This window comes from Lactuca sativa, chromosome 2 (genome assembly GCF_002870075.4).
Source record: "Lactuca sativa cultivar Salinas chromosome 2, Lsat_Salinas_v11, whole genome shotgun sequence".
NCBI lineage: Eukaryota > Viridiplantae > Streptophyta > Magnoliopsida > Asterales > Asteraceae > Lactuca > Lactuca sativa.
This window is the reverse complement of record NC_056624.2, coordinates 192,426,369-192,498,457: the sequence shown is the minus strand read 5'-3', so window position 1 is coordinate 192,498,457 and position 72,089 is coordinate 192,426,369. Positions and strand designations below refer to the sequence as shown.

Here is a 72,089-nt window from a genome sequence, read left to right as displayed (position 1 = left end):
CTATCCATAGCTGCTTTCGCTGACTGGCTGCTTAACATTGGGAATGGAACTTTAGGTGTGCCAGATGCAGACAATCCACATACTACAACCTGGGTAGAAATACCACCTTCGCTTTTAATACCAATAGATAGTGAGTCTTTGAAAAACCTAATCCTCTTTGTCTATGGAAATAGACTGCTGGATAATCCCTCTCCATCCGATCTATCTGTAAGGGCTATTGTTTGTCCCACAAATGACACTGCTGACAAGTTAAACGCAATAATTCTGGAAATGGTAAAGACTGATGAAAGGGTTTATAAAAGTACAGACGCTATGCAACCTAATGGCAAATATACATCAGAGTTAGAGGGTTTATATCCCATTGAATATCTAAATCAGCTAACCTTTGCTGGAATCCCACCTCACACTCTCAAGCTGAAAATAAAAGCTCCTATTATGTTGCTGAGAAACATTAACCAGAGGGAAGGTTTGTGTAATGGCACACGGTTAATTGTTTCACAACTACTTCCAACCATAATTGAAGCAACAATTATAACAGGAACGTGCACTGGGAAGCGTGTATACATACCTCGCATTAAATTCGTTCACAAACCTGCTAATCTACCGTTTGCCTTTGAACGTAAACAGTTCCCAATTAAAATTTGTTATGCCATGACAATAAACAAAAGCCAAGGACAGTCACTAAAAAGGATTGGCATCTATTTGCCACAGCCCGTATTTACACATGGTCAACTTTATGTTGCATTATCAAGAGCAACATCACCTACATCCCTGAAAATCCTAATAAACAATGACGAATGTACACCTCATAATCAAACAAAAAATGTCGTTTTTAAAGATTTCTTATCCAAAGTGAACTGTAATGAGGTTGATAATTCCATTACTATCTACCTATGTACTCTTTCCGTGAAAATTCACTTTTACTTGTATTGTGCCTCTTTATATTAATATCATTATATATAATCACTAACCCATCCTTTATTGCTTGAATTAACAGAGACATGACTAACATATCTGACCTGAAGTATGCATGCGAAGGAGGAGCATTACAGGTGCGAATTCTGCGCAAATGGAAACCACATTACCGTCGGCATGAAACATGGTATCTCGGTGTGGACAAATACGTAAGCAAATCAAACCTCATTAAAAAAATACACTATGATTACTGACCGTTATTAACAGTTAACTGTATTTCAATACATTAGGGAGATGCTATACAGATTCTGGGACAAAGAACAAATCAGGGGTACATAGAATCAATTTTCAATATCTCTAACTGCTACACAATATCAGAGTACACCTGTCCCTATTTAGACGAGTATCAGAAAGTTCTAGAAAACGAAATCTATATGGATGTTGGCCTGATTTCCATAATTGTTCCTCTTCCTGACACTATCACAATCCCTGCAACCTGGTTCCGGTTTGCCTCGAAAACAGATCTCCTCAACTTAGGTGAAAACCCGTCGTATTATCCAGGTATATACATAAAAGATGTAATATTAATATTACTTCCAGTTTTAACTACATTCTATTTGAACTAACAGATTTCATTGGCGTGCTAAAAAAAATGAGAAATTGCACAAAGCGTAATGGAGAAGAATTCGTTCTTCTAATTCTTGCAGACGAAAGGTTGACAACATTTAACAAACCCCAGTCTTTCTTATGATTACTTTTACTTTTTTTTAATGTTTACTATGTATATAAAATTCAGTGGTGATGAAATAGCGATCAGTTTATGGAAAGAGTGTATTGATGTTCGTGAGAAATTCAGACCTGAAGAGTTGGCAACCCCTCCTGCGACAACAGTTGTTGCCATTACAAATATAAAGCCTTCATCAATACACATAGCAGGTACTTTAAGGTTCGGATCATCACCTGCCACACACGTATATGTCAATCCCCCCATCCAGGAGACAACACTTCTAATCCACAGGTCTGTTATACTTTACCAAAGATAAGGTAGATTATTATATATTAATATCATACATTCACAACTCAAATCCGGTTGTAGCTTCACTGGCCCTACACCCCCAACTTCCACAGCATCTGGAGCACTAAAAACACTGCATGAGCTAAACAGCAAGATTCATAGTGAACTGGTGGTATGTTATCTACCTCTATAACAACCTTCTGACATACTATTACCAAAACTACAATGATATAAGAATCTATAAATACAGGATAAAACATTCAATGTAAAAGCTACACTGACAACAATCACATTCAAAGACTGCTGGTTCCAAGTACTATGCACAACTTGCAAAGATCCGATTTTCAGGAAAAGCAATTACTGGAGTTGCAGTGCTCACGGAAAAACACCCTCACCCATATTCCTGTAAATATCACTATGTCCCAGAAATGTAATACCAGCAAAAGTTATTTATGCTAAGTTTTATTAACACATAATAACCCCATACAGGTATAAACTAATTACAACTCTGACGGACCCAACGGGTTCTCTAACTACAATCATGACCGATGGCGCGGCTCAAAAACTAATTGGTGCTACACCAGAAAAACTAATGACTGATGATCATGAAAGCAATAAAAAGCTCCCACCAACACTTATCAATGATCACGAGGGCACATCAAAGACTATGTCAATCCAAATGCTAAAAGGCTCTACAGCTGAAAACATTCGTTTCATAATTGTTGACATACATGAAGTAACCATGGTTAATCAGTCAGTTGCACCGGTCACACCAACACAAGTTTCAACAACTACAACGACAGCAACACTAATCACTCCAGCAGACCTTCAAGGTTCCGCAAATGTTGAAATCAATCCTATACTTGGAATGGCATCTACAACATCACAAACATCACACACAGCAAGAACATTGACATACGACACCGCTGGTACTTACATATCCACTTTACTTGGATAAAAAATGTCAATTTATAACTCAGTTTTTATTACCATACAGCTGAATCTGTACTGAAGAAACAACCGAAGCGAGGACGTAGAGCAGAGTAAACACCAACCTCACCTTATGTTGTCATCCCAAATTTCTGCTTATGTACCATCCGATATAAAAGGCAGTAGGTTATATGTAAACCACTTACCCCTCTAACAACTGTACTCTATCAGGATTACAAACATGTAACCGTCATTTTGCACTATGGATTGTAAACACATACTCCACAAAGTAATGAACCTTTTGTATAAAAGTATTATTAAATATTCCAAAAGAAAGTAATATCGTTAAAAAAAAAAACGCCATTCCTACCACACAGTAAATCATTCACAAACAAAACATAAAGTAAGCAATATCAACTCAGAAATAAAATCTTTTTAGTCACCTTATACAAATAAAAACTTACCACATAATCAACATGTAAGAAAAAAATTAAATCATACTCACCTCACTACAAAATCCTTACACACAAAATAAAACTCAAAATAAAAACAACAAATGTTTACTTATCATATGCTACCTTTGAAATTCACGGCAATCCCTTTCATTCATAGCTAATATTTTGAATACTATATATTTTCAAATTAAACTTTGATATCCTTTTCAAAATAATTTTTATAAGTTATGTATGACTACATTCCAATTCGTCTGCTATCACTATTTCTTCAAAGATCAAGTTCACATCATAGTGTTCCAAATCTCTGCATCATCACAGTCTAATACGTGCTTTTCTACATCAAGTTAGCAAAGTCTTTTGAGTTAATAATGAGTTATTGCAAATCATGTGATTATCGAGTTAAAAATGACTTATTCTGCAAATTATGTGATTACCGGTTTAGAACAATTAACTTTAGACTCGGAAATATTGGTCTGCAAAAGAAAAGGTTAAAAGTTAATTAATTTACTGCAAATCAATAATTATAGGTTTTTTTATAGAAAAATGATGTTGACACAATAAAACTTTAGAAAATATCCATAAAACAACATTGTACTTTATAAAAATATGATTTTTCACATTCTTTACAAGGAAAGTACAATGTTTTGTTGTGTGAGTATGTGTTGTTTGGGAAAGTTTGTATCTCTGTTTATAGATTCTTAAAAACTGTTTTGCCCCGATTTGATTAAAAAAGTTATTAAATGTGATATGTGTAAATTGTGGGTTAAAAATAACACAAAAAGTTATTTTTCGTCTTTATTTTGGATAAAGGGCATTTTGGTCTTTTTATATAAAAATGAAATTTAACATTAAAACTTTAGAAAATATTCAAAAACTAACACTACATAAAATATGCAAAAAATCTTAATTTCATTCCGGTGACGTATTTTATTAAGAACATGTTTTCTAGAATAGTAGACAGGCTCATATTATGGAAGAAGGGCATTTTGGTCGTTTTATAGAAAAATAAAATTTTACAATAGAACTTTATAAAATATACAGAAAATAACATTGTACTTTATAAAAAAAAATATGATTTAACATTTTTTACAAAGGAAACTACAATGTTTTGCTGTGTGACTATGTGTTCTAAAATAAAAATTGCAACGCATGTGACTGTTTTGCCATACAAGAAAAGGTTATTAAGAAATCTAATTTTCATTCCAATGACATATTTCCTTAAGAACTATTTTGCCCCGATTTGATTAAAAAAATTATTAGATGTGATACGTGCAAATGGGTGGTTAAAAAGATAAGAAAAAGTTTTTTTTTTTTTTTGGATAAAGGGCATTTTGGTCTTTTTATAGAAATATCAAATTTAACAATAAAACTTTAGAAAATCTGCAAAAAAATAGCATTGTACTTTATAACAATATGATTTTTAACATTTTTTACAAAGGAAAATACAATGTTTTGCTGTGTGACTATGTGTTGTAAAAAAAATTTGCAACGGATATGACTATTTTGCCCTGCTCAGAAAACTACTCTTAACTTTAATAAAAAGCAAACAACATGTTTTCTAGAATAGTAGACAGGGTCATATTATGGAAGAAGGGCATTTTAGTAGTTTTATAGAAAAATAAAATTTTACAATACAACTTTATAAAATATACAGAAAATAACATTGTACTTTATAAAAAAAAATATGATTTAACATTTTTTACAAAGGAAAGTATAATGTTTTGCTGTGTGACTACATGTTCTAAAATAAAAATTGCAACACATGTGACTGTTTTGCCATACAAGAAAAGGTTATTAAGAAATCTAATTTTCATTCAAATGACATATTTCCTTAAGAACTATTTTGCCCCGATTTGATTAAAAAAGTTATTAGATGTGATACGTGCAAATGGGTAGTTAAAAAGATAACAAAAGGTTTTTTTTTTATAAAGGGTATTTTGGTCTTTTTATAGAAAGATCAAATTTAACAATAAAAATTTAGAAAATATGCAAAAAAAAAATAGCATTGTACTTTATAACAATATGATTTTTAACATTTTTTACAAAGGAAAGTACAATGTTTTGCTGTGTGACTATGTGTTGTAAAAAAATTTGCAATAGATATGACTATTTTGCCCTGCTCAGAAAACTACTCTTAACTTTAATAAAAAGCAAACAACATGTTTTCTAGAATAGTAGACAGGTTCATATTATGAAAGAAGGGCATTTTGGTCGTTTTATAGAAAAATAAAATTTTACAATACAACTTTATAAAATATACAGAAAATAACATTGTACTTTATAAAAAAAATATGATTTAACATTTTTTACAAAGGAAAGTACAATGTGAAGATTATTAAGAAATCTAATTTTCGTTCCAATGACATATTTCCTTAAGAACTATTTTACCCTGATTTGATTAAAAAAATTATTAGATGTGATACGTGCAAATGGGTAGTTAAAAAGATAAGAAAAAGTTTTTTTTTTTTTTTTTTTTGGATAAAGGTCATTTTGGTCTTTTTATAGAAAGATCAAATTTAACAATAAAACTTTAGAAAATATGCAAAAAAATAGCATTGTACTTTATAACAATATGATTTTTAACATTTTTTATTTCTTTGTAATGTTTGAGTAAGTTTTCTTCGTAACATTTTTTACAAAGGAAACTACAATAATTTGTTGTGTGACTATGTGTTCTTAAAAAAAATTACAACACATATGACTGTTTTACCCCTACTCAGAAAACTAATTTTAACTAAAAATCAACATGTAACCCTTACTCCAAAACTACTTAATAATAATTATATTATTTGCAAATTATGAAGTTTTACACCCGATTTGATTGAAAAAAATTATTAAAAAAATTACAACACATATGACTGTTTTACCCCTACTTAGAAAACTACTTTTAACTAAAAATCAACATGTAACCCTTACTCCAAAACTATTTAATAATAATTATATTATTTGCAGATTATGAAGTTTTTACACCCGATTTGATTGAAAAAATTATTATTTTCTGTGGGTATTTGTTGTAAAAAATATTGCACCCAAAACACTCACACGATTCTTACAAAATTACGGTAAAATTATAAAGGTAAAATAAACATATTTTACCCCCAAACTAATACACCCACCATCATAGCCTACCATACAAAGTATTGCTACAACCATCAGAAAGAGCCACGACATCATCCAAATAGACTTACACAGCATAGCTAATTTATCCTACAACAATTTAATGACACTCACAAACCGATACATACCTCCACGTCAATTATCAAAACCCACCTCCCAACTTAAAATACTATATAAGAAAATACCCAATCCCCCAGCACATGTTCACAAGAAAATACCAATCCCAGCCAAAAAACCAAGAAAATGAAAAACAAAGAAGTCGAAAACGTCCTGCAGGCGCTTATCGCCTACCTCCGCGATGTAGCAGATTTCATGGAAGCAGTCCAAACCAGAATTGAAGAAGGATTTACCACAGAAGACAAAACAGAGTACAATAACGACAGTTATGAAATTTTGAAAAACATACTTGAAGAAGCCAAAGTTGAGGACCTCTCCATGCAAGACAATATCTCCTTTATGCTTGGATCAATCCACAAAAGGATTGGAAAATACAAACATGTAATAAAGGAGGCGCCGGATAAATAGAAGCTAACACTAGACTTACTTTCTATCAATGTTTTTATCCAGTAGGTTTAAACGAATGTAATGAACTCCGTCTTCACGTTAAATAAATAAGACTTGACGTCACTTTCTGCATACTCCCGATTAAAAAAAAAATATGAATGCACGTCTTCTAACCCGACCCATTACAGAAATGGCAAGTGAAAACATGAAAAATTCCTCTAACTTTTCGTTAATTCTTAACAAATATTATCAATATATTTCAAAACCACAGCAGAAATAATTGATAATCCGAAGTAAATTATCAAAAACTTACCAACCCCGCAAAGCGGGGGATCCTTTACTAGTTAATAACTAATCAAGTTAGTTTGATATTTTTGTGATCAATTTATATTGCATGTGAATTTGACATCTAGATATTTAACATTATATTTAAAATTTTATTATTTTTAAATAATTAAGAAACTTCTTTTATTTTTTGAAAAAAAAATATTATAAATAATAGTTTTTTTTTGTTGAATTTTTTTGTTATTTTGATAGTTAAATTTAAGTTTTTTTATTTAAAAATTAACCAATGTAATCGTTATATTATTAAATCAATTAATCATTACTAGTTAAAAAAGTCTTTTGAGTTGTAATAGTAAGATGAAGCGTCGTGGAAATTTCAAATGCAAAAGGTTTAAGAAAAATATCATTATAATTACCATAAATTTCAATGAATCAATTAATTATCATTAACTAAAAAGTATTTTGAGTTGTAGTGGTAAGGTGAAGAGACACAAAAGTTTCAAGAAAAAATACATCGTTTATACCCTAAACATCATTATTGAGAATCTTGAAAAATTAAGAAAGAAGTTCATTTGAGGAGGTGGGGTAGATAAATCCAATATTCATTCGGTCGCTTGGGAGAAAGTCAATACTTATAAGAGACGGTCGGTTTTGGAGTTGGCTCCCTTAAATCCCAAAATCCCGCTTTGCTAAGTAAATTGTGGTTGCATCTTAGATCGGAAAAGAACTCGCTATAGGGAGGGTGTGGTTTACAGTATTCATAATCTTAAAAAGAAACTGGTCGACTTCATCGCTAAGAAAACACTTCCCGAAGTGTGGTGTGATATCTCCAAAGCGATGAAAAGTCTTGACAACTTAAATATTATCTCAAATGTAATTTTTTTTGTTTTTTGTTTTTTTTTGGTTCTAGGTACTAATGATAATATTTTATTCTATAAGGATGCGTGGTTGGGACCTAACAAGTTGCAAGATCGATTCCCCTTCCTTTATGTCCTTGAATCAACTAAGAGGTGTTACCTAATTGACACTTTCATGAATGCATGTTGCTTATGGAATTGGAAAAGCTCCCTCGGGAGCCCTGAAGCCATTTTTTGAATTAAATGTCTTGGAGTCTTTACTCGGCTCCTTCAATTTGGGGCAATCCCACGCTGGTTTTTGTTTTAACATAGCCTCTTTGTAACGACCCAATTTTCACGTCCAAAAATTTCGTTTTTAAAACATTACTTTAGAAAACGTTAATAATTAAAAACATTGTTTGATCAAAACCACATCACAACGTAAATCATGTCTAAAAGCCAAGTCATACAACCAATCGAATATCAGAGTATAAATCCCAGAGAAAGCTAGTAAATGCGGAAACCAGTGTGTGTGCATGATGTGCCGCTACCGCGCCAACTCCTTCCCCTTTGATGAAGAGGTACTTGAAACCAAAACTGTAAATTGTAAGCACAAAGCTTAGTGAGTTCCCCCATCGTACCACATACCATACAAACACATAACATACATACTGCCAGGCTATTCTGGGGTGCCGACTACCCGTGCGGCCATTCTGGGGTGCCGTCCTACCTGTGTCAAGCCATTCTGGGGTGCTGACTACCCGTGTTAAGCTATTCTGGGGGGGTTACTACCCATCGGTCCTAACAACCGATCCTCGGGGACTATTTCACCCCTACTGCTACTTACACATATATCATACATAACATATTATCAGACATATCTGGGGTGTGTCTGGGCTACCCTTCGGTCCTAACAACCGAACTCGGGGACTTGTCCCCTCCTACTACCTCTATCGCATATAACATAACAAGCCAGCATACAAACATATCATCACGTACTGTCGGACATTTCTGGGGTGTCTGCACTACCCTTCGGTCCTAACAACAGATCTCTATTTCTATCACATATAACATATCATGCTAGCATATAACATATCAGGTAGTAGCAACCTAGATGATATCACAAAGACAATCATCTAATCATATGACTCCTACTGGTGGGCCGGCATTGTGGTCGTAGACCCACCGTTACTGGAAGGTAACTCACCTCGAAGTAGCTGCTGATCTGATCGGGAACTGACTGTCTACTGCTGCTGCTGCTGCTCCGGAAATCCTCCGGCTGTAATTCCCACAACATACTCAATCAAACACTGCTAACTGTCCTTTAGGTAAAATGACCATTTTACCCCTGATCATGCCCTAAGTCAAAGTCAGAGTCAACTTTCAGTTGACCCGACTCGCCGAGTTGGCTCGCCAACTCGCCGAGTCCATGTCCAATCGACTGACCTGGATCCCGTTTCTACTCGTCGAGTTAGGCGTTGACTCGATGAGTTCTCCTTCCAAACTGATGTTCAAGTCCTTCATCCTACTCGCCGAGTTGTATGAACAACTCGCTGAGTTCATCTTCATCCGATGAACACTTATGTTGCGACTCGCCGAGTTGTATGAACAACTCGCCGAGTCTGATCTTGATCTAAGGAGATTGCCTTGAACTTGTCGAGTTAGGGCAATGACTCGCCGAGTTCCTTCATGGATGAGTTCGGCTTCCAACTCACCGAGTCACACCCCGTGACTCACTACTCTACTCGACACAACGAAAAGGGGACAAACTCGGAGACTCGCGAGCAGACTCGCCGAGTCAGATGAACGACTCGCCAAGTCGCTACCATGCAGTCTCTATATGGTCGATTTTGCTTGAATCCAGCTTATGTTATCCACAGATCTGGGCTCCTAGGGCCTGGTTTACACGTAAAGTTTCCAACTTTACGTGTAGATCATCACCAATAAAGGTTCTAAGGCTTAAAATGCACCAAAAGGGGTAGATCTAGGGCTTGTGTGCAATATGACTCCATAAAGGCAGTAGATCCAAGCTCCAGGGACTGAATAGGGTCTAGATCTAAAGGCTAGACTCTTGAATCAACCAACAATGCACAACCAAGCTTGGGACATGGTTCAATGAGGTCTTTAATGGAGTAATAAGCATAGAAACAGAAGGAAAACGAGTTATACCTCCAAGAAACTACTGAGAGAACACGAAGATGCTTGGCTTCCTTCCCTTCCTCTTGATCTACTCCACTTCCTTCTCAAATTCTTTAAGAAAACACACTAAAAAGCCTCAAACTCACAAGAACAAGAGCTAGAACGTATGGAGAGCTTCTGAGGGTGAATGGGGCGGAGTTGGGGCGCAAATGGTCGTTTAAATAGGGTACGCCCTTGGAAATTAGGGTTTCATCAGACAGCGCGGACTCGCCGAGTCCATAATATGGACTCGCCAAGTCGCCAACTTAACCGCGCCCCAAGTCTCGTCTCTACTCGGCGAGTCGGGCCTCCAACTCGCCGAGTCCAAGGCCAAAATACAAAATACTCAGATATATCTTACATACCAGGAACCAGGTGCTACAAATCTCCCCCACTTATTTTAGACTTCGTCCTCGAAGTCTGCTGCTCGATCCTGAAACAGCTCGGGGTAATGCTCCATCATCTCTTCCACCGACTCCCAAGTCCACTCCGATCCCTTCCGGTGCTGCCATTGCAGCTTCACGAGTTCCACTCGCTTGTTCCTCAAATCCTTTGACTTCCTTTCGAGGATTGCGACTGGGCGCTCAATGTAATTCAGGCTGTCATCAACCTGTATATCCTCTATCGGCACTACTGTTGAATTATCCACTAGGCACTTCCGCAGCTGAGAAACATGGAAAGTGTTGTGGATCTGGCTGAGATCGACTGGCAGATCCAGCCTATACGCCACCTTGCCCACTTGGGCTACAACCCTGAACGGTCCGATAAATCTCGGGCTCAACTTGCCCCGCTTCCTGAATCGAATGACGCCTTTCCAAGGCGACACCTTCAGGAGAACCATATCCCCGACTTGGAACTCCAAGTCGGATCGACGCTTGTCGGCGTAACTTTTCTGCTGACTCTGAGCAGTCTGAAGCCTGCTCTGAACCTGCTGGATCCTCTCGGTCGTCTTGAGCACCACCTCGGTGCTCCCCATGACCCTCTGGCCAACTTCACCCCAGCATATCGGGGTCCTGCACCTCCGTCCGTACAACATCTCGAATGGGGGACGGTCGATACTCGCGTGGTAGCTGTTGTTGTATGAGAACTCGGCCAAGGGAAGATATGTATCCCAGCTACCACCGAAATCTAACACACATGCCCGCAACATATCCTCCAAAGTCTGGATGGTCCGCTCGCTCTAACCATCCGTCTGTGGGTGAAAGGCGTTGCTAAAATGCAAACGAGTGCCCAACTCGTCATGAAATGTCTTCCAAAACTTGGAAGTAAAATGCACATCCCTGTCCGAGATAACCGATACTGGCACCCCGTGCCGCGCAACGATCTCCCTGATATAGATGTCGGTTAATTTCTCGGCCGATATACTCTCCTGAATCGGGATAAAGTGAGCACTCTTGGTCAATCGATCCACGATGACCCAAATCGAATATACTCCACGCGCGGTCCTGGGAAGCTTCGTGATAAAATCCATCGTGATATCTTCCCGTTTCCACAACGGGATGTCCAACGGCTGCATCTTCCCATGCAGTCTCTGATGTTCGGCGTTAACCTTCCTGCAGGTCAAGCACCACTCGACGTACCATGTCACATCCCGCTTCATGCAGGGCCACCAATAATCTAGAAGAAGATCCCTATACATCTTCGTCGCCCCTGGATGAATAGAGAATCGGGATTTATGCGCCTCCTCTATCAAGATCTGGCGCACGCCTCCGTGATACGGCACCCACACCCTACGGTGTAGTGTTAATAGTCCTTGGCTATCATAATCGAAGGAGGAAACCTGACCCACCACACGCTCGCTCTTCTGATGCTCCTCCTTGATAGCCTCCTGTTAAGCCTCCCGAATTTGCTCCAACAGGGGAGTCCATACGGTCATCCTCATGCAAATATCCTTGATCGGCGCCGCCTTGCGGCTAAGCGCATCGGCCACCACATTGGCCTTTCCTGGGTGGTAAAGGATCTCACAATTATAATCCTTCACCACGTCCAACCACCGACGCTGCCTCATGTTCAGATTCGGCTGATCCATGAGGTACCTCAAACTCTTGTGGTCCGTGTAGATGGTACACCGGACTCCATAGAGGTAATGTCGTAAAATCTTGAGGGCGAAAACAACTGCCCCCAACTCTAAATCATGCGTCGGATAGTTCGCCTCATGAGGCTTGAGCTGCCTCGAAGCGTAAGCAATGACATGCCCCCTTTGCATCAGTACCGCGCCTAACCCTGAAATGGACGCGTCACAGTAAACCACAAAATCCTATACGCCCTCGGGCAGGGCTAAGATTGGCGCCTCGCACAATCTCTGCCTCAGAGTCTCGAACGCTGCCTGCTGCTCAGGCCCCCATCGAAAGACCACGACCTTCCTAGTCAACTGTGTCAGGGGTACGACTATCTTGGAGAAATCCCGAATGAATCTCCGATAGTAGCCTGCCAATCCTAGGAAACTCCGAATCTCGGATGGAGACTTCGGAACCTCCCACCTCATCATGACCTCCACCTTGGACGGGTCTACTGAAATCCCGTTCTGGTTGACGAGGTGTCCAAGGAACTGCACCTCGCGCAACTAAAACTCACATTTGGAGAACTTGGCGTACAAGCTCTCCCTCCTCAGGGTCTCCAATACCTCACTCAGATGCTCCTCATGCTCTTCCTATGTCTTGGAATAAACCAAGATGTCGTCAATGAAAACTATCACAGACCGGTCTAGCATCAGCCTGCATACGTGGTTCATGAGGTCCATGAACGCGGCAGGAGCATTGGTGAGCCCAAACGGCATCACCATGAACTCATAATGGCCATAACGCGTCCGAAACGCGGTCTTCTGTGTGTCCTCCTCTCTAACCCTCACCTGATGATAGCCTGAACGCAAATCAATCTTGGAGAACCAAGATGCTCCCTGCAACTGATCAAAGAGATCATCAATCCTCGGGAGTGGGTAACGGTTCTTCATCGTTACCTTGTTCAGCTCCCGATAATCTATACACATCCGATGCGACCCGTCCTTCTTCTTCACAAACAGGATCGGGGCTCCCCAGGGTGAACTGCTCGGTCTAATGAATCCCTTGTCTAGCAGCTCCTGCAGCTGCGTAGACAACTCCTGCATCTCAGGAGGAGCCAGCCGATATGATGCCTTGGCTATCGGAGCCGCACCAGGAACGAGGTCAATCCTGAACTCTACATGTCGCTTCGGAGGTATTCCAGGAAGCTCCTCTGGGAAGACATCTGCGAAATCCCGCACCACTGGAACCTCGCTCACTGTCGCCTTACCCGCCTCCCGGGTATCCATCATGTACGCGACATATCCTGCGCATCCCTGCTGAAGGTATCGTCTAGCCCTCGCTGCTGAATAGATTGAGGGTCCACACTGTGGCCTCTCGCCATGAATCACTAACTCTCCCCCACCTGGGGTCCGGACTCGCACTAGCTGCTGTGCGCAATCTATCACCGCCCCATTAGGGCTCAACCAATCCATGCCTATAATCACCTTGTTCCTACGCAACGGAATGGGAACCAAGTCTACCAAGTAGCGCTCCTCAAACAAACGCAATACGCAATCCCGAAACACCATCGATGCTCGCATCGATCTATCATCAACAATTTCTACATCTAAAGGACAATCTAACACGCCCAAAGACTCAGGAAACTTCTTGTTAAGCGCAAGGGACACAAATGAACGGGATGCACCCGAGTCGAACAACACCTGAACTGGGATACCGTTCACATGGAACGATCCTAACACATATTTACATATACCAAGCACATATCAATATCATAACATCATATAAATAAATGAGAGGGAAAGAATCATACCCGTCACCACATCGGGTGCTGCGCGTGCCTCCTCAGCGGTCAGCTGAAATGCCCGACTCCTCACCACTGGAGCCTCTGCCTTGCCCTGCCGGCCATCTGTGATCCGCAAGGTCGCTGGAGCTGGCGCCTTCACCGATGTTGTAGCTGTCAACTGGGGACAATTGGCCTTCTTGTGGCCTCTCTGGTTGTAGTGGAAACACAGCAACTCTGATGTCTGTAACACAGGTGCAGGGGCGGTACAATCCCTGCTAAAATTCCCCGTCTTGCCGCACTTATAGCAGCCTGACGATCCCAGTCTACATGCCCCCTCATCAGGCCTGCCGCATTTCCGGCAGCGGCTCGGTCCTGACTGGCCATTCGGCCTACCATCTGATCCCTTGGGCTTCTTCCCCGAAGCCCCTCCTGTCTGTCCCTCCTCTGACTTCCGTTTCCGGATATGCTCCAAATCTATCTCCCTCTCCCTCGCCCTGGCAATCATGGAGTCCAAGGTAGGGCAAGCTGAAAAACTAACGTGCTCCCGGATGTCAGCCCAGAGCATGTCATGATAACGGGTCCTCCTCATGTCCTCATCGCCCGCATACTGGGGCACCAACAGTGCCCTCTCTCGGAACTTGGCAGTGATCTCCGCCACAGTCTCCGTCGTTTGTCTCATGTCCAAAAACTCCCCGGCCAGCTGCTGAAGCTCGACAGTCGGCGCAAACTCTGCCCTAAACCTGGTCACAAAGTCCGACCAGGTCGTAGCCTTGATAGCTGAGGCTCCTAACGAGTCACCCACTGACTCCCACCAATCTCGAGCTCGGTCTCGTAAACACCCTGCTGCATACCTCACCTTCGACCCCTCGGAGCAGAAGATAGTCAACTGTGCAGACTCGATGTCCGCAATCCATCGCCTGGCAGCAATGGGGTCTTTCACCCCATGGAAATCCGGCGCACCACTGCCCCTGAAGTCCTTAAAGGACAGCGTGCGAGATCCCAACTGGCCAGATGCCATGTCACTCCTGAACGCCCTGAGGCGATCCTCCATCAACTCGATGATCCCTTCCTTGATTGACCCGAAGATAATGGGGGTCGACTCAAGGATACCCCTGGTGATCTCTGACGCGATGAACTCGCGTAGTCCCTCATCTACCGGCTCGGAACCTGATCCCGAACCTGACCCCTCTCCTGAACCGCCATCTATCAGCCTCGATCGAAGTACCACCATTCTGCAATACATACATAACACTTATTAGTGATACTAATACTTCTTGAGGGATCACATCTACTACAAGTTCCCTGGTCTCATCTTGGCCTTCCTTGGTTCGGGTACGGATCCTCTGCTTTCAGTAGTACGGGCCCATACTACCTTCCACATCTATCCGTACCTTCTTCAAGGACTGCCTCGAATCCACCAGATCCCTTTCACTATTGCTGTCCTCCGCTATACTCATCCTAGGCTTGCCCTAGGGAAATCTATGACTCTACTCCATCCAGTCCTCAGCTGCTGCAGGCCTCCTTGTAATGCCAATTAGCCATTACCTTAATACCATCATATGTGATGAGGCTCAGATAATCCTTCGAGTAACAGACTCGTCCCTACAACGGTTGGACTCAAACAAGAGCTGCGCAATAGGATCAAATCCAGCACTCTAAGATTATTCAACCCTGATCACATAGACATGACGTATTCACCTAATGGCTAACTCCCATTATTCAAATTCTCACCAAGCACGAAGCAAGCAACATTCAGACAAGGGTAACAATCTCAATCAACTCTATCTGCTTACAGGAACATGTACTAGCATACAATGCTAAGTTCATACTATCAGGCATAACCTAATCAGGCTATCCTACTTGCTGCCTACTCAACACTAGCATGCAATTTCTCATACAGCTGAAACATATAAAACAGGCACATAAGGCATCACTCCTAGATCCTTAGTCCTATTCTAGCATGCTGTTCTACAAAAGCTGATAAACATAGCATAAACTTGTATGGGTACTTTGGGGAATACTTACTTGAGCTCGGCCGGTTGCGCACATCACACACTTCGTTCTTTCTCAAAACTCTTTTCTCAATCCTTAGAAAACATTTTCTTTTTCTTTTTTTTTTGGAAAATCTCTTAATCCCACGATTTGAGTTCAGACACCTCCGAAGGTGTGTCCGAATCCCTCAAACCAGAGCTCTGATACCAACTTGTAACGACCCAATTTTCACGTCCAAAAATTTCGTTTTTAAAACATTACTTTAGAAAACGTTATTAATTAAAAACATTGTTTGATCAAACCACATCACAACGTAAACCATGTCTAAAAGCCAAGTCATACAACCAATCGAAATATCAAAGTATAAATCCCAGAGAAAGCTAGTAAATGCGGAAACTAGTGTGTGCATGATGTGCCGCTACCGCGCCAGCTCCTTCCCCTTTGATGAAGAGGTACCTGAAACCAAAACTGTAAACTGTAAGCACAAAGCTTAGTGAGTTCCCCCATCGTACCACATACCATACAAACACATAACATACATACTGCCAGACTATTCTGGGGTGCCTGACTACCCGGTACGGCCATTCTGGGATGCCGACTACCCGTGCGGCCATTCTGGGGTGCCGTCCTACCCGTGTCAAGCCATTCTGGGATGCTGACTACCCGTGTCAAGCTATTCTGGGGCGCTGACTACCCATCGGTCCTAACAACCGATCCTCGAGGACTATTTCACCCCTACTACTACTTACACATATATCATACATAACATATTATCAGACATATCTGGGGTGTCTGGGCTACCCTTCGGTCCTAACAACCGAACTCGGGGACTTGTCCCCTCCTACTACCTCTATCGCATATAACATAACAAGCTAGCATACAAACATATCATCACGTACTGCCAGACATTTCTGGGGTGTCTGCACTACCCTTCGGTCCTAACAACCGATCTCTATTTCTATCACACATAACATATCATGCTAGCATATAACATATCAGGTAGTAGCAACCTAGATGATATCACAAAGACAATCATCTAATCATATGACTCCTACTGGTGGGCCGGCATTGTGGTCGTAGACCCACCGTTACTGGAAGGTAACTCACCTCGAAGTAGCTGCTGATCTGATCGGGAACTGACTGTCTACTGCTGCTGCTGCTGCTCCGGAAATCCTCCGGCTGTAATTCCCACAACATACTCAATCAAACACTGCTAACTGTCCTTTAGGTAAAATGACCATTTTACCCCTGATCATGCCCTAAGTCAAAGTCAGAGTCAACTTTCAGTTGACCCGACTCGCCGAGTTAGCTCGCCAACTCGCCGAGTCCCTGTCCAATCGACTGACCTGGATCCCGTTTCTACTCGTTGAGTTAGGCGTTGACTCGACGAGTTCTCCTTCCAAACTGATGTTCAAGTCCTTCATCCTACTCGCCGAGTTGTATGAACAACTCGCTGAGTTCATCTTCATCCGATGAACACTTATGCTGCGACTCGCCGAGTTGTATGAACAACTCGCCGAGTCTGATCTTGATCTAAGGAGATTGCCTTGAACTCGCCGAGTCAGGGCAATGACTCGCCGAGTTCCTTCATGGATGAGTTCGGCTTCCAACTCACTGAGTCACACCCCGTGACTCACTACTCTACTCGACACAACGAAAAGGGGACAAACTCGGAGACTCGCGAGCAGACTCGCCGAGTCGCTACCATGCAGTCTCTATATGGTCGATTTTGCTTGAATCCAGCTTATGCTATCCACAGATCTGGGCTCCTAGGGCCTGGTTTACACGCAAAGCTTCCAACTTTACGTGTAGATCATCACCAATAAAGGTTTTAAGGCTTAAAGTGCACCAAAAGGGGTAGATCTAGGGCTTGTGTGCAATATGACTCCATAAAGGCAGTAGATCCAAGCTCCAGGGACTGAATAGGGTCTAGATCTAAAGGCTAGCAACTTGAATCAACCAACAATGCACAACCAAGCTTGGGACATGGTTCAAGGAGGTCTTTAATGGAGTAATAAGCATAGAAACAGAGGGAAAACGAGTTATACCTCCAAGAAACTACTGAGAGAACACGAAGATGCTTGGCTTCCTTCCCTTCCTCTTGATCTACTCCACTTCCTTCTCAAATTCTTCAAGAAAACACAGTAAAAAGCCTCAAACTCACAAGAACAAGAGCTAGAACGTATGGAGAGTTTTCGAGGGTGAATGGGGAGGATTTGGGGCGCAAATGGTCGTTTAAATAAGGTGCGTACCCTTGGAAATTAGGGTTTCATCAGACAGCGCGGACTCGCCGAGTCCATAATATGGACTCGCCGAGTCGCCAACTTAACCGCGCCCCAAGTCTCGTCTCTACTCGGCGAGTCGGGCCTCCAACTCGCCGAGTCCAAGGCCAAAATACAAAATACTCAGATATATCTTACATACCAGGAACCAGGTGCTACACTCTTAGTAAAAAATAATCTCGTTAAAGGTGTGATGCTTTGTTGGACGGCTATGTTAGGAAGAATCCCTATGGATGGAACCCTTGATCATAAACGTCCAATCAACATCATTTATATGCTCTTTGTGGTGAGGTTAATGACACAATAGATCATACTCTTATTAGATGTAGCTATGCTAAGGCAGCTAGGGAGTGGGTTCTTAAATGGTGTGATATCTTTGATTGACAATTTTCTAATATGACTAATTTCATTGGTTCCGCAACATCTTGGGGTAACTGCCCTCGAAAACATAAGATTACCATTTCAATATTTTAAAATTTACTCTAGATCATTTGGAAAGCGAAAAACAATAAGTTCTTCAACAAAATGTGCTCATACCCATCTAGGATTGTGGAATATATATTATTTCTTTGTCTTTTGTTTCATGCAAGTTTAGAAGTAATATAGGAGTTGGAAGTTGATCAGAGTGTTGTTGTGCTCCCACCTCTCTTTAACTATATATATATATATATATATATATATATATATATATATATATATATATATATATATAGAGAGAGAGAGAGAGAGAGAGAGAAAAGGTTAAGAATGAATGAATGAATCTGAGTCACCCATTTCGAATCTGACGCTTAAGCGCTCCAGCGTATCAGGCTAGTGCAACAGATCATATTCATATATTAAAAGTATAACGGAAATGATTGTTCATATATGAATATAGCGGCGGTGGGTAGTAGCGAAGGTAGCGGTTGTAGAGGTTATGGTGGTGGCGGCGGCGGTGGTGTATTCATATATGAATAGACTTATATTTATATGAATATATGAATATTATTCATCCTTCGTCCGCCCGATACGTCAGAGCGTTTTACGTCAATAATAACTGATTGGCTGTGAACGATTCTCTCGTTCTCAACCTTTTTTATTTTCTCAGTTGAACTTACCCCTTTTCTCTCTCTCTCTCTCTCTCTCTCTTTATATATATATATATATATATATATATATATATATATATATATATATATATATATATATATAAGGGTAAATGACACATAGGACCTATGAACTTTCTAGGGTTTACCCTTTTAGTCACTTAACTTTTTTAGTGGCTTAATGATGGAACAAACTTTATTTTGTCGGGTCGGTTACGTCATTATGTCAATTGTGAAGGGGCCAGCCGGTCATATTTATGTCACCTGTGTTACTTAAACCCCTTGGCTTGTTGACTGTATGACATGTCATTTATTAATAACTTTACTTAAATGAGATATTTTCCCATCTACTGTTCACAATTTCCATCTTTTTTGTTAAACCCTTACTTTATTTCGTCTCCTCAAACCTCAAACACGGATCCCTTATTCATCCAAGTCGACGTGAATTTCCAAGGAATCTTCGCAAAATACCCCATACGCTACACCGGGGGGAATACTCAGAGGTTGTCGCCTTGTCGGACATCGATTTCGCAAGCATAGACAAGAACGGGTGTTATGAGTTTATCGAAAGGTTCACTGGAAAAAAGTATGAGAAGCTTTATTACTGCCAACCAAATATTCATTTTCCCAAAGGTTCGACCTTAATTTTGAATGAGACGGATTATGCCGATTTTATAGCAATATCATATGCATGTGGTGTTATACTCCTTATGTATGTAGACCATTTTGGTAATAATAACATGCAGGAATGGTTGGAAGAACACAGAGAAGAGGTTATTGATAACATAATGGAAGAAGTTATTGATGATGCAGGACTAATTAAAGAAATTGAGATAGGCCATTTGAATGAGGATGAGGATGAGGATGAAAATGAAGATGAGGATGAGGATGACCTTGGGCTGATGATGTAAATGCTGATGAAGATTAGGAAAACCATAACATCCCTCATTTTTTTTTTCAAAAAGGATAATGGCCCTGATGTCGACATGGGTGAGAATGCAGTTGTGGGTGACCCTTTGGAAGAAGCCATGGATGACGATGAAGATGTTTATCCTCAGTTGCCAAATATTATTAATGAAAAGTTGCATTGGAAGGAGCATGAACCTGTGATAGGTATGAGGTTTGAGAGTCCTAAACAACCGAAACACATGTTCTATAACTACGCTGTTGCAAATGGTTATCAATTATGTTTTTTGAAAAATGATAGTAGACGGTTGCTAGCCAAATGTTGTGATGGAAAATGTACATTTAGGGTTTGGGGTTCATGGATGAGTGATGATAAGTCTTTCCAAATCAAGTCTCTTGTAACACCGTGAATTTCAAAATAATTTTTCGCAATATAAAAGAACATTTCCCATTTAATTTCATAAAAACATTAAGTTTCAAATTCCAATCTGTATCATACAAATCCCAAGATCACATAAACATATCAAAAATCCCCTGCGTGTGTACAGATCAAGCCGGCGTCTTCCCACGGTCATCGCTAGTACCTGAAACCACAACACTAACACTGTAAGCATGAAGCTTAGTGAGTTCCCCAAAATACCACACATAAAACACATATTAGCCACTCGAGGCTATAACTCTATGGGTCCGTGCACCCAACTCTGTGAACCCTCAGGTTCTGACTCTAGGAACCTTCCGGTTCCAACTCTGTAATCATGCACATCATAATTCTCATAGAAATAATGTAGTATAACACGTAGCATACACATAGCATACATACACTAACACATAACTCTGATTACCTACTCAAGGTAAAGTATAGTGAGAAGACTCACCTCGTGAATATCAAAAGCTAGCAAATCCCGAAGTCACTCGTGCTCGATCCGCCGAGCTACAATCTCCCTACAACATCGTACATCTCATATTAACACTTTATCTTCTAAGTTTGACTATCCCTAAGAAGTCAAACATAGGTCAACTCTGGTCAACGGTCAACGGTCAACTTGACCGGACTCGGCGAGTGCACAGGGGCAACTCGGCGAGTCTAGACGTATTCGCCGACTCCATAGGATTCCCTTCTTACTCGTCGAGTGCTTCCCCGGACTCGACGAGTTCCACCTGGGAGAGTCGCGGGGCCACCCCGACTCAACTCGCCGAGTTTCAAGAACAACTCGGCGAGTCCCAGCTTGACTCGACCACCTGCCAAAACCTTTCCAACTCTCTGCGACTCATTGAGTCGCCCACAACTCGGTCAGGACTACACACTGGGTGTCCTCAAGGACAATCTTCAAGCGACTCGTCGAGTCTGTTCATCAGACTCGGCGAGTCCATGCCATGCACCAACTAAAACTGGCCTTAGCGGTCAGATCCGTTCCATCCATTCATAGATCTGGCCTTCCCAAGCTTATTTGTCACGTAAAGTCTCAGTCTTGGTTGCCATGCAATGCGTACAAGGCTTATTTTGGGGAAACAACCTCTAATATGACCACCCTAGCTTCTAACTTAAAAGGATGGACATAAAGATAGTCATATGGGGTCTCCTGGACCTGCTAAAGCCCAGATCTAGGTTCCATATCTCCATGGAACCATTCATACTTCCAATTTAAGCCAAGAAATACAAGAAGAAACCCTAGATTTGACACATCAACACAAAACACGAAGTTTGGCTTTGAAAGTTACCTCAAGAAGGCTCCCTTGATGAATTAGCAACAGATCCACGCTCCCCAACTCCTCAAGTTTGATCCTCTCCCTCCTTTCTTGCAATAACACACAAAATGGTGAACAAATGGCCTCCAAATACACTCACAAGGGCTCACAGACGAATGGGGGCTCTTAGGGTTCAAGGTGGCCGCAAATGAGGGCCATAAGGTCCTTTAAATATGGCTTAGAACCGGGAAATTAGGGTTTCATTAAACAGCGCAGACTCGCCGAGTCCATATCCTGGACTCGCCGAGTCCAGACGAATCCCGCGTCCAAAAATCGCGACCCTACTCGGCGAGTCTGGGCTCCAACTCGCCGAGTCCCCTCTCAAAACACAAAATAATCAATCAATAAAGATACCTGGAAATCCGGGCTATTACAACTCTCCCCCACTAGAAATAGACTTCGCCCTCGAAGTCTCGCTCTGAAAATAGCTCCGGATGCTGCTCCCGCATCTCGCGCTCCGGCACCCAGGTCATCTCCGATCCCTTCCGGTGTTGCCACTGAACTAACACCAGAGGTACCTCCTTGTTCCTCAGGACCTTGATCTTCCGATCCCTGATGGTCACAGGCCTCTCAGCATAATTCAGACTCGCATCCACATGAATATCCTCTAATGGAACCACTGCCGACTCATCGGCTATACACTTCCTCAATTGCGACACGTGAAAAGTGTCGTGGATCTGCCCCAACTCGGCTGGCAACTCCAAACGATAGGCTACCCGGCCTACCCTTGCAACCACGCAAAAAGGCCCAATATACCGGGGCCCCAACTTGCCCCTCTTCCTGAATCGAATCACTCCTTTCCAAGGAGAGACCTTCAGGAGAACGAAGTCGCCGACCTGAAACTCAAGCTCGGACCGGCGTCTGTCTACATAACTCTTCTGTCGACTCTGGGCGGTCAATAACCTCTGTCTGACCTGCTGAATCTGCTCTGTCGTCTGAAGCACGATCTCTGTACTGCCCATCACTCTCTGTCCAACCTCTCCCCAGCAGATGGGGGTCCGACACCTCCTACCATACAACAACTCAAAGGGTGGCATACCAATGCTCGAATGATGGCTGTTGTTGTAGGAAAACTCTGCCAAGGGTAAATACGCATCCCAGCTACCCCCGAAATCCAACACACATGCTCGAAGCATGTCCTCAAGTGTCTGAATCGTCCGTTCACTCTGACCGTCTGTCTGGGGATGATATGCGGTACTAAAATGCAATCTAGTACCCAACTCCTCATGAAATTTCTTCCAGAATCTAGAAGTGAAACGCACATCACGGTCCGAAACAATCGAGATCGGCACCCCATGCCGAGATACCACTTCTCTCACATATAACTCCGCCAACTTCTCCGCTGAAGAACTCTCACTGATGGCAAGGAAGTGAGCGCTCTTCGTCAACCTATCCACAATCACCCAAATTGCATCAACTCCTCTGGCAGTCCTTGGCAATTTGGTGACGAAATCCATAGTGATCTGTTCCCACTTCCATTCGGGAACCTCCAATGGCTGCAACTTGCCATGCGGTCTCTGGTGCTCGGCCTTAACCCTGCGGCAGGTCAAGCACCTCTCAACGAACCATGCGACATCCCTCTTCATACAGGGCCACCAATACTCTTTCCTCAAATCCAAATACATCTTCGTAGCCCCCGGATGGATCGAAAACTTCGACCGATGAGCCTCTTCCATCAAAGTAATACGCCTACCACCCACGAACGGTACCCAAATCCGCCCCTGAAACGTCATAAGCCCTCGTCCATCCGTAACGAACTCTGAAATCAAACCAACGACCCGCTCTCTCTTCTGCATCTCTGGTCGCACAGCCTCGGCCTGTGCCCCACGAATAGCATCCAATACTGGAGCTATCACAGTCAATCTCAAACATAGATCTCGCAGTGGAGTGCTCTCCGCCCTGCGGCTCAACGCATCGGCTACGACGTTAGCCTTGCCTGGGTGGTACAGGATCTCACAATCATAATCCTTGACCACATCCAACCACCTCCTCTGACGCATATTTAGGTTGGGCTGATCCATCAAATACTTCAAGCTCTTATGGTCCGTGTATATCGTACATCGAACCCCATACAAGTAGTGACGCCAAATCTTGAGAGCGAACACTACTGCCCCCAACTCTAAATCATGTGTGGGATATCTCGCCTCATGAGGCTTCAGCTGCCTCGACGCATAAGCTATCACATGACCCCTCTGCATCAATACTGCACCTAGCCCCAAAATCGATGCATCACAATAAACTACAAAATCCTCCATCCCTTCCGGGAGAGCTAATACCGGGGCTTCGCACAACCTTTGGCGAAGTGTCTCAAAGGAGGTCTGCTGCTCGGGACCCCATGAGAATGCGACACCCTTCCGGGTCAATCTGGTGAGCGGCACTGCGATCTTGGAGAAATCCTTAATAAATCTCCGATAATACCCTGCCAACCCAAGGAAGCTCCTGATCTCCGATGGTGACCTCGGCACCTCCCAGCTCATCACTGCCTCGACCTTGGCCGGATCGACCAGAATCCCTTCCTGGTTAACGAGATGTCCTAGGAACTGGACCTCCCGCAGCCAGAAATCACATTTAGAGAACTTGGCATAAAGCTTCTCCGATCTCAATACCTCAAGGACCTCCCTCAAATGCTCCTCATGCTGCTCTCTAGATCTCGAATACACTAGAATATCATCGATAAATACAATCACTGACCGATCCAACATCGGCCTGCATACCCTGTTCATGAGATCCATGAACACAGCCGGGGCATTGGTGAGCCCGAAAGGCATCACCACAAACTCATAATGCCCATAACGCGTCCTAAACGCTGTCTTCTGGACATCCTCATCCCGCACTCTCACCTGATGGTACCCCGACCTCAGATCGATCTTGGAAAACCAAGATGCTCCCTGCAACTGATCGAATAAATCATCGATCCTCGGCAACGGGTAACGGTTCTTGACCGTCAACTTGTTCAACTCCCGGTAATCAATGCACATCCGGTGTGAACCATCCCTCTTCCTGACGAACAGAATAGGTGCTCCCCACGGCGAGCTGCTCGGCCGAATGAATCCCTTCCCCAGCAACTCCTGAAGCTGCGAGGACAACTCTTGCATCTCTGGAGGTGCAAGACGATATGGCACCTTAGCGATAGGCGCGGCCCCCGGAACCAGATCGATACCAAACTTTACTTGCCTCACAGGAGGTACTCCCGGCAGCTCCTCGGAAAAAACATCCGGAAACTCACGCACCACTGGGACCTCCTCAACTGATCTCGGTCTCTCGGAAACCTCCCGCATATCCATCACATACGCCACAAAACCCTTACAGCCCTGTTGTAGACACTGCCTTGCCCTAGCGGCCGAACAAAAAGCTGATCCCGAACGGGTACCCTCGCCGTACACCGAAAGAATCCCCCCATTAGGGTCTCGTATAGTCACCAGCTGACGCTCGCAGTCGATAACTGCGCCGAATCGGCTCAACCAGTCCATGCCCACAATGACACAGACATCACCCATCGCAATAGGAATCAGATCAATCGGAAACTCAACCCCGAAAATCTCTAACACACATCCCCGGAAAACCTCCGTGGCACAAATCACTCTATCATCAGCTATGGAAACTCTCAGAGGCCGACTCAATGCCTCACGAATAACACTGATATGCTGACTAAAGGCCAAAGATACAAAAGACCGACTCGCACCCGAGTCAAATAACACTAAAGCAGGTACAGAGTTCACAAGGAAGGTACCTACGCATAATACAATATAAGCATAATATCTCATCATCAAAAATAAATACATGAAAGGAAACATACCGGCCACAACATCGGGCGCAGCACGGACCTCCTCCGCAGTCAGCTGGAAGGCTCTCCCTCAAGCTCTCGGCGCCTCGACCTTCACAGGCCGACTCTCTGTAGCTCTGATGGCGGCAGGAGCAGACCCCTGAGATGCTCCGCGCAACTGCGGACACTCGGCCTTCCGGTGTCCGGTCTGGTTGCAGTGAAAACACACCGCAAACCCCTTGGGGCAGTCCTTGGCCATGTGCCCCTCCTTGCCATATTTGTAGCAAGACCCGGCTCGGCAAACTCCGTCATGACCCTTGCCGCACTTTCCGCAAGTGCGGCCCTTCTGGCTCCCTGGTCTGGGATCAGCAGGCTTGGCCCGCTTGGCGGCCGGCTGCGACTGTGCCGGTCGCCGATCCCTCCCCTGAGACTCCGCCTCCTCCCTGGCCTGAGTCTCAAGCTCGATCTCCCTCTTCCGGGCATTTGCCTGAAGCTCGGCAAATGTCCGGTACGAGGAGTTCGCAGCGAACTCCCGAATATCCCGCCTCAAGATGCTCAAGTAGCGGCTCATACGGGCCTGCTCAGTGGACACGTGCTCAGGGCAGAACATCGCCCTCTCGTGGAACATCCTCGTGATCGCTGTAACAGACTCAGTACCCTGCTTGAGGGTCAGAAACTCCTGAGCTAAACGCTCCCTCTCCACCTGGGGAACGTACTCATCCCGAAACATGGTGGTGAACCTCTCCCAGGTCACCGCAGAAAGCTCAGCAGGCGTATAGTGCGCCGTCACAAACTTCCACCAGTCCTTCGCTCCCAAGCGAAGCTGGTTCAGCGCGAACCGGACCTTCAAATGCTCAGGAGACGAGCAAGTGAAGAAACACCCCTCAATATCAGATATCCACCTCATGGCTGCCACTGGGTCCTGAGTACCATCAAACTCTGGTGGTTTCGTGTTGCTGAACTCACGGAACAGCAACGCATCCCCACCCTGCGGCCTCGCAGCAGCAATCGCTGCGGTAGCCGCTGCAGCAGCAGCCTCAGAAAGAGCGGCATAACGCTCATCAAACGTCTCGATCAATGTGGTCTTTATAGACCCAAACATCTCCGGTATCTCTGCCCTGATGGCCGCAGCCACCTCCTCCTGAATGATCCGGCGGATCTCCTCCTCACTGGTACCGCTGCTCTCGGGCATCAAACGTGTCCTCACCATGATCTACCTCTGAAATACAACATACGATAAATTAAAATCCCCACGAGTATGCTCACACTCGTCAACTCTTTCTTCCTTGATTCTTGGCATTCCAAAGATTCTTACTTGGGCTGCACACCGCTCCGGTGCTTCCAGTAGTACGGGCCCAATACTACTGTCCGCACCGCACCAGAATACATTCCAAGTCCTCCTCTTCGGATCCCAGGTCTCAAGTACTCTATCATGCGTAGACCACTCTCTAATAAATCTCTCATAAGTCCCTCGCTGCTACCTACTCACTCTCAAGCATCTCATAGCAGCTCACCTCTCCCTAGGCTAAGGCATCACAAATCAGGTCATTCTAGTCCTAATAGCAATACCTAGCCTACTCTAGCATGCGAATACATCATACATAATATATATAGGTATTTTGGGAAATCACCGTTCGGGCGCTAACTGATCATACACACATCTCTTGCTCTGCGTCTTTCAAAAAAAATCTTTTACTCTTTTTGAAAATACATCTCAAATCCTCAGTTTGAGTTCAAATACGCCCGAAGGTGTATTCGAATCCCTCAAACCAAGGCTCTGATACCAACTTGTAACACCGTGAATTTCAAAATAATTTTTCGCAATATAAAAGAACATTTCCCGTTTAATTTCATAAAAACATTAAGTTTCAAATTCCAATCTGTATCATACAAATCCCAAGATCACATAAACATATCAAAAATCCCCTGCGTGTGTACAGATCAAGCCGGCGCCTTCCCACGGTCATCGCTAGTACCTGAAACCACAACACTAACACTGTAAGCATGAAGCTTAGTGAGTTCCCCAAAATACCACACATAAAACACATATTAGCCACTCGAGGCTATAACTCTATGGGTCCGTGCACCCAACTCTGTGAACCCTCAGGTTCTGACTCTAGGAACCTTCCGGTTCCAACTCTGTAATCATGCACATCATAATTCTCATAGAAATAATGTAGTATAACACGTAGCATACACATAGCATACATACACTAACACATAACTCTGATTACCTACTCAAGGTAAAGTATAGTGAGAAGACTCACCTCGTGAATATCAAAAGCTAGCAAATCCCGAAGTCACTCGTGCTCGATCCGCCGAGCTACAATCTCCCTATAACATCGTACATCTCATATTAACACTTTATCTTCTAAGTTTGACTATCCCTAAGAAGTCAAACATAGGTCAACTCTGGTCAACGGTCAACGGTCAACTTGACCGGACTCGGCGAGTGCACAGGGGCAACTCGGCGAGTCTAGACGTATTCGCCGACTCCATAGGATTCCCTTCTTACTCGTCGAGTGCTTCCCCGGACTCGACGAGTTCCACCTGGGAGAGTCGCGGGGCCACCCCGACTCAACTCGCCGAGTTTCAAGAACAACTCGGCGAGTCCCAGCTTGACTCGACCACCTGCCAAAACCTTTCCAACTCTCTGCGACTCATTGAGTCGCCCACAACTCGGTCAGGACTACACACTGGGTGTCCTCAAGGACAATCTTCAAGCGACTCGTCGAGTCTGTTCATCAGACTCGGCGAGTCCATGCCATGCACCAGCTAAAACTGGCCTTAGCGGTCAGATCCGTTCCATCCATTCATAGATCTGGCCTTCCCAAGCTTATTTGTCACGTAAAGTCTCAGTCTTGGTTGCCATGCAATGCGTACAAGGCTTATTTTGGGGAAACAACCTCTAATATGACCACCCTAGCTTCTAACTCAAAAGGATGGACATAAAGCTAGTCATATGGGGTCTCCTGGACCTGCTAAAGCCCAGATCTAGGTTCCATATCTCCATGGAACCTTTCATACTTCCAATTTAAGCCAAGAAATACAAGAAGAAACCCTAGATTTGACACATCAACACAAAACACGAAGTTTAGCTCTGAAAGTTACCTCAAGAAGGCTCCCTTGATGAATTAGCAACAGATCCACGCTCCCCAACTCCTCAAGTTTGATCCTCTCCCTCCTTTCTTGCAATAACACACAAAATGGTGAACAAATGGCCTCCAAATACACTCACAAGGGCTCACAGACGAATGGGGGCTCTTAGGGTTCAAGGTGGCCGCAAATGAGGGCCATAAGGTCCTTTAAATAGGGCTTAGAACCGGGAAATTAGGGTTTCATTAAACAGCGCAGACTCGCCGAGTCCATATCCTGGACTCGCCGAGTCCAGACGAATCCCGCGTCCAAAAATCGCGACCCTACTCGGCGAGTCTGGGCTCCAACTCGCCGAGTCCCCTCTCAAAACACAAAATAATCAATCAATAAAGATACCTGGAAATCCGGGCTGTTACATCTCTAATTAGTGACCATAATTGTTCAAAGAATTTCAAATTCGGATCAATTGTTACGTATAGATGGATAGGTACCCACTTTACCTAACAATTTTTCAACAATCAAAAGATGAGTGTGAAATTACTTAGAGAGGAGGTGAAAACTACTTTTGGCATTATTGCAAGTATGAGTCAGTGTAAGAGAGCAATAAATATGCATTGAGTCTAGCAGAAGGCACTGTTGCATAAAATTCTGCTAGAATATGGTCTTACGGTGAGGAGATTAAAAGATCAAATCTTGGACCCACTGTTAAAATTTATGCGGATACAATGCCTGATGGTACGAATTACTTCAACAAGATTTACATATGCTTTGCTGCAGTCAAAGAGGGGTGGCGTGGAGGGTGTAGAAGGATCATTAACTTGGATGGTTGTTTCCTGAAAAGTTTTTGTCAAGGTGAGTTGCTTTGTGTTATTGGTAGGGATGCTAACAATGGAATATTCCCAATTTCTTGGGCAATTGTATGTGTGGAAAACAAGGACAATTGGAAATGGTTCATTGAAAATCTTGCAGAAGATTTGCAATGTCGGAATGAAGGAAGTGGTTTGGTTGTAATTTCTGATCAACACAAGGTATGTTTGTAAAATATTAAACGTAGTATAATAAATATTTACATTTCTAACTTCACGTAGTACTGGTACATATGCAGGGTTTGGTTGAGGCAGTCAAAGAAGTATTCCCAACAGTAGAACATAGGCGGTCTGCTAGGCATATATATGCTAATGTTAGAAAGAAGTTTAGTGGAGCCAAGTTTGAAAATTTGTTTTGGAGAGAAAGCAAGGCAACAACTGAAGCACATTTTAACACAGTAATGAAAGATATTGAAAAGTTGAATCTTGAAGCCATTAAACATCTTATGGATAGAGATTTAAAGACTTGGTCTCTAGCTTTTTTTAGAGTTCGCAATTCATCATGTGAATTTGTGGAGAATGGCTTTTCAGAGAGCTTTAATAGTGTCATTTTTGATGCTAGGAAGAAACCTATTATCAGCATGTTAGAGGACATTCGTATATATGTGATGCAAAGGATGGTCACTATGAAACTCACAGGTGAAGGATGAAATCATTATTCTGTTTGTCCAAACATCAAAACAAGATTGAATATTCTCCAAAATGAGCAAAGGTATGCACACTTATTTTTTTCATACATACCTTACATCTGTCAACTCTAAACATTTTCATTACATTATGTAGGCATTGGCAGGTTGTGTCTTATGGGGTATGAAGTTTGAAAAAAGGAAAATGGATGAGTTGTACATTGTCGATGTCACAAAAAAGGAATGCAGTTGCATGTTATAGCAACTAAATAGGTATGGTTGTGTTCATTCGGTAGCTACATTAGCGTTTTTATATGTAACACCTGATGGGCCATATGTAGACCCATTGTACCTGGCAGCCTTCTTCCATAATACCTACAATTAGTCTATTAGTGGCATAAATAGGATGAACATGTGGCCTTCAACAAACTTTATACCTCCATTGCCTCCTTTAAAAAGAAAAATGTCATGCAGGCCAACAATCAAAAGAATAAGGGATGTTTCTGAAAGGTCTGGAAAACACACGGTTTGAAAGGCATGGAAAAAGGTTTCTTGTGGCATATGCAAACAGAAAGGGCACAACAAGACCACTTGCACTCAAGTGCCAAGTCCTCCTAAAACCAATGTTATAAAGAAACAAAAGATCATGCAAACACAAGAATCAGTGAATATACAACGGGGTGGAGAAGATGTTATGGGTGATGCAGTTGAGCCACAAACTGATGAAGTTATGAGGGTAAACAAATATGAGCAAGCGGTGAGGGTAAACAAATTTGAGCAACTGGTGAAAGTTAATGAAGCTGAGGAACTAGGCAGGGTTAATCAAATTGTTGGGCAAGTGTATACTACATGTCAACCAAGCAAGAGGAAGAAGTCAGATAGAATTCTTAAACTAAAGTTTGCTAAAAGAATTGAAGGTGAAGGTAGTAGTGTTGGATCGTCAATGGAGTTAGATTAATTACAGTTTTAATTGTGTATTTGTTATGTGGATTGAACAAGGGAATTTATGTTTGCTATGTTCATGTATGTTATAATAATCTTAACATTTGATATTTGGATTCGTGTATGTATTTATAATATGTATGATCTTATTTATATTAGTGTGTACGGGGTAATTTAGTCATTAAAAATATTTCAAGAGGGCATGTGAATGTTAGTTTAGGGGTAATTTAGTCATTCGAATCACTTAATCCAATATTATGTGTATGTTGTTTCAAGTAAGTATTAAAGTAGGGGTATTTTAGTCAATCAAATAAGTTAAATTACATAAAGTCCCCTTAGATGTATTAGTCTCATTTTAATTAGTTAAAGAACTAGGTGTATTTCTGTCATTATTTTTTATTTGACTAAACCTAGCAGGGGTATTACATTCAATATTTCTTATGTGACTTAACCCACTAGGGGTATTTCAGTCATAACTTTATTATTTGACTTAACCCGTTAGGGGTATTTCATTTCTTCCAGACAATTATCCAAAGTGGGCAATCATAAATACAATAAAAAAGCACTTTTCCATTGTTTTCCATTTCTGGGTTATAGGCAACGACAAATCTGGGTATTAGATTCTTCTCTTTTGTCCCATGTCCCACACACTAACATTGGGGTTCATGTTTTAATGGTTTAAAAAGTTTGACTGTTTCATGTGGTCCCAGGCAGAAAATCAACAAAAAATATGCGTATTACTTCATGACACATTTACATTTACATTTATAACAGGAACATTTTAGCTTAACCAACATTTCATTCATGGGTTTCTCCATCTTTACATCTATTAAACAAGTTAAAATAGAATTTCCACGTCTATCTAAGTACATACGAGAACCATCACCATCAAAATAATGATAATCACAACAACATGATCACAAAACCACTAAATACTACAACCAGAAACCAAAAGACAATGAACAAAACGCGTTACTAATAAGGAGAATAAACAATATGCACATCAAAACAAAATAGAAACCCAAGATTGAAATGTTATAATCTAAAGTTCTTCTGTCATTTTAAAAACTTGTAGGTTAACACCCCCCACAATAGCAACGACAAAAACTCCAAGGACCCATTTCACTTTCTTCCACTTGTTTTTTCCCAAAACGATGTTGACATACGACACTTACAATGAACACAAATGTTTCTTCAAATCAGCAACCATGTTAGATAGATCGAGTTAACCTGCCCTAACATCATCGACTTCATGATTGAGGGTGTCCAACTCTCTAGTGATGTTGCATCGTAGTTCACGAAGGTCGTTTGCAATCTCTTCCTCACAAGCGACACCTCCAACTGTGTCTGCAACAGATTGATCGTCATGTCTTCATTTGTGACTTCATTCAAGACATTTTCATCCATGTGCAGACTTTAGTTGGGTGACCAACAATGATTTGGAGATGATCGTGAAGACATCATTTTCTGCGATTGGTATTGAAGTTTAGGGTGCAGTTGGGATAACCAGGCTACAAATTGTGCAATTTTAGGGCACAAGCTTCACATTTTATACGGAGGTGGGGTGAACATTGTGAACGTGGCCTCTACGTTTCACATTCTAAAACGACGTCGTTTGGATCCAAGACGTAAATACAATTTCGCCATGTCATTGATGATGTGTCAAATTGGGATGATATGGCATGGTTACCGAGTATAATAAGTAAAAGGGACTAAATTGCTAGGTTGCAACATAATTCGTTCCCTTCTTAAGCCACTAAAAAGGTTAATCAACTAAAAGGATAAACCCTAAAAAATTCATAGATCGTATGTGTCATTTTCCCTATATACAATTGCACTCGAAGAATTTACTGATTTGCAGTGTTCTTTAAAATCAATGACCAATCACTGAAACCAAGATTAAAAGCTTGAAACTCCAATAAAATAATGCCAATATACCCTCAAAAGGAGGATCGCCATGTGCGAACTAGGGTTTTGTAGTGCAAACATATCTTTCTAGAATGATAACTAAGAAAAGATCATCTCTATGAAAGTTAACCAACCATATTGTAATGTTATAACTATAACGTGACATAAAATACATGTGTACAAACACTACTACACTAATCATACATGATCTCTACACATTCTCTACAAAGCGGCACTAGAAAAATGAAATGAATGGTGAATGTTCCTTTTTAAAATATGAAACACAAGAGAGAGAGAGAGAGAGAGAGAGAGAGAGAGAGAGAGAGAGAGAGAGAGAGAGAGAGAGAGAGAGAGAGAGAGAGAGAGAGAGAGAGAGAGAGAGAGAGAGAGAGATTTAAACTCTGGGTTTCAAGATTTGGTTATAAACCAAAGATTGAAATAAATTATGAAAATTGATTGCAAGTTATGAAGCAGATGAAATATTGGACACACAAAAGGATTCAAAACGTGGTTCAGTTAAATCAACAGTGACTTCATCATCTCCACGATGTGAACCGGGACCTGTAACCGTAACTGTAACTGGCTCTTCATTTTCATGAGGGGTATGCACAAGCAATGAAGATTCAGACGAAAATGATCTACTGGACATTTGCTGAAGCTCGCGTTCCATTCTAATGGTGTAATCCTATTTAAGAAATTAAGATTTGTTTCAGAAGGCAGAAAAAACGACTTAACAGAGACAAATTCAAAGTGAAACCTGAAAGCGGTCAACAGAAAAATTCCTCCGTTTAGATTTTTCTGGTGCTATAGTTAGAAGTATCTGAACAACTTCACTCATTGTTGGGCGAGCATCAGGATCCAACAACAAACACTCTTTTGCTAAATAAGCCATCACTTGCATCTCTTCTTCTTCAAACTTCCCTTTCAGACGTGGGTCCGGCAGTTCCTTACTCACCCTCCTGCTATCTTGTAAAAGTGGCGTCGCCTGAAAATTATCATTTCTTTTACTAAATTACATTTTTGATCCTTTTTTTTTTTTTTTTTTTTTTTTTTTTGCAAATTTGGTCCCCAATAATTCTTATTATTGCAATCTTCGTCCTTATTATTTTAGTAAAAGAAAATATAAGAGTAAAAAATAATACTAATGACTAACCCAAATCACAAGGCTCTCTTCCCCTTTGTCTTGTGACTTGTATATCGGATGCCGACCACTAATAAGTTCAAGAAGCACAACACCAAAACTAAAAACATCTGACATCAGCGATGCCCTTCCAACAATCGCATATTCAGGGGCAAAATAGCCAAATGTCCCCTGCATTCTAGCAGGTGAGCTAGAACAGCTTGGAACACCATCACTCACCAAACTCTTAGCCATTCCCAGATCAGTAATCTACCAACAGACAATTAAAAATCAAAACTTAATAATATTCACAAATACGATATTAAAAAGTATTAATCCCAATTCCCACCTTTGCTCGCCAGTTGTCATCCAAGAGAATGTTACTGGATTTAACATCTCTATGCAGGATTCTTGGTGCAGCTGCTTCATGAAGATACTCCAACCCTCTAGCAGCTCCAATGGCTACTGCAATGCGGGCCCCCCAGTCTAGACATTTTTCTGAAACCCCATCTAGACACTCTCTCAGGTTGCCATTTGGCATGTATTCAAACACCAAAAGCATCTCAGGCTGTTTTGTGTGGTATTGATATTCCAAACAGTACCCAAGTAATGGCACCACATGACAGTGATGGAGTCTTGACAGCAGTTCAATCTGAACATTAATTATTAATATCATATCATAAAACCTTATATGTATATATATATATATTTAACTAGTAATTATTAATTAGTCATTACCTCTGTTAAAAATGTTACTTCAGCATCTGGGCCTCCTCCTTGAGATTTAAGACGTTTGACCGCAACAAGTTTACCATCTTTGAGTTGACCGTAGTAAACATGGCTACTCACCCCAACTCCAATTAAATTAGTTTCAGAGAATCGATTGGTTGCGGTTTCTAATTCAGAATATGGAAAGCTTGTGATTGTTCCTTGAACAGTTCTTGTTTGTTTTCTAAACAAGAATGAAGCCTTGTGTATAAATCCTGTGATTGGATTTTTAGGAGAATGGATGTATATTTTGGAGTTTTGGAGTGAAGATGTTTTGTAGCTGATTAAGTTTGTACTACTGTTGTAACTTGTATCTTTATCAGATGATGATGATAAAGGAGGTTGTTTTTTAGGGCATGTATGCTTTCGATATATGTAGAGGCACATTACTGAAGTGAAAATTGCAAGAGTTGTGATCACCATGCATAGCAATAAGATGATTAATACAGCTTTGCTGGAAAATTGCTTCTTTAAAGATTGTGCCTCACTCAAAGATCCTGTGAACAACAACATGATGTGTAAGATTTTTGTATTTAGTAATTCTAGGAATAATGGAACATCATGATTTAATTTACCAGAATTGCAGTTGCAGGACCTGAAGCAATTACTTTCATGACTTGTAGCCACTTCAGGGAGTTTATCACTGGGACATGTGCATTTCCATTTGTTTTGACTTGAATTTTCTGTGTTTTTAACATTTTGTTCGTAAATGTATATATATTATTAAATATATATGTATATACTTTAATCTAAGTAGTTAAATGATACCAGAGATGCAGTTACAGGAAGAAGAGCAGTTTGGTGGAATGATAACATGATGGTTTAGTTCGTTTGCATAGCATGTACATGTCCACTTGTTTATATCCGGGGTCTCTGCAACTTCATCTGTTCAAATTAAAGCAATAATTTAAGCTAATTTCATTATTAGATAAAATGATGATCAAGAGTTAGTTTAGAATTATAACAATGCTAGAGTTGATATTAACCGCATATGATGTGTTGAATCAAGATCAAGCTGATAAAGCAAGCCAAAGCAACTTCCAGTTGGAGCTTCATCTATTTGGATGAATCTGAAGACATCAAGACTAATCATGAGTAGCAGAAACAAACCCAGAAATTATAAAAACAAATAAGCTGATAAAAGACTGTGTAGAACATAGAAAAAAAAAAGAGATCAACTAATTTAAGAAACAATGGACATGCTAAAAAAAGTAAAGAGTAGCCATAACCAAATAACCAAACACAAGGTAGACCAACAACCTCTTTTACTTAAAATTTCTCATTAACAATGCGTTAGGTGAAATAGTAACATATATAATGAAAAGAAGCTCTTTATCACTGAAGAATATAAATAATGGGTTATATTATAGCTCAATTACAATGCTAAAAAGGGAAAGTTTGTAGTTTGCAACTTTATATAAGGACACCTACCTTAATTAGAAGCTTAAATTAAATGAAGATTCACATGGACATGCCAGATTAACAATATGAGTATTATGACTAAAGGAGGAAGAGAAGCTAAACAAAATGCAGTCAGTATATTATACTTACAAAAACACTTCATTGTTTCTGCATATATGTTTGCTAATTTGCTATTATTTCCAAGTAGGATACCGATACAGATGAAGGATATAAAAAGGAGGTGAAAGCTGGTTAGCAGAAAGAAGCATATACCAGAGAGCATTGATCAATTAAAGACCGACAATTAATCTCAGGCAATATCCATCACATATTAAAACAAAATTGTCAAATTTGATTGAAATGGACATATATTAGTGAGTTGATGAGAGATTTGTATTAAAAATAGAAAGATTAAAATAAATCACCCTCACCCACTTATCTCAGGCTACGAGAGTCGCCTCTTAGCTAATTGGAAAGCGACTCCTCAACCAATTTCAAACGAATACATATTTAATATTCCATCCCCACACAATTATCGAACTTATTTAATTGATCAGTAGTGCTTGATGCCATCATTTTGCATACTTTTTGAGTTTTGAAACAGGAATGATTTCATTTCCAACAGTTTTATAACGGATAAAACAAAATATCCGATTATCCTTGCCTTCAAAGAAAAGAAGGTTGTTTGTATCTAATTCTTGAGCAATGCTTGAAAAAGCTTAAAGTATTGTAAATCCGACCCCACATATATCGTGTCGGCTGCCCGGACATGAATATACAGTCCACTTTTATCATCATGAACCCTAATTTGTACTTCGTGCTTGTATTGTTGTATATCTCGTTGAAACATCTTTTTCGTTTCAAATCAACAAGTATTAAGTAACAAGAAGCTTGAATTCAGCGTAGATTTTTCAACAAAAGTATCGTTGAAACATAAAATCAAGTAAAATGGCGTGTTGTAAATTCGTACCCAATAATAACAAGAAAGAGATTGAGAAATATGTACGCGCTTCCACCAACGACACTCTACTTTACTCCGACACCTGTCCAATAAACAGAGTACCTAGGTGTCAAAATCTTCAGGAATTAAATTTTGACAATTATATGTGGTTTAGATGAAATGAGCTATAGATTGAACTCACAAATGAAGAGAATGCAAGCTGTAAATCTGCTAACGAGCTGAAATTAGTCTCAAAAAATTTCGTAACAACGCCAGAGACTTGTTGAATTGAGACTCAAAAACCGATTCTCGTGTAACGATCAATCGAACTCCCGAAGCTACAAACAGCAGCTTACTTAAGAGTGCGAAAAAAAAAAAGCTTGAAAAAAGTATCTAATTGCGGAGAGCTAGAGCGATCGCCGTTGGTGATACTCGACTGTTTTCGTGTAGAGAGAGATGCAACGGTCGGCTGTCGTGTGAGCTCCGAACACGCAGTTCGAGAAGTTGCAGAGGAGGAGGATGAGAGAAGGTGGTGGTGGTGGAGCTTTTGGAGTTCAGACTATCTTCTAGTTCTCGTCATTTTTTACACATCATCGGCCATGGTCCCTACTCTCCACATGCCTTTATTGCTTTTGTGAATTACGCATTTAATTCCTTGTCAAATGTAAATCACGCAGATTTAGTCCTTATAAAGTAATTGTATCAATTTGGAGCCCCTCTCGTTTGTGAATCCATGAAAGAAAGATTTTTTTTATGGTATTTCTCTTTCTTGTTTCATAAAAAAATTAAATTTTATATCATTTTTTGGAATAGACATATCACACATTCATTAAATTTATTTTTAAATTTATATTTATTTACTATCCACCCTCTTAATCTATTCTTAAATCTATATATTTTAAAGACACTTTTACAAAACATTTAATATTATCTATTGGTTCATATTTTATATCATTAGTTTGTTTCTTATTTCCTTTTATTTATTTCTTGAAATTGATTAATTATTAGCTTTTTAAACTTGCATTATTTATAAAATATATTTTATATTTCAAAAGTATATGATAAATCATTATTATTATTATTATCATATATTATTGATTTCATTTCATAAAATTGTTCTTTAAATTTGCACTATTTGTACTTTGGACAAATGGAGCCATCTTATTTTAGAAAAATTCTAAAAATAAGCAACTGACTTTAAATTATTAAATCTTAAATGATTATATATAATAAAAGTCTCCAGTATTCATTTTCTCATTTTCTTATCTAAAATCTAGTCATTGCTTTATATACATCAATAGTGTTAGACTTCCAAAATATATTAAATAACAATGGTGAAAACGAGTGGCAGAATTCATTTTCTCTAACAACTGGCAAACTATAACTTTTTAAAAATAAAATAAAATAAAAGTCTAAAAAGGTCATTCACCATAAAAGTTTCATTGTTCTGCAATTGATTTGGGAACACATTTTTATCGTTTGTGGCAACTTAAAGTCTTAAACTAATATAGAGTTTAATTTAAAAGCTAAAATTATCATTTTGTATTTTTGTATTCACAAGGGCTAAGTTTTGTAAATTGTCCAAATAGGTTTTGATGAAATCCTTGTTGGATCTTGGGGCAGTCAAACGTAAATCCTTACAGTGCATCCCCAATACAGGAGAACGGACCACTTCAAAAACAGAGCTTAAAATCCTTCCCTCTTAAAATTTAGCCCTTTGCTTTTTCAGGTTTTGTCTTTAAACTACCCTCGTATTCTTTTTTCGCTTTCTTGGAAAGTGAGAATCCGTCTTGGTTATTTAATTTTAATAATTAAATAATAATTACGGAGTATTTTAATATGCAGGGAATGATGGGCAATAATTATTTTTAAAGTAAACCATTATAGTTTACCGTGTTTTACATTTATTTGTAGTTTCAGTTTAATTTGTTTAGGGGTAATGACTTTAGACTGATCAATTTAATCGGTTGCCTTTTATAAGATCATCTCGAAGGTGCTAAGCCGAAAGGTTAAAAGTTATGATAGACAAAGTCATTAGCCCAACCCAAACAGCTTTCATAAAGAACCGCAACATATTTGACGGCCGTTGATTGTAAATGAAATCATCTCATGGGTTAAGAAATCCAAAACCAAGGCTTTCCTATTTAAAGTAGATTTTGAAAAGGCTTTTGATTGTGTAAATTGAAAGTACCTGGATTCTATAATGACACAGATGGATTTTGGATTAAAACGGAGCAGTTGGATTTGGTCTTGTCTTACCACCATCGGGGCCTCAATAATAGTCAACGGATCAGCAACCAAAGAATTCTCGCTAGAGAAGGGAATTCGACAGGGGGGGCTCTATCTCCTCTCTTATTTATCTTGGCTGCTGAGGGACTCAATATTGCTCTGGAAGAAGCTACAAACCAATGCATCTTCAAAGGCATTACCCTTCCAAATAACGGCCCAACCATATCTCATCTTCAATATGCGGACGATGTAATTTTCCTAGGAGAGTGGTCAATGCAAAATGCCAAGAAGCATCCAATCTTGAAATTGAACTATTGGCCAGAAGCATCCAATGCTCCATTGGTAAATTACCTTTTATCTATTTGGGTATGCCTGTGGGTGCTACAATCTCAAGGATATCCCAATGGAGTGGGCTGACTGCCAAATTCCAAGCTAAATTATCAAAGTGGAAAGCCCTATGCTCTCCTTTGGCAGCAGATTAACATTATGCAAAGCGGTGTTGGGTAGCCTTGGTACATTCCTCTTTTCATTATATAAGGCGCCAATTAAGTTCTTAATAACCTTGAAGAGATAAGAAGACACTTCTTCTGGGGTGGCTCATCAGAGAAATCAAAATTAACATGGATTGGCTGGGAAAAAGTTCTATCGAAACAAGAGAATTGAGGCTTAAGTATCGGTAGTCTCAAAGCCCATAACCTTGCATTGTTAGTAAAGTGGTGGTGGCGTTTCAAAGAACCCAAACAGGAACTATGGAAGAGTGTCATCACTGCAATCTATGGACAATATGGGGGTTTCAATGCACCCTCCAGAACAAAGCGAAAAAGTTGTTGTTGGGGTAATATTGCAAACCTACTAGCAACTCTAGCAAAATTAAACATTGACCTTAAAGAGCTCTTCACAAAATCACAGTCTAATCAACGATCAATTTGGAACTGGAAGTTGGAACCATCAGGAATATACTCGGTCTCTTCCCTTCGGACTTTGATTGACGAAATGTCATTGCCTAAATCGACATTAGTCTGGGATTGGAACAATCTAGTCCCTAAGAAGGTCAATATACTGGCCTGGAGAGTGGCTCACGGTCGGATCCCAACAAGGGCGAACCTCTTGAAGAGAGGAATTGGTACTAATCACATGTGCATTCTATGCAGGCAAGAAACAGAAACCGAAGAACATCTTTTTCTCAATTGCATAATCTCTTATGATGTCTGGAATAGTCTCAAAACATGGTGGTGCACACTCCCAGACTCCCTGACATCAGTGACAGACTTGTTTTGGGAAAACAGGACATCAAACATCACTCTTCAACTCCAGTCAGCAATAATGCTAGTCTACATATGGGTCATCTGGAATTATAGGAATTCGAAGGCCCATTCAGAAAAAATAAAATCTCACAATGATCTGGCAAATAATATCCAAACGATATCACACTTATGGATAAATGCAAGGTTAAAAAATAGGTCAATTGGGTGGAAGGACTGGTGTTTCGATCCAATCAATACAATACGCTTATTGTAAGTGATATACTCTTGGGATGTGGCAAAAAAATAAAGGAAAAAAATCTTTTTGTATTCTGATGTGGTTGTGGTGTTCCAATCAGGTTGTTCATATTGTTTCAACTTTAATTGGTTGTACATTTGATGTTGGTGTCGCATTGACTAGGGGGTGGGTGGGTGGGGGAAAGGGTTATACTTTGGGGTCTCTTGGTGACATATCTTGGCGCAACTAGTGTGTGTTCAGCATGTGTTTTAATTCATAGGGTAGACATCAAATAGGATATACGTTGTGCCGGATATTCTTTAATTTATATGTTTAATTGATTCTTTCGTATGTGTATTGGGTGGTGGGGGGATAAGCTTTAGTGTGTGTAAGTATTTCTTTGATTTTCTTTTCATTCTCTTGTATTGGAATATTCTCCTAAGTGCAGGAAAACACATTTCAGTTAGCTCATTCGAATCAGAATGTGAAGGTGTTGTTGTTGGAAGTATTGAGGAAATTACCCCTAGTGATGGGGTGGCGGTATCATTGAAGTTGTTTACTAGGCTTGGTGCATAAAGAGATGATGATATCAGTTACGAACTTGGATCATGGATATGCAGATATTGAAGACTAGTTCATGTTAAAAAAAATGCCCTTATTGGGTGATGGGATAGCAGTAAAGTCATTTGTCGATATTATTGGTCATGGATTGTCTGCTCCACAAAATTTGGTCTCAAGGAAGCCTTAAACCCTTGAGTATATTAGGCAATTCTAAAATTGATTTCTTCCCTGGCTTCTTCTTAAATTTTGTGGCCGTTGTCTTTTGGTGAGCCCCAGTGAAACACCATTTCATGTCGGTCATCAAATGATATGAGTAATTGGCCTTAAAATAAAGGCTGGTATTCAATGTTGGATGTTGCTGTTGTCTTTCTCCTAGATATTCTCTTCATTGGACACTAGGTACCTCTTCCAATCAATTAGATATTGCCCATCAGGTGTTTTAGTGTTGCTTTTAAATTCCTATGTATTTTCTCTTTGTTCTTATGTATTTGTAGTCTATTTCCTGTAACTGTCCCAACTCCTAGCTGGTTCTTTCTAATATATATATATATATATATATATATATATATATATATATATATATATATATATATATATATATATATATATATATTAATTCAGGCGTTCAAAAAAAGGGATAATGACTTAAAAAATAATATATTTTTTTCGATTTATATATATTTGATCATTGAAATTTTTTTCGTTCATATTTGTTTTTTCAACTTGCTTAACTGTACACATTCAATCCTTATAATCGGTTAATCAAGATAAATCGGAAAAAATGACTTAACATGATAATATATATTTCTCACTTTTTACACATTTAGTCCTTCATATATATATTCACATTTAGTCCTCAATTTTTTTATGCAAAGTAAGTCTTTGTTATTTTTGTATACATTCAGTACTTATGAACGGTTTTTTTAGGTTTTTTTCACGTCATCCTACGTGAGACAATCATTAATGAGATGTTTGAGGTTGTTCATATTTATGACTGTCGCGATCTCAGCTGTTTGGTTGCTTAGGTTTTATGTTCTGAACGTCTTAACTTCTTCATACGATCTCGGATTTTACGATCTTTATATCCACATATTTATTGTGATCTAAACGTCGTAACTTCTTCATATAATCTTAGATTTAACGATATTTATATTCATGCGTTTGTATTTAAGTCTACTACAACGTTCATTTAGATTACTCCCGTTAAAAAATAATATATTTTTACTTACGATCTTTATATACATGAGTTTTTTGTAAATATATGTAAGTAAAAATATATTACTTTTTAACGGGAGTAATCTAAACGAAAGCTCTGGTAGACTCAAATACGAACATGTGGATATGAAGATCATTAAAATTCAAGATCATATAAAGAAGTTATGATGTTCATAACAGAACAAATACGAATATGTGGATATAAAGATCGTAAAAATTCAAGATCGTATGAAGTTACAACGTTCAAAACATAAAACCTAAGCAACCAAGCAGTTGAGGTCGTGATATCCATAAACACGAACAACCCCGAATACCTCATTAATGATCGTCTCAAATAGGATGTTGTGAGAAAAACCTAAAAAAAACCGTTCATATATACTGAATGTGCACAAAACTGCAATGACTTATTTTGCAATAAAAAAATATTAAGGACTAAATGTGTATAAAGTGAGAAATATATTACCCTATTAAGTGATTTTTTCAGTTTACTTGAAGTAACCGGTTATAAGGACCGAATGTGTACAATTAAACAAGTTGAAGGGGAAAATATTGACGAAAAAAACTCAGTGACCAATGTTTACAAATCAAAAAATATATTACCCTTTTAAGTCATGATCTCATCTGCTTAAATACATTTTAATTATATACAATAGTTTATGTTAATATAGTGATACACTTTAACTTTTTTAAGTATAAATTGTTATATAAAACTAAAAAAATATTATGTACAAATCATTTATTTTAATATTTTTATTTTTGACAATACTTTTTAATATAGTTTTCAATAATTACATTCATGGTTTTTAAGATTTTTATTATTATTAACTCTACTCTATTAAATACTTCTAAGTTAACATATTATCCTAACTTTTTCTTTTTCTTTCTATTGGTTTTAAAATTCTGATTGTCTATTATATGATGTTTCTTTTTATGTGATTATAGTTTTTATGTATTTATCCAAAAGAGAGATTATTGAGTTTTTTACTACAAATCGAATAATGTTTTATCTAATATTGGTATATGGAAGAAAGTTTGAGTGATTTCTAAACTTATAATAAAGACCAAGACTTTGGTTTCAAAACATCACAATCAATACACTTGAATTTGTTTGATTCCTTTTTTTTTTTATTTTTCATATTTTAGAATGTATAAAATTGTTAATCAAAACTTTAGAAAATGCGAAAATAATTTAAAAGGAAGCTTAAAAGATTAATCTGAATGATTGTAACAAATTATCATATATTTTCTCTTTCTTTTTAAACTCATTTTCCCAATAAAGTTAGTCACTGGATTTAATTAAGTTATGTAATATAAATCATTAACAAGTCCATTTGATTTATTTAAATCATGTAATTTACTAACATGGATAATGTGATAGACATTACTTTTCTAAGTCATAGCAACAATAATGATAACAAAAGGAAGATACATAAATATAAGAGATGATATTTTCATTTATTTTTTTAATTAATCTACTTAAAAATAAGATGTTTTGACTTGTATACTATTAATTAGGTTTAAACCCATGAAAACCACGATTGAGAAACAAAATGAATTACAACTCAAAATAAGAAAAAGATTTGGAAGTATAATGCTAAAATGGAAAAAAAATCAAAGTAGATTGCTGAAATACATAGAGTTTCAATCTACAATGCTGAAAAAAATGCAAATTAAATCACCAATGGTAATAACATCCACACCGACTAACATGAAAAATAACCACAAAAAAGAGCAGCAAGAGGAGCCAACAAAGGCAAAATAGCCATCATCTACCCCAACCATCTTTGTAACCACCATAAAGACAACTAAAGTTGGATCCACTTGAAACATATGTTGATAATAAGACTGGATGATCAAATACAAGCCTCATTACATACAAAACAGATATCTGAGGACAAAATGTCAACTGCTAAATAAAAGTATATATTTACAAGATAGATCCCTAAGCTTGTAGTCTTTTAATTGTTTTGTTTTTTAACCTTTTTAATTTTCTTCTTTCATATTGTAGTTTTAAATTATTTGTTTTATATGATTTTAGTTTTAACATTTCAAGGTTTTAGTTTATATATTACAATTCGAGTTTTAACTGAAATAACCGGTTATAAGGACTAAATGTGTATAGTTAAACAAGTTGAAGGGAAAAATGTTGATGAAAAAAACTCAGTGACCAAATGTGTACAGATAAAAAAATATATTATTCTTTTAAGTCATTATCTCATCTGCTTAAATATATTTTAATCATATACAACAATTTATGTTAATATAGTGATACACTTTAACTTTTTTAAGTATAAATTGTTATATAAAACTAAAAAGAAATTTGTGTACAAATTATTTATTTTAATTTTTTTATTTTTGACAATACTTTTTAATATAGTTTTCAATAATTACATTCATGGTTTTTGAGATTATTATTATTATTAACTCTATTCTGTTAAATACTTCTAAATTAACATATTATCCTAACTTTTTCTTTTTCTTTCTATTGGTTTTAAAATTATGATTGTCTATTAAATATGATGTTTCTTTTTATGTGATTATAGTTTTTATGTATTTATCCAAGACAGAGATTATTGAGTTTTTTTACCAAAAATCGAATAATGTTTTATCTAATATTGTTATATGGAAGAAAATTTGGGTGATTTCTATTTGATTTAGTCGGTTTTTTTTTTTTTTTTTTTTTTTTTTTTTTTTTTTTTTTTTTTTTTTTGTGTGTGTGTGTGTTCTAGTAATAGTAGGAATGTCAATAGCTTCAATATCTAAACTTTGTTATTGAACAATTAGCTTTTCTAAGGTATTTATCTTTTATCTTTTATCTAAATCTTTCCTAGGGATTTCCTATAATTATCGCAATATAAGTATTTTATCTTATATTTGATAGTTATAATCTTTTATCTTAATCCTTCCTAGGGATTTTCTATAACTATCACAATATACTCTTTTATCTTTTATTTTCTAATTATAATCTCTGATCTTATAATTATTATATATATAAGTATTTATATATATCCTAATTATGGTCATTTGAAAACATAATATTTGGGCAGAGTAACAACTAACTACATTGCATATCCTTATATTTGACCAGCATAATTTCTAGGTACTACGTTATCTTTGGAAATTTAGCCATTATAATAACTAGGTATTATCTTTTCCTATACTATCAGACATGATATCTCTTAGGCATAATAACACACGATTTGCAAACTCTTCACTTTCAAACCCTGGAGGTTGCTTTAGAAAAACTTCTTGTTGAAGATCTCCATGTAAGAAGGTTGTTTGGACATCCATTTGATAGACTTTGAAGTTCTTAAATGAAGCAAAGGCAAGAAACAGACGAATAGAATTTTAAGCTTATGCACCTTCATTGGATAGCATATGTGTGTGTGTGTTTAACCTTTCAGAACTTATAGATATATGTCTTGAAAGTTCAAACAATTCCTTACCATTCCTCATAATTCGAAATATAAAGAGGGATGCCTTAATTATATTATGAATTTGATAATACAATTAACACAACCAATATCTTTATCATATCTTTTAAAATTTGTCAGTTAAAGTATTTCCTCATAATCATTCTCATGAATTAGAGCGAAAACTTTGTCACCTAGATTCAGGAGCGGAACACAAGCATTACAAATGAAGGGGCCGAAACAATATAAACAAGTTTAACTTGGTTTCGAAGTTATGATTTATAAAACAAATTATACCACGTTACCACTTAAAACTTAAAAAGTCTCTCAAACGGCCAAGTTTCACTATCACCATCATCATTTGATATTGATTAATTATTATTTCTTTATATTACTAGTTATTTAAGTGGCAGAACTATTAAATATCAACCCTTGTCATGATCTAATCTTTAATGCTAAAAAAATTAAGTAAAAGGAATAACTTTATGAGAAATAAATTACGTTTACAATGGCTTTATGTGACTTATAGATTTTAGAAACTATCGGTTACAAAATCCTCTTATTACTCATTCACATAAATATTGTCTAACCATGCAAGTTCTATATCACAAAATAACCAAAAAATAATTAAATAACAAATGATAAATCACGACATAAATGAAGTGACAGAACACTACTACTATCAATTGAAATTTTGGAAACACAAAGCATAGTAAAGCAAAAGCAAGAGAGTATTGTAGCTTCTACATGACAATTAAATAATAAAAAAATTATACCTTTTTAAAGCAAATTCAGTGAAGTTAAAAACCTAAATTTATTAGAAGAGTCAAGAATCAAATTAGAGGGCAAGAATAGAAGTGAGAACGTGAAAGACTAACAGGGAGATGGGCGAAGATCGGAGAGGCCGTCCAGGAAAAAAGGCTGACCCCATAGAGAAAATGATTGTCGTATGATGATGCTAATGTGTGTTCTGGTAGGCATGACCAACAGATTTTGAGAGGATTTTAAACCGTAAAATAAGTTTTTTTTGGTTTTGGCATTTGAAATATTTTGAATCTTGTTTCATTTTTATTTAATAGTTTTTAAATATTTTCAAATCAGTTATCTTTTTCACTAGTGTCCCGTGATTTCATGAGAGGCGGTATTTTCTTTCCTTAATTTTCTGAACTCTTTTATAACAAAATAATATCTTGTTTTCATTACTTAATTTTTTGGAGATCATATCTCATTTTGAGACACATTCAACACAGGTTAGGCCCTAATACATAGTATTTAGTAGTTAGTAGTCCAAAAAGCTGGGGGCCATGGCCCCACCTAGGCCCCTTAAGGGTTCCGCCCCTGCCTAGATTTTATGGTGCATACGTTCCCCTCCATGTGAATCTATCATGTCCAACATACAATCATAAGACAATGTTTAGGACAAAACCAAATTCAAATTTAGCTTTCCTTCATCGACTAAACTTCGGTATTCTAAATTTCTTGCCCTATGGTAGCACAAGGGCCTACCGTGCTTCCATGTTGTTAACAGCTCACCCATATTGATCAATGTACTTTCATTGATCAACGTTATATGTTTTTGTAGTTAAACGAAAAATATATAACTCATAAGCATTTCCAACTCAACTAGATGTGTACAAAAATAAGAATGTGTCAACCAAACACGATAGGTTATCAATCTCAGGTCGCGTGCTAGTGATAACTAAAAGGATTATTGTCGATTGACTCTTGAACTCTCAAGCTTAATATGACTCCCACTAAATTCTTGACATATGAGTTTTCTCTAAAGAAGCATTCCTTGACGGGCTAAAACAAATATTCAAAAGCTCGTGTGGATTCTCGACAAGAAAACATTTCATAGAAAAGGTCATAGTTTATCTTTTGTTTCTTGATTAACGAAAACATCACAGCTCCAATTTTATATGTGCTAGAGTAAAAAAAAAACATTTTTACTCCACATATTTCAAGGTGCTTTCAACCTTCTTAGTTTCAAAAGAGTTTCAAGATATGATTTATTTTTACTAGAGCATGACTCTACAACTTTATTTGGAATGAAGTATGACTCATCTCTTAATCGAAATATTTCCAACTATATCTGATTCCTCTTGTTAGTCATAATCACTAAGATGATCATAAAACAGGATACTAAAGTACTGTTATTTCCTTTCAGATCGGAGAAACTTTTATCTTTCTGTCTAATATAACTTATATTCATTCTACTACTCTTTGAATTTTTTCAAAGTATTAGAATTATGCTTAATCTCATAAATACAACCATATTTACCGAAGCATCAGTAAATTATGACGAATAGAGTTATCGTCCTTTGTGGTGGTGTAGCACCCACAAAAAATCATGCCAAATTTAAACTTTTTAAAACATTTCAAAACCAATAATTATTACAAAACTTGTTTTCAAAATGGTTTAATGTCAGAGTATCGCAGAATCAAATCATAAAAATATAAGGAGGTGCATGATCACGCTTTCTCCTTCCCACGATCATCAGAAGTACTTGAAACAAAATCAACAGCTGTAAGCCCGAAGCTTAGTGAGTTCTCCTAAAATACCAACGCCATACAGATATAACCATATCATATAAACAAACAAGATGCATAATGAGCCATCAGCCTGACTGGACCGCATCGCATGCCATCAATCTATCTGGACTGCTCTTCAAGCCAACGACACGTCTGGACCGCCTCGCGGGCCTTCAGCCTATCCTGACCGCTCTTCGGGCCTTCGGTCTGACTAGTATGCCCTCCCGGGTCTGCAGTCTATCCTATGCGGACAGCGGCGGCAGCCACCTCATGGTGGTGGTTATGATTTTTGGCTAAAAAAATATCAAAGCATCCCAAAATAACAATCACACACACAAAAGCACACAACCACCCAAGGTGGGGGCTGGTGGCGACATAATAGCGTCGTGAGGTGGCAACCACCACCTCACGGAGGTGACGGGTTGTTTTCTTTGATTATTCCGGCCACGATAGAATGATCCATCTATACAACAAATATCCAAAATAAACATACATAATAAATAACACACACAGCCGCCCCTTGTGGCGACAGGCGGTGGTCGGAGGTGCTAGCCACCACCTCACGTTGGTGGTGGTGGCTCTCTTGCGATTTCCGACCAAGTAACCACACACACACACACGCTGTTCTGCTCGTAACTGAGTCCAACCACCCACCCGGTGGCGTACGGCAGCGGTGATGGCATGAAATGGCGACGACAACCTCGGTTAACGGCGGTAACAGCAGCGTCTTCGGTGCTAGATGGCGGCATGGGCGTCGGCGACTACGTCTTCAACTATTTCGAGGCAACAGGGGCAACAATCTCGGTGGTTCATGCAACAATCTCGGTGGTTCATCACTTCTTGTTCCGCCTCCATCCTTAGGTGGATCTCCTGACTATTTGCTATGTTCCCGACAGTGGTGGTGGCATTTCGATGGCGAAGTAGCGGGTGGCAGATGAGGGATTCACATGGTGGCGGCTGGAGGTTCGTAAGGTGGCAGATGAAGAAGGAGAAGAATGGAGGACGTCTAGTGGTCGCTGTCGTCGTTTTCTGATCGGAAACGGCATGGTGGTAGCACCAGTGGTGAAGGGAGGCATAAGGGTGGTGCGATGCCGGAAGTTGAAGAAGGAGGGTGGCGGCTGAAACATGGATAGGGTTAGGGTTTGGACGAGGTGAAGTTATATACCTGATCCATTCAAACTTTGGTCCATAATGACACTCTTAGTCCCTCCTTCTCCCTTTTCTTTCTATTTAAATCCAAAAGTTACCAAATGGCCCCTCATCACAAAAACCTTCTCAACTTAGGTCCAGACTTTACCTTTCAGCCCCTACCCCCAAGAGTCTATTCAATATAACTCCAAATGATACCAAACACCCCTTAAATTCTGAAAATATTTACAAAATAAGTCCCAAAATTACACTTTAACCCCCTGAAGATTCAAATCTTGTCATTTGACTCCCCGAAACCAATACCCCGCTAATTATTATTTGATTTTGGTTACAATAATATAAAATAATAATAAAAATTACGTCTCGGGGTTCCGAGTTTATTATTTAATTACTCTATTTTAAACGGATGTTACAACTCTCCTCCACTTATATTGGATTCTGTCCTCGAAATCATTCCTTACCATTCCTAACACGCCAAATAACTTGAGCAACACGACCAAAACTAGAAGCATACTCCAGCCTTTCCAAGGCAACCGTAAACAACCCTCGTAGGGTTATGAAACCCGAAGATGAACGAATTCCTTAAAATATGATCACATTTACACAATCTGGCATCTGAAGTCTCGAGATGGTCTAGCTCCCTGACAGACCGCCCACAATGAATCATTGTCGGACTCATTGCACTTATCTCCTAACTGGCTACTCAAATTCTGATAACATGAGGTTCCTACTAGAACACAAAGCCACAAAAAAATTTCCCTACAGTACACTTATACTTGGCAGAAAAACTCATCCGGAATATTAGGTTCCTGCCCGGTTGCTGAACCAACGAGTGACCTTACAGTCGTTCCACGCAACCTCCGAAGGAAACTTCGACTAGCAGTAACTGCCCTAGATATATCACCACTCATGGCTCCATCAATCCTTCCGGTTCATCCATTTGTAATAGCCTGACAACTTGTCACCATCGAATCCAATGCGAAAATTGAATGCTACCAGAATAATTGTAGTCTTACATCCTGCCTGCTCTCCAACGACCTACCGTTCCCTGATTCCAATCATGCCTTGGTCTAGCCACAATCTTACAAACTGGTCCACCCTGGCCTAATCTGTAACACCCAAATTTAGGAAGACCAAGAAAGGAAAGGAAACCCTAAGTTTAAGGGCCAACTCGTCGAGTCCGAGCGGGATCCGGGTCGAGGAGTAAGTGACCGACTCGGCGAGTCGGCTAAGGGGACTCGGTGAGTCTGGTCTGAACGAGGAAAACCCTAATCCCGGGAGTTATATCCTATATAAAGGGTGTTATGCCCCTCCCTCATCCTCCATGTCATCCAAGAGAACCTGTAAACCCTAGATTTCGTGTGAGCTTCCATCATTTGAGAGAAATAGCTTTGGAGGAAGGAAACTTTGGAAAGGAACTTGAAGATCAAGAAGGTTGCTTCAAAGGAGAGGTGTAGATCCGAGATCTACTTCAGTTTGTGTTCATCTTAGAGGTAATAAGCTGCTATTTTCCCTCATTTGCATCTAGATCTATTTTTGTTATAAGATTTGGGGGTTTTATGGTTGTTTGAGACCCAGTTCGAGTTTGGGGCTTAGATATGTTGTTGCCACTTCAGATCTAGTGTTGGGATGGCCCAATATGTCATAAAGCATCAGAAGATGAGTAGTCGGCGAAGCCCTTTTGTCCTTAAACCTAGCCCTAGAGTGTTTTGAGCCTAGATCTCTTTAGTTATACGTAAAGTTTGCAACTTTACGTGAGGATTGAGCTTTGGAAGTATGGATCTATGATTTGGATCCCCTGCATGGCTCGAAAAGCCACTGTATGGATTAAGAACTGGAGCGACTCAGCGAGTCACATGGGTGGACTCGGCGAGTTGGATGAAGTTGGGCAGGAACTCGGCGAGTTGGAAGAACAACTCGGCGAGTCTGTTGAATATTGCCTTGGACTTGGCGAGTCTGTTCTTGGACTCGGCGAGTCAGGTCGCGAAACCTCAAACCCTTCAAGTTAAGACTCGGATCAGTGCGTTGAGTGGGGACTCAGTGAGTTGAACAGGTCAGGACTCGGAAATCGGTAGATTCGGCGAGTCAGGGGCCGACTCAGCGAGTCGAGTCGCGGATGAAAGGATTTTGAGCTAATGAACTCGGCGAGTCAGTAGGCAGACTCGGCGAGTAGGGTTGACCTGGAAGGTTGACTTTGACCAGGACTTTGAATTTGACCAGAGTTGACTTAGTTGACTTTCGGGGGACAGTTAGACTAAGTGTTGCTTTGATATTGGTAGCTCGGGGAGCTAGTGGAGCAGGAGTTCAGAGAGTTGTCGGGCAGCTGCTAGAGGGGTTATCAGCAAGTTCAGCAAGTGCAGGTGAGTTTCCCTTTATGTGAATGGGTATAAGGCCACAATGTCGGCCCATGTAGTTATGAGTAGAAGACCTGGGGGTTAGCCCTAGGCATAGTATGCTAGTATGATATTCAGGACGAGGTCCAATGATAGCGGGCGGGTGCCCAAGGAATGGTTTATATGATAGTTTAAACTTGTTGTCAGTGTGATACTTGTATGTGTTGAGTTTTGAGCATTCTAACACTCCTAAGTGTACATGCAACCCTAAATACCTTGGATCTATGTTTTCTCTATTATACATGCAATTATGAACATCCAAAGTATTATCCTAATCTAGCATAAAAATAATGAATATAACAAGATAGAATACATACCTCTTGATGTAGAATGTCTTCATGAAGCTTGAGTGCCAAGTGCCTCAAGCGTGACACCTCAAATGGCTCACACAACACCAAATACACTTGGAATAACTTGAGAGAATTCTACACTTCATGAAAATCGGCTAGCCCTTCTATTACACACACTAGTGTCGATTTTGGTGAATAATATGATGCTTATATAGTGTGTTACAATTAGGGTTACACCATGTAAACCCTAATTGTCATGACCTTTCATTTCCATGACCAATGGGTTATGTAACCTCCATGGAGCATCCATGGAGCATCCTATGGGTTTAAACCAACTTGATTATCCATGGAGATTTGGCCCACTATATAAGTTATGGATGATTTGCACGATCAACCCATATATTTAATTAGTCTTCTTTTGATCACATAATTAATTCTAAATTAATTCTTGATCAATACTAATTAAATATTGTTATTCTTATTATTAATATACTAGAGCTTATAATACATTAATAACCATAAGTGTCTTATTTCTCTCATTTAGTCTATCCAAGTGCATGATGCCATGCAACCCAAATGGACCATGCCGGGTCGGGTCAAGTCTTACCAATTATAGTTATGGACTTAGACATTAATCCAACAGTATGTGCCTGGTAGGGAGGTGAGTGTGGACGAGGTCTCGTATCTCACCAATAGCAGAGTGTGGATGGTGTTCCACATCTCATTAGCAGCAGATCAGGGGCGAGGCCCAAGTTAGGGAAAGAGTGAGTGTGGGCTGGGCCCGTATCTCACTATCAGTAGGAGCATGGAAGGGGTTCCATGACTCATCAGTAGCAGGACAAGGGCGAGGCCCAGGATAGGCGAGGCCTTAGGACAGGATCCGTTACTATATGTTTAGCTTATGTGATGTGATATGTTTATGTGCTATTATACATTGGCGGGCGAGGCCCAGTGACAGGCGAGGCCTAAGTGAAATAGATCTGTATCCGAGCGAGGCTCGAAGCCAGGCGAGGCCTGGAGCGGCGGGGCCGTTGTAGCGGGCGAGGCCTGAGGTAGGGGTGAGGCCCAGAATAGCGGGCGTGGCCCAGTATGTGCAGTATGTGGTTATGCATGGTATGTGGTAGGGTAGGGAACTCACTAAGCTTCGTGTTTATGGTTTTTAGTTTTGGTTTCAGGTACTTCTGGTAGCGGAGGGAAGAGCTCAGGTTGATCGCATGGCACACACCATAGATTAGACAGCCTGGGAATGTTTTACTCTGATAACGAACATGTGTTTTTGGAAGTTAATACTCTGATTATGTTTTGGATTGATGAATTTGCTTTAAGTAATGTTTTATTAAAATAAATTTTTAGTCTTGAATTTTGGGATGTTACATAATCATATGAAAGAATCTATGAATGCTACAGTTACCCCCGCAGTCTTACAACACTTTTTCCCTAACACAGTTGTAGCCCGATACCTTACTCTCAATCTATCAATCAAAAAACCCTTAAAGTCGAACACACACTCGACCGAACACCCGAACTGAACTCAATTCATGATTAGAACCCCAACCTGATTCCCCAAATTCTGCTATCAAGCGCCAAGCAAACGCAATTCACATGCTGGGAAGTTTCACCGAACTCCAAACTCACACAACCCTCAAACCAAATAGCCACTTGGGTTGCCTTCCTCCCTAACGGAAATGCAAAACTTATCCCAGTTTCAAAACTGTTCCTGCTTCTGAATCCCGGGATTATTCTCCCCCACTTTGAATCGACTAAATTCTCAAAGCACATGAGAATTAAAGGACTCCCAATCCTTCTTTTTCTTTCTATTAGTCGACCTGATGGTAACCAACGGTTACCAATGCTAGTGTTCCATCGCTAGTTGAACCCCAAAAGTCCACACAATTTCTAAAGACCAAATGACACTTCCTAAATCCCAACGTAACCGACTGCCCCTGATGCTTGAAATGACACTGCACTCAACTCTTGAAGCTCAATGACAGATGCTCCAACCAATACCTCATCAACAGGCCACTTCCCTTGGTGCTTCCAACAACCAATCAATAACGGTTACTAAAACCACTGGATCTTGACAATGCTAAATAACCATCCTGTGGTACCCTATCCGCAGACCTCCCACATAATACCCCTCTTCCCAATGTGCTCCAAACAAATCTCCCGCTCTCAGGAACTAGAAGTCATAACATCCAGAGTGTCTCACCCTGACGTACTCACCAGCTCAATCGTCCACAGTTGAACTGCAGTAGTTAAAGCAACCTCTGCCCTAAACCGGGCTACAAACTACTCCCAAGACATAGTCTCTAATCCCAAAAGTGCAATAGATCGCACAACCAATCCTTGTGGCCTGATACAAGAGATCCAAGGCGAACCAGACCTTAGCTCCTATGGGTAGGGACGGTAATCGCGTACGCCTTTCAAGATACTCATGCCATATCTACCCACCCATGCTCACCAGCACTGAAATACTGTTTCCAACCCCTGCGAATAACTGACCTTGAGCTGGAAATACAACCTGACCCAGGGTTCACAAGCATGCTCACTCCTTTGAACTCAGAAAACTGAAAGGGCACAACCCTTGCCCTCGAAAACATCATTCCAATCCATCAATCAACTCTTCTCCTTCCAACTACAAAACTCGAGCTGATCGTAATCATCACTCCCTTCCTAATCCCCGCGACTCGCACCCCTGCCTCAAGCAAAACCCCCAAAGCCTCAAATCCAGAAACTCCTGTGCCAGCCTCTCCCGCTCAACCCGCGAAATGTAACGAGTACGGAACATCTCCCTGATCCCAAGTAACTACAACCCTCTGCTCATCATAATATGTCCCAGTAACAAGTCGTGGTATTGGAAAGCTCGACCAGCTCCTCTATCCCACCCTCGAACCAGACGGCGGAAACGTACGGGGGCTTGTGTGTGACTTCATTATTGGAATATCATCACAAAGTATATAATTGAAACATAACATCATCATCACCACACATGTAATATAACAACGTACATTGGTTACATCGAGTATTGTGTTTGAATATTACATGCCATAATAATTAAAGTCTGATGAACTAGAATATAACAAAACATCCACTAGTTTGTTCATCCCAACCTGCTTCAATAGTTTCCTGAGAATACAAGTTAATTTAAAAAGGTCAACATAAAAATGTTGGTGAGTTCATAAGCATGTTTGCGAAAAAGATTTGTATAACTTTGTAACCACCAGAAAATCCTATATTTTATGAAAACAATTTAGTATGTTTGTGTCAGATCTTGTAATAATGCATGTGTGTTAATGTTTATTAGATTGTATCAAGATCAAGCAGAAAACGTAAGGAGAATGTAAATAGAATGTCCCTATACAACCCTATGTTGTCTGTAAAAGAGAATGCTGCCATACCAACCCCCGAGGTTGAGTACCAGTGCAAGTATGTATCCGAGTAATCCAAAGAAGAAAGAAAGGATGGTCTCCCGTAAATTTCATAATGTTAATTCCTCTTAGTGAGTCGTTATAACCATACTAAATAATGATAATTTTGTCTATCTTGGCGTTTAAGGACGCCGACGGAAAATAGAATAAGGTTTTCGTCACCCTAGACTGATGTAGTCTAACTGTAGCGAACAGCTCAGGTGTGGGGTGTCATCCCCGTATAGATCTATACACAAATCCCCGCTCTCCCTCCAAGAGACTCCGGTCATAACTACATGCTACGATCGTACACTTAATAGGTGTCAACCGACATATCTCACTAGATCCTTAATCGAATTTTACGCGAAGAGAAACATATAAACTCATTCCGGGCCCAGTGAACCATGTCTGTGGACCACTAAGTCTCACTGAACACGTAAGTCATTTTCAGGCCCGAAAGAAATGAGATTATATAACATGGGTCCAAAATATATGTAAAAGGAAAACTAAGGCTCATTTCACATGTAAGGTATTTATAGGCCCAAATAGTACGCAAATAGTATCCAAGGTTCATCGTGCATGTAAATGGGTCAGTAAGGCCTAATAAACAAATAAATAGTATTCAGGACCTATCAAACATATTAATGGGTCACTAGGGCCCAATAAACCTAAAAATGACCTAATTAGCCCATTTGATATTGTATTGCTAGTTTTAGCTCAATTATTTACTAAAATGATATAAAATGCCCACTTTTTGTAAGAAAATGACACTAGTCTTGGCCCATTAAGCCAAAACTTTACACTTAAGGCCCAATTTTAGTAAAAATAACATTTTAGGCCTTTCAAAGACCAAGACTTGCATCGAACACAAGTATAAATACTTTTAGTAAGTTAAAAACAATTTTATGATTTTTTTGGCTTTTCTGTCCCTATTGTTAGAAAATTTGTAGAAAAATCATCGTAAGTCGAATTTTGGATCCGTAAACTCTTGAAGTTTGTAAATTTTATCTACTTTGTTCGCCATTTTTCTCATAATTTTTAATGGCCTCAAACCAGTGTGAAATTTCTCACCTTCACAGACTGGTCTGAGATTATTTTAAATATGATAGTCAGTTTTGTAAAAATCGCTAAAAATTGTAGAAAAATCGTATGAACACATGAGAGTAGTCATTTTAAAGTTATAAACATGAAATTTTTTCATTTAAAACGGTTTTGAAAAATATTTCCATTAAGGTGATCAAACAGTCCAAGATTAGACCAAAACTTTTCTGTTAAATGCTGATTTTTGAGTTTAAGTTATCCATGTTTGTACACAACACTTATTTTTGCTATTTTAGGTGTATAAATCCTAGATCTACAAGTTTACATGTAATATATGTGATAACACAGACTTTTCTCAAGATTTTTATTAAGATCCAAGTGCTAAACTTCAAATTCAAGTAAAACTCCAAAAATAAAACACATATCACAACATATAACATGAAAACACACAAAATCATGCATACACACATAGATCTACACAACATAACTTGTATTCTCCCCCAAAACATTATGAAAATAAAAAAATAAGGGGTATGAACTCACATTTCTTTGATGTTTTCGGTTTTCGTGATGAAAAGAGGAGATCTCGGCCCTAGGTGTGTTCTTGGGATGATTTTCGAGCTCTAAGATGTTCTAAGAGCATAGATCATAAAATAATGTGGGTTAAGAAGAGTTTTAAGGTGTAACTTGAAGTTAAACTTCTTGAGTAAGAGTAGCTTACCAAAATGGATGAGTTTTTGATGATGTCTTCTTGAAACACCCACACAATTCACGGAATTGGGGAGGATTTCTTTGAGTTTTGGGAGGAAAATATGAGAGGAAATATTGAGTTTGAAAGTGAAGGGTGATGGTGAGGAGGCCTTATGGCCGTGAGTTTTGAATAGGCGATAGGGAGAGAGAAAACTTGCCTAGATACATGAGAGACTTACATTGTTATATGGTGGCTTTGGTGCATGGGTGACCACCATGCAATATTGAGGTAGCACTTGCAAATTAAACCCATTTTCCTCTTTTTTTTTTATTTAAATGGGCCGAGAATAAGCTAGGAGAAAAAGGAAGTGAGATAGTTTGGGCCATTCCTTGACCTAGTTCGAATTTACGGAGCCAAATAATATTTTTCCGGCCCATTGGGCCCCTTTTATGGGTTTACGACCCAAAGGTGGTGAAGGAATGGGGTTTATGACCCAATAAGGCCCATGAAAATGATATGAGACATTCTAGGCCCATTATGGCCCAAATGCTATAGTTTAATGAATATGGTCCAATTAGAGCCCAAATAGGGTTCCTAGGCCGAAAGTGGTTAAATTGTAAGTTTATTGGTTCATTAGGCTCTATAAGAGAATCCTAGTCCATATTAACTTGAACCGGGATTTACAGGGTTTTCAATCCAAATGAGATGTATTGTATTAGGTTTTGAACATAGATCAAGAGTTCGGATTCAAATGGATGGTTCGATTAAGCATAGAGTATGATTTTCACTTAGAGTACATGCCTTACAATAGATGATGTTTAAATGAGAATAGAATTTCCTAGCTAAAATGCTAGTTGTGACATCCTCCCTCTGCCGCCATTACAATTGTTGAAGTTGTTGCGGCAGCCGTCTCAGCAATGGTTGCATAACGCTCGTCAAAGTACTCAACCATGGCGGTCTTAATAGACCCAAACATCTCCGGAATCTGACCCTGGACAATATCGACCACCTCCACCCGGATGAGCTCCCTGACACGATCGTCTAACAATACTGACCTATCCTGGCTGCCAGCTCCCGATCCTGACCCGGATCCGGTCTCAATACGTCTCGTGACCACCATACCGAATATACATACCAGGACGATATCAGACATTCCTTGCAACAACGGAAAGCCAACTACCAACAAAACCCTAGGGGTCGTGACTTCCTTGCTACACGTATGGGTCCTGTGCTTTCAGTAGTACGGGCGCATACTACCTTCCACACCTACCCATATTTGTCTCAAGTATCATCATAATTCCCTACCAATATACGTAAACATGGTGAGCGCTCAATCCTCACTCCTAAAGGAAGGCTAAATATCTCATATATGGCCTACCGACCTCACACAACCTACCCATTAAACTTCCAACAACCCTGCAGCACTTGTGTATGCTAGCCATACATAATGTTGGACCCTATAGACTTTTGAATACCTGATCCTACCCTAAGTCCTTCATCAAACAAGAACATGAAATAAGGCCAAACCAAACATTCTCATGCTATAAGATCTTAATTATGTATAGTCGTGATGCATACACTGAGCAACTGCAGTAATGATGTCAATTTCAAATAAGGAAAAACCCTAGGCTACCAGGAATCATATAATGAGACAATTCTATCTTGCAATTCCTGAAGATCCCTAGCCTAGTACTAGCATCTTGTTCTAACATATCACAAAATCAAATATTTCGTAAGGTATTTTGGGGTCTATTCGCAAGCTCCAGCTGATCATTCTCCGATTTTAAGCACCATGAACCCACTATGTAATAGACCTAATATACTCTATTCCAGACATTTTATGTAATTAAAGGTTTTACACTTAGAAATGCATTCAAAATACCACTTTCGTCTTCGATGGATCTAGATCGTTGACAAACAAAACGTTGTTCATAATACATAAGTAATGAACTGATACACTAAAACAATATTTATGTATTAAGTATTTTATTTATGTGCAAATAACACACTAAACAGATAGACCATAAAAATACGATTTTGTGGATATAAAGAATGTCGAAACGGAGATCGTAAGTAAAAGTTAAGATTATTATAAGAAAAAACGATAGTGCAACACAAGCTTTTCTCATAAACAAATATTCGAATGATTTGTTGCAAAAGCTACACATTTTGTTAAGTAAAAATGATTACATTTTATGAATCAGACAATACTCTAGTATTTGATTCTACCTTTGAAAGTTTTGAACCTTGAAGTCATTATACTTTCGTGAAAACCGTCGAATCACAACAACCGAAAATACCTAGTAAACAAATTATAACACGAGTTTGATATAGCTACACTATTCATTCGGTGCATGTTTTTACATATTCCAAATTTTAATTTATGGGACATCGAACTAGTGTTTTCTAAAAAAATATGAGATTTCGGAATTGGACGTAGATCGAGGTGATGATGTGTTGCGAAATGGATGGTGACACTCGTCACCATTCTAGAGGTGTCACTTGTCACTCAGTGGAGGGGAACATTTGTTAATATCTTTTGGACCATATCCTCCTATAAACAAGAAAGGGGAGATCATCTTTCTCCCTACGTTTCTCTCTCTCTCTCTCTCTCTCTCTCTCTCTCTCTTTCTTCCACTCTATCCCTCTCGACGCCATGAAACACCGCATCGCTCCTTCTGTCACGCACCACCACCACTGAAGCACCACCAACACCCAACCTGATCCAACCACCTCTATAGAAGCTCCCCTACTCTCGAGCACCTCAGATTCGATGAGAAAGGCTTCGGCAGCCACCAAAACCGCCACCAGTTGCTATCGTCGACCACCACCATCACCTCCCAAAATTTGATCTCCTAACCCTCTTGAGCTCCTTTATAAGAACCAAACACCCCTCTCCTTAACACCTCCCACAAACACTACAAAACACATCTTATTGTTCAACAACAACCTTTGTCGACCATTTTCTGGTGAGTCTGAACAATTTTCCAACGTGATTCTTCCAGCCTGGATAAGATCCAAAGTGTCGTGATCTACAACTCCATTTCAACGTTTCATTAAGTGGAGTGTTGTTTGCTTCGTTCCGATTTCCGATTCCCGATCTGGTTAAAGCACACAACGAAAGTGAGTTTTACGGCCCCACTTTTAAACTTTTTAAAGTTTTTCGGGGGAGAATACACGATATATTATTGATGTTTATTAGTTATATAAATGTTAAATATTTATTTATAGTTTTATAATTATAAATGTTAAATAGTTATTTATAGTTTTATAATTATAAATCATTAAATAGTTGTTTTATTGTCAAAAGCGATATATACATCTATTTAGACTATTACATATATTTGGAATTGTTTGTTTTACGTTGGTTAAAACCTAGCTTTTACTCAATTAACAGCTGTTATGCTCCCCAATTTTTGTTAGAAACTTTATTTGATTATGACGTACGGTCAAACTTTTTGTCTAGTAATTTTATTACTTAAAGTTTAAGGCTCACAATCACTCACTTTTGGCTATGCTCAACTTGGGGAGTCTACATGGGATATCCATTCATCAACATAAAATAGAAACATAGTAAAGACATTTTCCTTATAACTATCAATCCTGAGCGAGCTAGGAAGTTGTGTATAGATCTATACGGGTTGACATCTCCACCTGTGGTTGCTAGCTACAACCATTGTCTGACGAGTCATAACATGTGATAATTGCCCATGCGTTTAAGATGTCGATGAAGTGTCTAGAGAACTTATTTTGGCGTGCCACTTGTAGCGTCACACAAAAGCTTGAACTGGTCATATAGCTCGGTTATAGTCTCATAGTAATACCGACTACACTCTAAAATCATTCATATAAATATGAATAGTACTTATATGTAGTCCAAGCATATACTTGTACGATTACAAGTATTGTTTGATTTACAAGTATGCATGTATATATATATATATATACATACATATATATATATATATATATATATATATATATATATATATATATATATATGTGTGTGTGTGTGTGTGTGTGTGTAACGTTTGGTTCTTGGTACGTATTTAATTATAACTTATTTACTTTTGTAGAGCTACTAGACGAGTTGGGAGCCCCATACTCATCGAGTAGAAACGAGATTGGATGTGGGGTTTTAAGTAATCTACTCGACGAGTTGAGAGACCTCAAATCGGCGAGTAGGTCTGCCAGAGTGAAACCCTAATTTCAGGGTTTTGCATTCTATTTAAGCATCTTAGTCCCCACCTTATGGCCTCATTTCTAGCTTCCAAGTCCCAAACCCTAATCCATGAAACCCTAGAGCATTTTGTGAGTGTGTGAGTCATTCCTGAGTAATCTTTGTGTGTTCTTGAAGCTTGAAGAAGAAGAAGGAGCTAGAAGGTTCAAAGAGAAGATAGTAGATCCAGAGACTTCCTTCCATCCTCATCATTTTCTGGTAATCAAGTCTCTAACTTGGCTATTAGTTCATTAGATCTCCTTAGTTCTATTTTATGAGGGTGTTGGTTCAAGAATCTTGATATTTGGCACATGGACGTCCCAAGTGGCTTACCTTTCAGATCTGGGATCTATAAGGGGTTTCATGGCATAAAGGTGCAAACTTTATGGCCATGGAAGCCCTATGCAAGCTTATAGATGTTATTATGGCCTTTTAAGCCGCAAAAGGCCATGCATTGAAGTAAATTCTGAGACTTTACGTGTTCATTTGGTGTCTAGGATTTTGATCTCAGTTTTCATGCTTTGGGTTGGAGTAATAAGGCTTTTGGACAAAGATCTATGTCCTAAGGAACTAGGATTTTAGCTAAGCCCACTAAGAGGGATTATTAGCGGGTAAAGTTGGAAACTTTACCCTTAAAAGGGTTTTTCCAGTGTGTAGATGAAGTATGGACTTTGGATCTGGAGAGTAGAGGCTTAATCTGTTAAGATGGCCCAAACAGACAGGGGAACTCGTTGAGTCCATAGAGGAACTCGACGCATTGAGTCGTGTTGTCATGTTTCAGCTTAAGGTAGAAGTCAATGAGTCTGTGAAGGGACTCGACGAGTTAATTCGCCAAATTGCGACTATGATTAGCCATGGAACTCGGCGAGTCAGGGGGTGACTCGACGAGTTAGATCGCGATTTCAGGGTTCTAGGACTCGGCGAGTTGATGGAGCAACTCGGCGAGTTGGGTCAAACTAGAATGTTGACTTTAACCAGAGGTAAAATGGTCATTTTACCCTTAGAAGGATTCTCAGTTTTTGAATAAGTGATTATTGTGATAATGATAGTCGGGGAGTCGTTGGAGCAGCCATCAGAGATTCCTCACTCGATATTTCAGCAGCCAACTTGAAAGGTGAATTTTCCTCTAGTAGGAACGAGTCTACGGCACAAATGTCGACCCGTTTATGTATGTTAGTGTATGTCGGACTTAGGTCTAATGTCGGCGCTAGCCCGATGTAGATTATATGATTCTGGACTTCGGTTTGATGCCAGAGCAAGCCTGAGGAGCATTTGTATGCTTAATGTCTTCGTGATTCTTGCATCTGTTTGTTTATATGTTCCAGACTTTGGTCCGATGTCGGGGCAAGCCCGACGAATGTTTAGTTATATGCTATATGTTATATGTTCCGGACTTCGGTCTGATGTCAAGGCAAGCCCGATGAAGGATTTAGCTTATATGTTTATGTTATGTGTTTATGTTATATGCTTGTTCATATGTGATATGTATACCGGACTTCGGTCCGATGCCGGGCGGGGCCCGATGCCAGACTTCGGTCCGATGTCGGGCAGGGTCCGATGTAGTGGGCAAATTTATGGTATTATGTGATTATGTGTATGGTATGTGATAGTTTGGGGAGACTCACTAAGCTTCGTGCTTAGAGTTTTCAGTTTTGGTTTCAGGGACTTCCGCTAGCAAGGGAAGAGCTCGGGATGATTGAATGGCACACACCATAGTTTTTAGTCTGGGATGTTTAGATTCTGACATTTTGACACGTGATTGATACAATATTTTTGATACGTTGTTTTGAGATACATGACTTGTGATTTTATTATTATGATGTTTGATGAAATATGGTTTTTTTAAATGATTTAAAACGAAATTCTTGGACCGTATTTTTGGACGTTACAGTATATATATATATATATATATATATATATATATATATATATATATATATATAAAGTCAACTAAGCACTTATACATGGTAAACACATACTTTTTGGTTATAAAAAAGTACATTAGAAAACACGTATATACTATAAATGTATACTTTTTTGTTGTAAAAAGAATTATTTTATGCAATTTGGAAAGCACTTATGTATTGTAAACGTATACTTTGATAATAAAAACTACTAAGAGTTAAAATATGTGAACTCACCAACATTATGTTGACGTATTCTCAGAACACATTTATTCTCAGGGACGTAAGAAGCTATAAGTACACCCACTCGGGTTACTTAGAGAACTTTTGTTTATTCATCACTATACTATATTTTAATGCCTAATTGTTTAAGGCACACATTATCTTTCAAGATTTTATGTAATGATAAAACAAGATGCAATGTAATTTTCTTTTGAACAATTAATAGAATTTATACTCCTCGCTATGTATTTATATTATTATGTCTATGCAAATGATTGTGATCCATGAATAAGTTGCACAGTCTGGCGTTTGCGCCGCTGGATGGAGGTGTGACACATTTATACCCTCTAGGATTCTTGAAGCATAGTCAACATAGGTTTCTTTCTAGCATCTATGGTGATTGCATTAAAAAACTCAGAAACCTCATCTCTACAGCCTCACAAACCAAGCCAGTAGAGAAATAAGCCATGCACCATGAATATGGTTCCATAGCCATGAGATGATCATAAGCAGGAGAACCTATTGCCTTGATACTTTCCATGTTATATTTGAAATCCCCTTCTAGTGTAAATTTTGCAGTTGCCTAAAACATGTTCGTGAACTCCACTCCACTATAAACTTTTCTAAAATTGGCATAGATATGCCTGACACATTGTCTGTGCTCAACATAGGGTAGAGTATTCATCCTAGCTTCAAGAAGACCTTATCACATGAAAAGTTAATTAGCAAGTGCACAAACTAATGTAAACAAGAAGCAAGTAATCACAAATAAAAAGATAGTTACTTTACCTTGTTTGATCACTGATTACATACACACCCCTTCCACCCTGCAATCCAAGGTTATCATTAACCAAATCCGTGAACCATTTTTATTTATTCTCGTTCCCTACATCAAAAACTTCCTAAGCTATAGGATACACCTGATTGTTTGCATCCCTACCTATTTCAATCAACAATTCTCCTTTGCATCGTCCCTTCAAACAAGAACCATCCAACCCAATTACCCTATGGCATCCCCCTTTCCACCCTTCTCTTATTGCTTTAAAGCAAGTATGGATTCTATGAAATGTTGTAATATTACATGGGTTTACATTAATATAAATCCTAATTGTATTGTCTGGATTGGATCTCATCAGCTCGTGTCCACAATCCCAAACTCTTGCAAAATGGTCACTCAATTTGCCATCAATTAATGAGAAACCCCTCATCCTTGCTCTATATCATTTTGACCATGACATTTGGTAATGAAATTTACTTGTATAATTATCTGCATCTCCTTGCATTTTAAGTTAGGTTTCCTGATCACCTCATTCGCAAATTTCCTTGCTAACTAGGTAGGATTCATAAGCCTTGAATTGTTAAAATTCCTAACACATGTATGGATGTCAATAATGTTTTGACTTGGAATGGCCTTTCAGTACTCATCCAAGAGGCCTTAACTATGAATGGACACTTCTCTGGACCACTGCCACATATTCTCACTAGTATAACACTATCAAATTTTTTAAACGAATTTGATAACCCTTACTAATATCATAGTTGGTTAAACACAATTTCAGTTTATGTTGGGATTCATACCTTTCACCATGCATTGGTTCATTAAGGCCTATTTCACCTTTGGGTTGTGGGTGGAATAGTCGAAATCGTGATCAATATTTTCTTCATCACTATTTTCCACATACTCTTTATCCGATTCTTCTATATTATTTTTAGGTTGAGCACCATCTTTTTCGTCGTCGTCGTCTTCTTCACAAAGAATATTTAGAAAATCGTCTTTGCATCGGAAAATTTGTTTCCTTTTAAAATATTCATCAAGCTCCACATTTATGGTATCCAAATCATGGATCTCTTCCATGATTTCACCAACGTGTATGTGTTCAAGGGTAAAAACCCTACTTTACTGAGAGGTTGAAACCAGAGAGGGGAGAATAAATGTCCAGGTTTGTAAATGAGATTGAGAATGATTCCACACAAGTCGATTAAGGTCACATTATCAAGTGTTACAAGTTAAATGAGGATCACCGGATGGAAAGGGCCAACATGTTTGATTTATCCGATTCCCCGAGTGTTTTTTTCTTCAAAAGTTTTTTGGGACTAAAATGTAAATTATTCTAAAATAAAATAATTTTTAAGAAGATTTTCATTTTTATACATAAAAAAAAGAAGCTAACACCCTATCATTACACGATAAATACCTTTTTTTGGGACTCCTATAGCATCCTAGTTTTTTAATACATATCCTTCATTTCGGTGCCCGAATTGATTACAAAAGAACTACCATCATACAAGATTTGCCAGTTACATTTATACATCAATCATTGTTTGTGAATATTTATTTTTAAGAATATTCAAAAATCAGTAAGGCTGCCATGTCAAAAGAACTAATATTTTCAGCAAGTCATGGTAGACTCAAATACATCTTTTATTGATATTTAGTATTTCATAAAACTAGTATTTTTTTTTCGTTTAAATGCGGGAACATGTGTTTTTGCATCTTCATGAATTAAACATTTTTATAGTACATATATTAAAAATGACACCAACAACTCAACAAAAATGACCAAGAAACTTTACTGATATATATATATATATATATATATATATATATATATATATATATATATATATATATATATATATATATATATATATATATATATATATATATATATATATATATATATATAAGTTGAATAAAAAAATATTAAATGCGATGAAATAAAAAATAAGGATTTTAACAATGAAAAAGTGTTTCGATCTTCCGAGAGAAGTGAGGATGAGTGGGAAATTTGATAGTTAAGAAAAATGAAAACGACAAATATCCATACAATTGACTGTCCCTAATTATTATAGAGTAAATAGTAAAATTGTTCTTAGTGTTTTATCAAAAAAACTAGGTGTGAGACCCGTATATTACATGGATTTATAAAAAAAAATTAATATAAAATTATAAGCATTACATAGTTTTTAAAATAAAAATTTTACATAAATACAAAGAATATAACAAATAAAGCAAGTAATAAAGGTTGTAGATCATTTATTATGAAATTATATATATATATATATATATATATATATATATATATATATATATATATATATATGTATGTATATATTATAAATCTCATTAAAATGTGGATTTTAAATTTAAAAAAAAAATGAAAATTTTAAGAAAATGACAAGTGCAAAAGAAATAATTCAAAAACTCTTAAAAAATAACATGTGTCAAATTCAATGAAAACATGACATTGACAAAATTGATTTTTATTTATTAAGGTAGATACATTACAGATTACAGTTTGAATTTTGAATATAGGTTTTTTTTTTCTTTTTTCACATGATTACTTTAAAATTTAAAATATTATGTAGATTTGTTTCCTAAAAAATTTGAATATATTCAATAGACTATTTTGTGACAAACCGAAATTTCCATTTAGTCAAACCTTAAAAGTCAACCACTTCATATCATAAGTTAATGTCATTATTTCTTATTTTTAAAGAAATTTAAAGTTCGTTTGATTATTTTAATATTATTTTTAAACGGACGTGTGAAGCAAAGTGCCGTCTCGGGTTTTGATTTTTAGAAACCGCAAACACCTCGCGTCTTAGAAGTTCCCGGACAAACTATTATGTTTGGGTTGAAAAATCATCCCAAAAACCGTGAACTCATACCTATGTATGAGTTTACTCCCCAAGACTAGCCATTATGTGTTTACTCCCCAAATACCCAAAAGAGTAAACTCCAAAAAAGGCTTTCAAGTATCATCCTAGATTTGATTCCAAATCTTCAAACTAGTAAGTGTTCTAATCATTTCAAGTTAGTAAAACACTTAATCTACTGTTTGTGCATCTATTCATACACTCATTTATGTATTTTGTCTAGATTTCCAAAACACCAAGAACAACAAGAACACACACTAAGTGTTATTGGACTTTTAGCTCAAATCAAGCCTCCTAATAGTAAGTACTTAAATCCTTGAGTGTTATTAAGCTAGTATTACATTTAAACATCAAGAAAATATGTCAAGAACACAAGGTTCGAGGTGTTCACGGTCCAAGAATGTTCTTGGGCCGTAAACACCAAAAATGGCACCAAAGTGTGCCTAAGTCCCTAATCTAAGTCCTAGTTTGATGTATAATCCATCCTTGACATGTTTAAACCTTCCCTTATTGTGTTTAAGCCTTGAAAAACATCAAAGACCAACATTTATAAGTGTTTACAGTTTGGGGATCTCCCAAAACCATAACACCCTAAAGTGTGTTTAAATGGGTCATTTTCCTTCCTTAGGCCTAAAAACTAACTTAGACTATTACCTAGTTGTGTTAAGGACTTGAAAACATGGCAATACCCTTTTCCATAAGGGTTTACGGTAGTAAACCCAAAGGGAAATGACCATGAGGCCGTAAACTCCTCTAAGGAGTGTTTTTGTTGCCCTAGTCCCTTCCAAAGGCCAAATCACCTAGTAGAAATGCTTCAAAAGGCTTGTTAAACCACAAAACAACACATGGTCAATAGGAGTAGAGTTTACGACTGTAAACCCTAGAGTTTACTACCGTAAACTCCTTGGGCTATGACCATCAAAACCGTAAACTCCAAGGGAGTTTACCCTTGAACTCCAAACACCCTAGCTTTGCCCTACCAACACTTGGATGCAATCCTTGTGATCTTTAACACTTGAAACAAAGTGTTTTCATGTTCTAGAGTGTCCCGACTTAATTTATTAGTTATATTTTGAATAATTAGTTATATATATGTTCATTATATGATAACTAGGCTTGTGCGTGTGTACAAGTCTTCATTTGTCACCTAGCACCGTACCCGACACTTCTGTGACAACCGTCAATTTTCGGTCAAGTCAAAGTCAACTAAAGTCAACAAGTCAAACCGGTCAACTCAATTTGCCCGTAGGTACTAGAGTTTACGTTATGTAATTTCTAAACAACTCTCTATTTTAATGAGAGATCATAAATCGAAAAGTGCGTACATCTAGATCTCCTTAACCTAAAACGGTGGTACGTGGAGAGCCAAACCGATAAAACAATGTTACATACTCATCGGGAGTATGCAAGATCCTTAAACAAGGCTTAACGGGGTTTACGGACCTTGTAGTGCGAAGCCGGACACTCAAAAAGGTCACTAATGAAACCTCTCTCAATCGTTTTCACTCCATCTCTTCTTATCAGAATTCTCTCCCAAATCTCTCTAAGTATGTGAAACCTCTCCCAAATCTCTCTTTGTATGAGAAACCTCTCTAAGAATGTTAAATCTCTCCCACATATCTCTTTGTATGAGAAATCTCTCCAAGAATGTCAAATCTCTTCCAAATCTCTCTAAGAATGTGAAATCTCTCCCACATATCTCTTTGTATGAGAAATCTCTCCAAGAATGTCAAATCTCTCCCAAATCTCTCTAAGAATATGAAATATCTCCCAAATATCTCTCTGTATGTGAAATCTCTCCAAGAATGTCAAATCTCTCCTAAATCTCTCTAAGAATATGAAATCTCTCCCAAATATCTCTCTGTATGTGAAATCTCTCCAAGTATGTCAAATCTCTCCCAAATCTCTCTAAGAATGTGAAATCTCTCCCACATATCTCTTTGTATGAGAAATCTCTCCAAGAATGTCAAATCTCTCCCAAATCTCTCTAAGAATATGAAATCTCTCCCAAATATCTCTCTGTATGTGAAATCTCTCCAAGTATGTCAAATCTCTCCCAAATCTCTCTGAGTATGTGGAATCTCTCTCAAATCTCTCTCGAAATCTCTCCCAACTTTCTATAATCACTCGGGGCATTCCGACCCTCGAATTTGGCGAAAACAGCCCAAAAACGGAAGTCTACGCGAAAAACGGACTTAAGGAGCCGAAACCCCTCTTAGGAACCGAAACCCCTCTTAGGAACCGAACCCTTCTGAGCCGAAGGCTGCTGAACCGAACCCGAAAGGTCCTCTCGGGCCCGAACCTCGCATGCCTCAACCGAACCCGAACGTTCGGCACCTTTCGGATCTGACCTCTTCTCTTCTAATGGCTACCGAACCTTCCCTTCTGACCACCTTCGCTTCTGACCCTCGCTTCTGAGCTTCGGACCGAACCCTCGGCCTAGGACCCTTCGCATCTCGCCTCTGGTTCGCATCTTGCTTCCGGCTCAGCACCAACCATGACCGAACCTCGGCCTAGGACCGAGAGGCCTCGCTGGGAAGCCTTTTTCTCCCGGTTTTCGATTAAATTCGCGTTTTAAGCCTGTTTTTAATTGTTTTAGCACGAGATTTTCACCCAAAACTTTATTTTAACATATAAGGACCCTTAATTATTAATTAATCATGTTTTAAAAATAAAACCTTATCCAAAAGAGTGGGTGAAGTACAAAGGTGGAGTGTTGACTTTACTTATTTCTATGACACAAGCAACCACTCCCATACCCACTCCATGTCACTATTCACCACCAGCCCATCCCTAGTCACTTCATAGGTTCTTTCTCACTATTTTCAACTATTCCCACGTTCTTAGGGCTGGAACATCCATCCTCTCTCCTCACACTTTAGTCATTCTCTCATTTTTACCAAGAATCACACTCCAAACTCTCTCATCTTTTTCTCTCTAATTCGAGAATTTCAAGGCATACTCCAAGACTCTTCTCCTACAATTAGTAAGTATCATCATCTTTCTTATGATTATTACACACCCTCCTACTCAAAATCATAGATTGCTTACACAAACATCATCACATTCTTGTTAGATCTTCGAATCTTCAAGTGATTCTTCAAGTGTTCTTGGGTTGAACACTTCTCTTCTTCAACACTTACCTACTGAAATCACTCAAGGTGAGTTCATACCCCTACATTTTCATGTTTTCTCAAGTTTTTAGGGGGGGAATACAAGTTAAAACACCAAGAACATAACTAAAATTTTCTAACAGCTTTCATCAGAAAAGTTGGACTCCATTCATGGACTGTTTTGGACAACTTAAACATTTTTGTTTGAAAAACTGTTTTAGTTGTAAGTAGTCCCAGTTCTTAGCTTTAAAATGACTACTTGCACATCTCCATACGATTTTTCTACAATTTATGATGATTTTTACAAAACTGCCTATCATTTCAAACACCAATCCGGACCAGTCTGTGATTATGGACTTTTTCACCCAAGTTGGAGGTCATTAAAAATCATGATAAAAATTATGAGTAAACTAGACACATTTTGGGAACCCTCAGAATTTGCGGATTTAGTTTTCAACTTCGTATGATTTTTCTATGACTTTTCAAAAACAGTGTAGAAAGGTTGAAAATTTGTTAACAGCTTATAACTTTCATAACACTTTGTATTATGTTGAGCAAAGTGTATAACGATAAGTTCCAAATATTGAATGTGTTTCCTTGTTAGTTTATCATCATAAACTGAATTATAGTCATTCATGATAAGATTATTCATTCATTTAGAACACGTATATTAAGCTATAATGAGCATAGTTTATGGATTCATAGCATTAAAGCATTCATAAAAGAATTCTTATACATTACAAACGTTTTGGATAAACTATAATAGGTATAGTTTATGTATCATTTACTTCTCAAACTTATTTACCAAAGGTTTTCAGTTTAGTTCACGTAAAACTGTTAATGAATAAATTTGTGAGTCATTCCCTTCGGGTTACTTCCAAAGTAACAAAGTCAAAAAGTCCTGTAAATTGTAACCAGAGTCTCTTGTAGGGAGAACGTGATAGTTGTGTATAGATCTATATTGGGTTTGACAAACCCACACCAGAGCTGCTTGCAACAGCTAGACCGGCAGGTCTGTGGTGACAAGTGTCATTTAACGGCGACGCCTGAAGAACGTCGTATTACGAGGCCGTCTATGTCAAGTATGGTTATGATAGCTCACATGTGGTATT

The 72,089-nt window shown here is 38.9% G+C and overlaps 3 protein-coding genes across 6 annotated transcripts in view; 2 read left to right on the top strand and 1 right to left on the bottom strand.

Annotated features, from left to right (window-relative positions):
- Window positions 1-2,888, top strand: part of LOC111901503 (uncharacterized) — a 6,468-nt gene extending 3,580 nt beyond the window's left edge. Inside the window, exons 2-8 of the mRNA XM_023897371.2 lie at window positions 1-867; window positions 1,206-1,476; window positions 1,545-1,629; window positions 1,712-1,933; window positions 2,012-2,102; window positions 2,181-2,335; window positions 2,420-2,888. The exon at window positions 1-867 is cut by the window's left edge and continues 2,045 nt beyond it. Coding sequence (XP_023753139.2) covers window positions 1-867; window positions 1,206-1,476; window positions 1,545-1,629; window positions 1,712-1,933; window positions 2,012-2,102; window positions 2,181-2,335; window positions 2,420-2,888 — 2,160 coding nt within the window. The remainder of the gene's footprint in view (window positions 868-1,205; window positions 1,477-1,544; window positions 1,630-1,711; window positions 1,934-2,011; window positions 2,103-2,180; window positions 2,336-2,419) is intronic.
- A 26,725-nt stretch (window positions 2,889-29,613) lies between these two features.
- Window positions 29,614-31,338, top strand: LOC111901502 (uncharacterized). Its single transcript, XM_023897370.1, has 3 exons — window positions 29,614-29,916; window positions 29,994-30,374; window positions 30,952-31,338. Exons 1-3 carry the CDS (start codon window positions 29,614-29,616, stop codon window positions 31,336-31,338), a joined length of 1,071 nt encoding a protein of 356 aa, XP_023753138.1.
- Window positions 31,339-33,349: 2,011 nt separating this feature from the next.
- On the bottom strand, window positions 33,350-38,026 carry LOC111901477 (receptor-like serine/threonine-protein kinase NCRK). Of its 4 annotated transcripts, XM_023897343.3 has the most exons (10): window positions 37,662-38,026; window positions 37,490-37,562; window positions 36,105-36,188; window positions 35,887-36,003; window positions 35,694-35,801; window positions 35,089-35,615; window positions 34,700-35,002; window positions 34,384-34,620; window positions 33,988-34,215; window positions 33,350-33,915 (listed from the first exon to the last, which is right to left on the bottom strand). In XM_023897343.3, the coding sequence occupies exons 3-10, from the start codon at window positions 36,172-36,174 to the stop codon at window positions 33,694-33,696; spliced, it is 1,812 nt and encodes a 603-aa protein (XP_023753111.1). In that variant the 5' UTR covers window positions 36,175-36,188; window positions 37,490-37,562; window positions 37,662-38,026; the 3' UTR covers window positions 33,350-33,693. The 4 variants fall into 4 exon arrangements, with proteins under 4 accessions (XP_023753111.1, XP_023753114.1, XP_023753115.1 ...); XM_023897346.3 differs by lacking the exons at window positions 37,490-37,562; window positions 37,662-38,026 and adding an exon at window positions 36,951-37,384; XM_023897347.3 differs by lacking the exons at window positions 37,490-37,562; window positions 37,662-38,026 and adding an exon at window positions 36,793-36,905.
- Between the last annotated feature and the right edge of the window lie 34,063 nt (window positions 38,027-72,089).

Excerpts from the sequence above, each read along its gene's own strand:
- LOC111901502 (XM_023897370.1), top strand. The coding sequence starts at position 29,614 with ATGCCTGATGGTACGAATTACTTCAACAAGATTTACATATGCTTTGCT. Across the intron at positions 29,917-29,993 it reads TAATTTCTGATCAACACAAG|GGTTTGGTTGAGGCAGTCAA; the intron begins GTATGTTTGTAA and ends GTACATATGCAG. Across the intron at positions 30,375-30,951 it reads TATATGTGATGCAAAGGATG|AAAGGGCACAACAAGACCAC; the intron begins GTCACTATGAAA and ends ATATGCAAACAG.
- LOC111901477 (XM_023897343.3), bottom strand. The coding sequence starts at position 36,174 with ATGAAGCTCCAACTGGAAGTTGCTTTGGCTTGCTTTATCAGCTTGATC. Across the intron at positions 35,616-35,693 it reads GTCCTGCAACTGCAATTCTG|GATCTTTGAGTGAGGCACAA; the intron begins GTAAATTAAATC and ends TGTTGTTCACAG. Across the intron at positions 34,621-34,699 it reads ATGACAACTGGCGAGCAAAG|ATTACTGATCTGGGAATGGC; the intron begins GTGGGAATTGGG and ends GTCTGTTGGTAG.